The sequence below is a fragment of the Chelmon rostratus genome, chromosome 12 (assembly GCF_017976325.1).
Source record: "Chelmon rostratus isolate fCheRos1 chromosome 12, fCheRos1.pri, whole genome shotgun sequence".
Taxonomy (NCBI): domain Eukaryota; kingdom Metazoa; phylum Chordata; class Actinopteri; order Chaetodontiformes; family Chaetodontidae; genus Chelmon; species Chelmon rostratus.
The window spans coordinates 5,486,285-5,557,282 of NC_055669.1; the positions used below are offsets into that span (position 1 = coordinate 5,486,285).

General features: G+C 41.9%; 6 protein-coding genes across 6 annotated transcripts; 4 read left to right on the forward strand and 2 right to left on the reverse strand.

Moving 5' to 3' along the window:
* Positions 1-8,973: 8,973 nt before the first annotated feature.
* selenop2 (selenoprotein P2) lies at positions 8,974-13,380 on the reverse strand. The gene is made up of 5 exons (XM_041949753.1): positions 13,291-13,380; positions 12,124-12,374; positions 11,081-11,293; positions 10,630-10,738; positions 8,974-10,084 (listed from the first exon to the last, which is right to left on the reverse strand). Exons 2-5 carry the CDS (start codon positions 12,348-12,350, stop codon positions 9,725-9,727), a joined length of 909 nt encoding a protein of 302 aa, XP_041805687.1. The 5' UTR covers positions 12,351-12,374; positions 13,291-13,380; the 3' UTR covers positions 8,974-9,724.
* Positions 13,381-14,878: 1,498 nt separating this feature from the next.
* si:ch73-382f3.1 (uncharacterized protein LOC100151273 homolog) lies at positions 14,879-18,230 on the reverse strand. The gene is made up of 5 exons (XM_041949778.1): positions 18,108-18,230; positions 17,839-17,996; positions 17,554-17,713; positions 16,717-16,895; positions 14,879-16,366 (listed from the first exon to the last, which is right to left on the reverse strand). Exons 2-5 carry the CDS (start codon positions 17,986-17,988, stop codon positions 15,983-15,985), a joined length of 873 nt encoding a protein of 290 aa, XP_041805712.1. The 5' UTR covers positions 17,989-17,996; positions 18,108-18,230; the 3' UTR covers positions 14,879-15,982.
* A 309-nt stretch (positions 18,231-18,539) lies between these two features.
* Positions 18,540-25,747, forward strand: toe1 (target of EGR1, exonuclease). Its single transcript, XM_041949637.1, has 8 exons — positions 18,540-18,909; positions 19,253-19,293; positions 19,455-19,551; positions 19,887-20,045; positions 21,283-21,396; positions 22,341-22,489; positions 22,972-23,134; positions 24,131-25,747. Exons 1-8 carry the CDS (start codon positions 18,796-18,798, stop codon positions 24,896-24,898), a joined length of 1,605 nt encoding a protein of 534 aa, XP_041805571.1. The 5' UTR covers positions 18,540-18,795; the 3' UTR covers positions 24,899-25,747.
* Positions 25,748-27,723: 1,976 nt separating this feature from the next.
* On the forward strand, positions 27,724-30,660 carry LOC121614816 (serine/threonine-protein kinase pim-2-like). The gene is made up of 7 exons (XM_041948902.1): positions 27,724-28,222; positions 28,456-28,550; positions 28,676-28,723; positions 28,915-29,136; positions 29,925-30,102; positions 30,242-30,415; positions 30,533-30,660. Exons 1-7 carry the CDS (start codon positions 27,724-27,726, stop codon positions 30,658-30,660), a joined length of 1,344 nt encoding a protein of 447 aa, XP_041804836.1.
* Positions 30,661-45,867: 15,207 nt separating this feature from the next.
* LOC121614818 (serine/threonine-protein kinase pim-2-like) lies at positions 45,868-48,800 on the forward strand. Its single transcript, XM_041948903.1, has 7 exons — positions 45,868-46,366; positions 46,600-46,694; positions 46,816-46,863; positions 47,055-47,276; positions 48,065-48,242; positions 48,382-48,555; positions 48,673-48,800. The coding sequence occupies exons 1-7, from the start codon at positions 45,868-45,870 to the stop codon at positions 48,798-48,800; spliced, it is 1,344 nt and encodes a 447-aa protein (XP_041804837.1).
* Positions 48,801-67,376: 18,576 nt separating this feature from the next.
* Positions 67,377-70,307, forward strand: LOC121614819 (serine/threonine-protein kinase pim-2-like). Its single transcript, XM_041948904.1, has 7 exons — positions 67,377-67,875; positions 68,109-68,203; positions 68,323-68,370; positions 68,562-68,783; positions 69,572-69,749; positions 69,889-70,062; positions 70,180-70,307. The coding sequence occupies exons 1-7, from the start codon at positions 67,377-67,379 to the stop codon at positions 70,305-70,307; spliced, it is 1,344 nt and encodes a 447-aa protein (XP_041804838.1).
* The last annotated feature ends 691 nt before the right edge of the window (positions 70,308-70,998 follow it).

Consider the following 70,998-nt stretch of genomic DNA (forward strand, 5'->3'; position numbering starts at 1 on the left):
ACCACTTTGTGAATGCATGATTGTATAAAGATTATAACTACATGGGTTCAGGAGCACTTTGGAAAACCACTGTCGGTAAACCTAGTTTGTTTGTAAATGATAGCATCCTGTTTTTATGAATGTTTCACACAGCGTCCCAACTTCTTTGGAATCGGGCTTGTACATTAGGAACACTCTACTGCAAATTTGATTAAGGCACCCAGAGATAATCTGGATTATAACTCAAGGATTATATTCACTAATCCAAAAATATCTCTTGATAATGGATAATAACTAATAATCCTCTTGATGAGTGGTTGCCTAATGTGGATGAAAGGATGATGAGTTTCCATGTAGGGTTAACATATGGCAGTGCTGCCATCTAGTGTTGGCCGATGGAAGCTCTGCATGCAACAGGTTAGTCACTTCCGCTCCCTCCTATTCGCTCAGATAGAGCTGAGTTTGTATGCATGTGTTTTATCAGGTTTTCAGCTCCCTCCTGTGGTGATGGTCCATCAAACCCTCCACTAGTCAGATTTTTGGTCCGGCACAGCCATTATAAGAGAAAGCAGGCGAACAGGTGCACTCATCCAACATCGAATTTTATATTTTAAAATGACACACAAAATATACCTGATGTGTTCTGAGGGCAATTTTTTTTATTGAATTTTAATTGTATTCTTAATTAAATTAATTTATAGGCAAGATATATTTTAATATAGTACTGTCTGATCTGGTATTTCCCCACCAAAGACACTTTGAAATGGCATTTAGGGAGATACCATTTTAAAAAGTTATAATATATAGATATGATACGTATTCATGGAGTGGGAACTGTTCTTTTGAGCCACACGTTTTTTGTGAGTCTCGGACTGTTGGTGTCGTCTCACATCACATGACACTGAGCAGTTTAATTACAGTAGTTCATAATAATGATAATAAAATGCAACTGTTTTTTTCAGTAGGGGTGGGTGGGTGAGGGTAGCACTGCTGGAAAGGTCTGGTCTCTTCCACAGTTTCAAGGAATTGGACAATACAGATAAGATAAGATAAGATAAGATAAGATAAGATAAGATACAGAACCCGGGCCATAAATCTCCACCTTATACCCTAAAAAGGGGAGGCGTTAACAAGTATTTTTCTAGCCAAGCATTTGTTTAACATTCTGCCTGAATGTGAATGTAAGTGAAAGCACTAATTACAGTATTGGCAGAAGCAGCAGGCTGTGTGGACAGTGCTAAGTAGTTTAGCCTCCTAACTCGGATTTGCAGAGAAAAATCCCCAGCAGGACCAGGCTTCTACAACCTGCTCAGGTTTATTGAGCAGGTTTAAAACTGACAGTGCTGCTAACAGTAAATCTGAACAATCTGCAGCACTTTACAAGAATCACAGGATACAACGCTGATATTATACTGTCTGTTCTATCTGGTGTTTAGACAGACACTCTACATGCAGGGATCATGGGAAATTATGACAGCCAATGAACTTTCAGTTGTAATTATAATGACTGTTAAGAACTGCAAGAACTGACGTGTACATAAATATGTCCTGTCAAATTTTCTGTTTTTGAGGACAGGACTGCTCAGAGGAAGCGGTCTTACCTTCATTCTGTTGGTGGCTGTTTATGTTTTTTCTTCTCAGCTCTCCTCCGTCAGAGCATGTTGCATCTCAGCCATGCATTAAGCAGCACTGAGGTAATACGCCTGTACACTCTGTGTGTATGAGTGCGTGTGTGTGTGTCCAGCAGGACATATGGCAGCGTGTTGCCTTCATTCTGGCATAGCAGGTCAAGTACCTGTCAGGTAAATCCCACCAATCAGAGGTCCAGTGTTGTTCAGAATACTTGTGATTGTAACGATAAGACAACTAATTTCAGTGGTTCCTATGGTAATAAATACTTTGAAATACTTAATTGTAGTATTCAGTTAGAGTTGGTGTTCTCTGAATTTCTTTGCTAAATAGTGGTTCTAATCTTAGATTAGAGTTAGATGAGAAGACAGATACTTAGATGCATGAACCCATAGCCAGCCACAAGATGTCTTATCTTAGCATAAAGACCGAGTGGACACAGCTAGCCTGGCTCATCCAAAGGCAACAAAATCCCCAGAATCCCAAGATCACTGTGTCCAGTTTGATCATGTATCCGGGTCAAGTCAGTTCAAGTCATCACCACGAGGTTCCAGGCAAACAGCAGAGACGTCAGGAAGTTACGGCTCCCGCTAAGGAAATAGTTCAGTCAATAAACCCCATAAATAAACCACAATTTGTCGTTTTAACACTTGGTTGTTGGTACAGACACGAGATGCCATTTGTTCATCAGTGATTTTGGTTTGATTTTGCTACTTTTTGACAGAGCCAGGCTAGCTGTTTTCCTTTGTTTGCTGTCTTTATGCTAAGCTAAGATAACCAGCTATTGGCTGAAGGTCCTTATTTAGGATGCAGTAATGAGAGTGGAATCAATCATCTCATCTAATGGCCAGATTTCTTTGTTTTAGGCGAAAGAGGATAATCCTCCATCACCAGTTACACAAACTGGACAGGCACAACAGGAGCCACAGCACCGCTCCTGCACCACTGGCGCTCACGTCCACCTGCATTTTGAAGGAACGCTTGAAGTTAGGGGCAGCCAGGACAGGTGTGCTGCAGAGGATAGCTTTGGCTGAATGAAAAGCTTCTGTGCAGCTAGAGGACCACTCGAATGGCCGAGAGGTACTGGTTAGGCTAGTGAGTGGAGCCACAACATCAGAGAAGTTCCTACAGAAACCATGATAGTAGACAGTCATCCCTAAGAAGTGGCGAAGCTCATGCCTTGTCTGAGGCACAGGGAAATCGAGGATGGCCTGGATTTTGTCAGCGAGGACCCGCACCTGACCCTGACCCACCTGCTTTCCTAAATAGGTCACAGTGGCTCGACCAAACTCACATTTGGCCAGATTCAAGGTTAGGGACGCCTGCTCCAACCTAGCAAAGATTGTGCGCAGTCTTGCGATATGCTAGATAGATAGATACTTTATTCATCTCCAAAGAGAAATTTGCACCAAAGAGAAATTTGCTCAGGCCACGTGTCAGAATATGCGACAATGTCATCCAGGTACATTTCACAGCTCTTAACACCACATAGGGCCTTGTGCATCAGTCGCTGAAAAGTGGCTGGGGCATTCCTGAGACCAAAGGGCATCACCATATACTGCAGGAAACTGTCTGGAGTCATGAATGCAGAGATCTCTGAAGCATGGGGAGTCAAAGGGACTTGCCAATAACCTTTTAGTAGGTCGAGTTTTGTGACAAACTGGGCAGCACCAACTCTGTCCACACAATCCTCCATTCGGGGCAGAGGAGTCGGCCTTAGTAACATTATTGACTTTTCTAAAGTCGGTACAGAACCGCCGAGCTTTGTCCACTTTTGGGACCAAAATGCAAGGAGAGCTCCATGCACTTGAGCTTGGGGCCAATCCGTTTTCCAACAGGTATAGCCTCTTGTTGGAGGAGTGCACGCTTTGTGGGGTTAACACGGTAAGCGTGCTGCTTGATGGGACCGTTATCCCCCACATCAATGTCATGAGAGATGGCGGTGGTACGGGACGGAGTATCTGAGAACAGAGGTAGGTGATTGTCGAGTAGCTGACAAATATCTTTTTTCGCGGATGAGTCTAAATGGTTTAAATGCTGATGCAAATTTTTCAGATACTCTGAGTTTTGGAGACGAGTGCACGAGTCTCCGTGCCTAAGACATAAGCCATCGCTCTCAGGACTGTACTGGGATGGAGGCACCTGCGAAACCGACGGAGGCACTGGCGCAACCGTGGACACCACAGCTGGAGGAACGGAAGGAGAAGCAAGGGAGTGAACATAGTATGGCTTCAACATATTAATGTGGCACACATGGGATTTTCTCAGACGATCCGGTGTGCACACAACATAATCAGTGTCACTTACCTGTTTCTCAATGTCATAAGGACCACAGAATTTCGCCTGGAGGGCGGAACCGGGGATTGGCAGAAGTGACAACACTTTGTTACTGAGGTATATGGTCAGATCAAGCATGATCAGGGGTAAACTGATGTCTGGAATGGAGACCACTTTTAGTTGTGGTATGTGAGGCTACGAAGGGTCAGATAAAGAATAGATAAACCAGAGGTAGTAATGTTTAGGGGGCTATTAGGACTATTTACTATAGATGTAGACATAGATTGTCACAAAGGAGAACATTCCTCAGTGGGACAATGCCCAGAGCATGATCTGGTCTGTAAGCTAGGGAAAGGTATGGGTGGAGTTAGATAAACATATATTGTGTTGTATGTTAATGGCAGAGTCTTCTGATCTGACCCTGAAGCTCTCTCGGATGGCCGGCATCTGATCTGATACTGCTTGTTAATAAAGGTCTCTTCAACTCAAGCTTGTATCAGCGGAGTTCTTCCTACATCATCATCATACCACTGCTCAGCAGGACCTGGCTGATAAACTTCATTACCTACCTCAAACCTCCTCTGCACAGCTTTCCTGTCAAACGTATCTTTCATTTTCCCCTGGGGCACTGAAAGGGTCTCGCAGGCTTTGTGCAGACGCTCTCTGAAAGAGCTCACATAATCGAGCACATTGCGGCTGCAGCTAGCCGTTTCTGACAGGTATTTCTCTCTCAGCACGCGCAGAGGACCACGCACGGTGTGTCCGAACACCAGCTCTGCAGGGCTGAAACCTGTCGATTCCTGCACACTTTCCCGTGCAGCTAGCATAAGGAATGGCAAACCTTCATCCCACTCTTTTCCTGACTCCAAACAATATTTCCTGAGCATAGATTTTAACGTCTGATGGAAACGTCCGAGCGCGCCCTGGGACAAGGGTGACCAGATGTCCCGCATTTATTGACAGTGGCACTTGATTTTTTGAAATGCAGTCTCACCGTAGGCTATAATCTGGCGTTTATCAAACAGCTGTGTGTATGTGGTCGGAAGACGGGAGAGCTGTCATCAGGGGGCGGGGTGGGCTCTGGGATGATCTGTCAATCAAGCTAGAGGCAGGTGCGCGCGCCCGCTGCCCGCCCACACCGCCAAAAACAACAGCATGCAGCAGGAGACATGGAGGAAAAAAGGTGAAGGCACGACTCGTAAAAAAAGGAAATGCAGCTACAACAAACAGTGTCAAACCATTTACTCCTCCTGGGTAAGACCAGTGCAGGGTGACTGCACCAAGGTTTTTTGTGATGTTTGTCAGAGCAAGTTTTCCGTTTCACATGGAGGTAAATATGATGTGAGACGACACCAACAGTCCGAGACTCACAAAAAACGTGTGGCTCAAAAGAACAGTTCCCACTCCATGAATACGTTCCTGCTGAAGCCCAAACAAGACTCCAACACAGATAAGGTGACAGCAGCTGAACTAACGAGCGTCTACCACACTGTGCAACACTCCCTGTCATACAGGTCAGAAGACTGTGGCAATAAGCCACATAATTAATACATAATTTAAAATGCATTTGGTGTAGGTCTAATTAGTCTGTTATTCTGAACTGCATGAGTGAGCTGAGCTCTTTGCAGCATTTATTTTTTGTTCAGATTGTTGGATTTGATTTGTTGAGCCTATAGGCAAATGGAGCTTTCTTCAGTAGCCTACATCTTGTACTTGAATATGTGGTTCAATACTGTTCAGAACAAACACTTTAATGTTGTGGTGTTTGGAGTTGAGCTGAGGTTTTGTTGTTATCTTACATGAACCTGGGAAAGTTGCATTAAAATCAAATATATCATACACTTGAGCAGAATACCGGTAGATTTTTGAAGACAACCACGACATCTTGGTGTCCCACATTGTCCCACTCAGATGTAGTCCCTCTCCCACATGAGGTAAATTGGGATCTGGTCACCCTACCTGGGACTGTGGATGATATGCGCTGGATTTGTTGTGCTGAATGGACAGCAATTTCAGGACCTGAGCAAACAGTTTGGAAAGAAAGTTTGAACCTTGATCTGTTTGAACTGACTTGGGCAACCCGAAGGTGGAGAAGAAATTAATGAGGGCTTTGACAACAGCTTTAGTTTTGAGTGTGCGCAGCGGAATTGCCTCGGGATAGTGGCGGCGCACATCAAAGTCAGCAGATACTGATGGCCGGATTTGGATTTTGGAGGCGGACCCACACAGTCAATGATTATGTGCTGAAATAGTTCACCTAAGACTGGAATGGGTTGCAGTGGAGCCGGAGGAATAACCTGTTTTGGTTTACCGCACACCTGACAAACGTGACATGAGCGACAGAATTTTGTGCCATCACCTTTCAAGCCTGGCTAAAAGAAATACCGCAGGATGCGCTGGTAAGTTTTTTTTTATTCCTAAGTGACCTGCAAAGTTATAGGGCGCCAAGCTAAGAACTTGTGACCTAAACTATTGAGGGACAACCCCTTGCTGCACTGATTCCCATCCCAAATTTACAGAGGAAGGAGGACACCAGGTACGCATTAACACACCGTCGTTAACGCTATAGACAGAGGAACTGGAAGCGCTCGTGTTGGCCACAGATGAGAAACAACCAGCCAGAGACGCGTCAGTCTGTTGCGCTTTGATAAACTCAGATCTGTTAACAGAGAAATGCATGTTAGCGTCAGCAAATCCAACACATCACCAAATTTACGCGACTGCGCGCGGGTGACAGCACAAGCGGGGAACACAGAAGTCGGGTTGACAGCAGCAGGAACAAAAACACGCGAGTCGGCAACGGGGGTTTCAACTACCTCAGGGTTCGGAAAAACCTTTTCCCCTGCCAGATCATTGCCGAGGATCATGGCAACCACTCGCACAGGCAACTTAGTGCGCAATCCAATTTGCACCGAGCCAGAAACAAGTGGCGATCGCAGGAAAACGGCGTGGAGTGGCGCTCTCAGCACGCTCGTCTTCACTCCCCACACCAGAGCATCAAAACCGCAAAAAGAATCAGATGAAAATGGTAACAATGTTTGCAGCATTAGAGGCTGAATAGCTCCGGTGTCACTCAAAATCATGATTGGTACCTGATCCTCCTCCTTTCCCGTCAGAGAGACAAAAACCCTTACAAATGAAAAGTTTGTAACTCTCGTCAACCTCATCACTTGCAGTGTCTGTGTTGACCGGAGGCTGAGCAGGAGCAGGCTGCACAAAACCAACGCTTTTTGGCTTCTTGGCACTTTGCAATTGCCTCTTACGCTGGAGAGCAGGACAGTTAGCAATTGCATGGCCTGTTTCATGGCAGTAAAACATTCACCGCTGTTAGCAGCGGCAGAGCGCTGTGGACTTCTAGGTGGGCTTTTAACAGGTTTACCAACGCCGACAGCGTGCTCACGCTGTACCGGTGCAAAGGCAACCCGGTGCGTCAGCGCAAACTCATCCGCACACACAGCAGCTTTGGACAATGTATCTACTTTTTGCTCATTCAGGTGGAGAACAATTTTCTTTGGAAGACATGTTTTAAATTCCTCTAACAAGAGTAACTCACGGAGCTGAGCAAAGTCTCTAACCTTACTGGCGGCGCACCACTTGTCAAAGAGAATAGACTTTTCACGCGCAAACCCTACGTAAGTTTGGTTTGATGTTTTCTCACAGGACCGAAATTTCTGCCGATAGGACTCAGGAACGAGCTCATAAGCTCTCAAAACTGTGGCTTTCACCACCTCGTAATCCAGACTCTCACCAATAGATAAAGTTGTACAGACTTCCTGCGCTTTTCCCACCAATTTACACTGTAGCAAAATACTCCACACATCTTTGGGCCATTTCAAGGTAGCTGCAATGCGCTCAAAAGCATTAAAATACGAATCTACGTCAGTCTCCCCAAACTGAGGTACAAGTGCAATGTGCCTGCTGACATCGAACTGGTCGGTAGTGGAGGGGAGAGGCATACTCACGGTGGCAAGTGTTTTGCGGTTGACCGCATCGAGCTCTAGGGCCCTATACGCGGAGGTGCATAAGTTCAACCTCACGGGTTATTGTCTGGAGCTCCACCTCTCTCAGGCGGAGGGCCAGCTTCAGATTCTCTGTATCTACCCCGGCCTGGATCAGCGTGATCGGATCTGCGCCTCCCAGACTAACTGAAGGAGCCTCCGCTCCAACCGTCACCTGGGCGCTGACAGTTGCTGTAGACGTGGCAGCCTTCGCTCCCACTTCCTCCTCCGCAACGTGAGACGCCGTTGCGGTAGACGTGGCAGTCCCCGCTTCCACATACTCATCTGCAAGAGCAGACGCCCTTCTCCACCAACTGAACTGTCAAATACAGTTTAATTTCGGCCTTATGGGCACTCACAGGCACATCAATGCGAAACAAATTAGCGATTAAGAACAAGTCTGCTTTTGTGCACTTTTCCAGCTTATGCAACGCAGGATTCTGTACAAAATCATTTAAATCGAAAGCCATCTTCAACAAACAAACCAAACCTACCACAAAACTTATCTAAATAGAATAAGGAACGGACGAGCCCCCGATTTATGTTACGACTACAATAAAGAATAAAGAATGCTACAGCTACAATAAAGAAAAGAAAAAGAACCACAATGGTGCAAATATATATACAGTGCAATGAAGTTAGTAAAGTTAAAGTTAGTCTTTTCCAAAAAAAAAAAAAAAAACCCAACACCACAAAGAGCTATACAACTCACAAAGCTACAAACGAGATGTGGGGACAAGGCTTGTGGTAGTCAACGCCAGAATCGAACACCACTGCTGCCAACTCGAGGTTCCACCGGCAACTGAGGAAGACTCTGGTTTAAAAGCTGGAGGCAGCTGCAGGGACCAATCAGCTGAGGAGGCAGGACCAGCACAGCTGCTACAAAAAGAAAGAACACTCACTCTGACACAAAAACAGGGACCAAACAACAAGGACAACACACGGACAGCAACAAAGGACAGAACAATACGGCCAAGGCTGTAACAAGCACCACAACCTACATTATCAATCTCGACACCTTGAAACAAACACTTTCAAAATGTATTTTCTTTTTAATGGAGAACAGCAACCTAATTAAATCATTCCACATTCAGGTAATTAATCAATAAGTAGGAAAGTAACAGTTTCAAATCTACAGCAAATATGCAAAATTGATTAAATGCAGCAACGTATAGCATGTTAATCCAGTAATACTGTACCATTATGCATCACTACAAGTGGAAGTGAAAACACTGTGTTTGCAGATGTGAATTATTCTATCTACTGATTTCATTGGATTAGTACACTAATCTAATTCATCACACCACCTCCCAAAATGCTGGTGCACATGCAGCTGAATAAAGGACAGCACTCTTGAAGCTCTTGTTATATGCGTCTAGTAATGTCGCAGCACAGCGTGTCAGTTCCAGATCCTGCACAAGACGGGATTAACAGAGGCAGAAACTGAACAGGAAGGAAAATGTTTGGACAGTAATCTGTCAGACTGTTTGCTCAGCAGCAGCGTACAACATCCTCTCTGTCTGGATGACAGTATCCATCAGTCCATCCAGTCCCTCCGCACACATCTGTCTACAGCATCCTGCAAGCAGGTTTTACACCATAGACTTCATTAATGGGAGCAGACGGGGTGGGGATGATTACGTCATCCACACAGAGGAGTGAGGTGTGGGCATGCTAACAGAGAAACCACCTTCTGATTACTTCTTAAACAGATTCCACCGCTGTTTACCTGTATGTTCGTCCATCAAAGCAAAAATGTTTCACCAAAAGTAAAATAAACCCATCGTAGCTACATTTAGAAGAAAGAAGAAAGAAAAAACACAACTAATTTAACTGACATCCTAATTATCCGCTTCCACTCCAGCAGGATGACTATTATTGCCAGAGTGCTGCTGATGATGATGAGGATGAGGATGAGGATGGTGATGGTGATGCTGAGAGTGGTGGTGATGATCACCGAGAAGATGGGGGTTGTGAGTTTCATTCTGACTTGTATCACGCTGACGCTGGAGCTGATTCTGGTGACCGGTGTGATGGTGCTGGTGGTGACGGGAATGATGAGGGTGATGATGATGATGGCTGTGGTGATGGGTCGCCCCATGAGCTGTGTCTCCCACCTCTGCAGTCGTCTGGATGACATCAAGCTGCGCTGTCTCGTTCCTCACTGGGATGTTCTTGCCACTTGATACGGTAGAATTAGCCTGGGGAAGATAAAACACATGTAAGAATTGTTTTCTGTCTTTGTAGTTTCAAGCTGCATTAAATGCATTTCCAATTCGTCCACTCAGGGGCAGCAGAACAAGCTGAAAACACAACACTGACATATGATATCATCATTTACACATCCAGCAATATGATGTGACATTATCATTAATTTATTCTTTGAGATCTGTTATGGTCTCCACTAACTCCTGATGAAAATATGTGGCTCTTTAGCTGCTAAATGCTCTTTTTAATGGCCAGAAACCCAAAACAATTAGATAAAAAATGAAAAAAACTCTGTAGCCATGAGGTGAAGTGCCGACCTGGACGATAATTCTCTGTGGATTTGTCACTCTTAGTGACCACTTTCACCTTACACATCGTCATTTGATCCGTCATTGATGTAAAAATACTGATGAGTTCATGGCAATGTGTTTATTTTTGACTGAGTGAGTGAGCAATCCACAATAAACTCTGAAAATCACCTGTGAAGAAATGTGTGTTACTATTCATTGACTTATGTGTGTGTTGTGTGATTACTCACGGAGCAGTTGCAGATGTTTTTATGATAAGTGGCTCTGATTGCAGCCTCTACGTAGGGGTAATGCAGGAAGCTGTAAGGTAGCACTATATGGAAGGTGAGCAGGCCGCATCTGGAGAGAGAATCAAAATAAAGACGGAAATCATTGCAATTTTATTGTGCTTCCTTATTTTTACAGCATGATGCATAAACAAATTATGTAGATGTGGATTCTAAGGTTGGTTTAAAATACCATTAATTTCAAATACCATGCCAGGCCCTTTAAAAGCACTTTCTTCATTTGTGTCTCCCGCTGTGTCATCGTGAGATAAATCACAGCTGTGCTTTTAAAGCCTTTCATAAGATTGACCACAGTCTTATAATCCAGAAAATGGTGGTTAGAAATACGTATTAACATGGCAAAATCATGGTATGAGCCCCACAAAACTGGCAAGCCAAGGGTGCTGAGCCTCACCTATCGTAGACCAGGAAGTCATCTTTGTCACCATCCAGAGCCTCCCACACGTCATTTTGAAAGGGAGACTGCTGGTGCACGGGAACTCCAGGGGGCGCTCTTCTCTTCAGCTCCCAGAACATGGCTCTGGACTGAGCCTCTCGCTCATTTACTATCATAAAGGACACCTCTGTCAGGTTGCTGCGGTTCAGCTTGCCACGCAGGCCTCCAATGCTACAGAGGGACAGATGGAGACACCAACTCTCAGCTGAAATCAGTGCACAAGGAGGCGTGATCATCCACACCACCAATTATGTTTTATTCTTTTACAAAAATGATCCATCAGTTTGTCCAATGATGTTGAACACGCCGTCATGTTGTGATTAATTTGTCTGTGTGTGATTCTTTACAGCTTTGCCTTCCACTATGTGAAATATGAGCATCAGTCATTTAAACTTTATGCTGGGCCTTCTGAATCATGGCATTTACTTTGTATTGACAAAGAGATGAAAGTGTGTAAGTAAGTCTGATGAAGGGACTCAACAAGAATGCTAACAGGAGAGCAGCATATATGTAAACGTGCTGCAAACTGATGACTTGTTGACATTATAGCTATACTATATAACGCATTATAACTTACTGTACAACATATATAATTTTTGCATTAAGAGTTTTGTATTGAGAGTCATTTAGCCAGTAATGCTGCATTCAGGTGCATGCCACAAATCTCAAAGAAAGGAATGGATTCAATATTGTCATAATAAAAAGTGAGATCTTTGCCATTCTTAAACTTTCCTGACCCCCTCCTAACAAAGACTCTGTTCTTACTCATGTTTCCCAGTAAGCCATGACAGTGTGACCCAATACTAGGACCCTGAAACTGAAGCAGCTACATGGAATTCAGCCATTGTTCATTTTATTATTTATAGCATATAAAGAATACGACTCTCAGATTAACTCTGGTCAAATAATGATGTTATGATCTTACTAATTTAACCTGTCCTCTAACATATCACACGCTGTAATACAGCTACCAGATTGCTCCATGAAGTCTATTTTCTCACTTGGAGGCCTGAGTGAGACAGAACTGTCAGCTGGCCTTCAGCAGCGCCACCACAACCACATTTCCCAGCAGCTCTTGCATGGGTGCCTGTCCATTTATTTCCCAGTGGGGGGCAGGTTTGCAGATCCTGGAGGCGTCATTGTCCCCCTCCACTATCAGAGTGACATGGGAGGCCCACAGCAGACCTGGCAGGGCCGCGTACAGCCACAGCGACGAGAGACAGTGCATTGTCCCTCCCTGGCTGGACTGAGTCTGCTTGACGAGAAAGACAGCCAATTATCCACATTACTTTGAGCAAACACACTTTGTACACTGTCACACAGGTGCTGCGTGCAGCCTTTTTAATGTCAGCTACTGAAACCAGATCCTGAGTGAATCAAACAAAAATTTAAAACAGGGATTAAGAAAAGAAAAGTTATGAAATCGGTGAAGCTGCTTCATCATCAACCTTAGATCTATAGTGCCAAAAGCCTTGACACTGTATGTAATGACAATCATGATGTGATGACATGAATGCAGACTGTAGACTGCAGTGAGCCACATGCACCCAGTCTGGGCTCAAAGCAGATTCAGTCTTTGGCAGGTTTCCTCTGCCCTGAACTAAATGGCCAGCCAGTCTGATCCCCAAATAATTAAAAGAGTAAACCCTCATTGTCTCTCTCATCACATGTGGAGATAATCGGCAAAAAGAGTTTATTATGGGGTAAACTGCCAACAGACAGAAGAATGTTTGGGGCAAATAGACAGACAAAGAGAGGCCGGGGCAGAGATATTTAAAGCCTGAGTGACATCCAAAACCTGTACTGTCTGTACAAACAGATGAATGCGCCTGTTTCAGTAGTTAATTCAAAAAATAGTTGGAGTTTAGTTATTTAAATGCAATTTGTATCGCAATTGGTACTTCAGTCACTGGAAAACAACCTCACATCTCCAGTTTTATCACCATGAAGGTGTTGCATTGGTTTGTCACATAAACAGTGGTTACCTCCTGGATTCAGATCATATTAAGTGCCTAAAAGTGCATTAACCAATCTTAAAATTAATCATTTAAGGGTAGTATTAGAAAAAAAAACCTTCTGATGCAAAATTGTACTATTCTGAAATATACATAGATATATACAATTACCTTTTCAAAATAAAATAAAAAGAAATAAAAAGAAACCCTTACCTCTGTCCTCTCTCTGTCCTGTGACCCACATAAACAGACAGTCGACCCCTGTTGCTTTTAAAGCCTGTGGGGTTGATGAAGCACTTCCCCCAAATCAAACAGAGAGAGAGAGAGAGAGAGAGAGAGAGACAGAGACAGACAGACAGACAGACAGAGAGAGAGAGAGAGAGAGAGAGAGAGAGAGAGAGAGAGAGAGACTGCTACAAGTGGGTTAGAGATGTGGAAGTTGCAGACAAAATATGGTAAAAGCCTCAGTGTCAAAGGACTTTAATTTGAAAGTACTGAAATCACCAGTGCAAATAGAGCCATGCTATGCTCAACAACCACAGGCCTTTTTATGTTGTTATGATCATCTCTTCTCATTCCTTCGAAAGTGTTTTTGAGCATTTTATTCTTTTTACCATGCGGAGTCAACAGTAGAGAGTTGAATAAATTAGAGGAGAACTGAACAGCAAAGGTCCCCAGCCAGACTCAAATTGGGGTGTCATGGTTCATGGACAGCGTCATCAACCCCCAGTATTCTTAATTTACGCACGATAGTGGCGGACAGGTATTCAGATCCTTTACTGAACTAAAAGTACGAAACCAAATGTTGAAAATATTCCACTGCAAGGATAGTCCAAGTCCTGAATTCAAAGCCTTACTTCAGTAGAAGTATGTATTATCAGGAAAATGTATCAAAAGTTAAAGTACTCACTGTGGAGTAAAATGATCCCTGACAGTGTTTTACTGCTGAATTTGGTGTTTCTGGGTTAATATTACTGCTGCATTAACCTGCAAGTTGCATTTTACTGCTGTAGATGTTCATGGTTGAGCTTATTTGATCTACTACAGCAAAGCATCATATTCTATAACATCATCACATGTTTGCAGCCTAGTTTCGTCTACCATCAGAAGAACTTCTTGTATGTGACATTGATCTCATTACTAAGTAACATTTACTTTACTATGTGTGAGTCAGGCTTCTGACTGTGTAGAGGTGAATGCCATCCTAAGGCAAACAAAACCACGGTTCCACTTTTGTAAGAGGCCAAAATCGATGACAGTCAACACGAGGTCAAAGTGACAGAGTTACTGCACAGTGTTGTACTGTCAGTCAAATAAACACATGTAAGCTGTACTGTATACACGTACTGTGAAGCTACAGTGCTTCAATGCATTAGTCAGTCTTCACAAACCTGCATGCAACATTTGTCACTTGTTAACGTTGCCTTCAGCTCAGTTTGGGTAACAATCTAACTGCAAAGCAAACATCTAATCTCTCATGTGAGTGATTTGCTCAAAGTCCATTTTGGGCCAAAGTAAAATGTCATTATTTGTTTTATACAGGCTAAAGATAACTGAGCTAGAAGCTACACACATTACCTGATAGGCCAGTGTGAGTATCTGCGTACTACAGTGGTATCTAAGGACACTTGTGGTTTGTTTTCCACTAGTGGAGCTTTCATTTCAGTTCTAATGTACCCAGTGTAGTGATTGCAACAGTGCAGCCTGATATGCAGCGTGCAGACCCACATGCACTCTGACACACACGCACACACAAATAATAATAATTCATTAATACAATTAATTCTTTACAATCACTTTATTTTCTGACAGTGCCAGTGTTTTGGATATTGAATGTCACGTGACTTACTGTGACTAGCCTGAGCTTTTTTCGTGATACCCTTTAAGGTAACCACAACTTTGATGCAAATGTGAACACTTGAATATCCAACTGAATTTACAATCCATCTAGTGCAGAATTACATGAAACCAATGCAGAGTTTTACTTTCAAGTCCTTGCTGACTACACAGCTCCCTAATACAGTCTATGATTTCTAACCTTCTGGAAAAATAGCAAAGGTTTTCATTTTTGAAAATGTGATCAAAATAGGCTCCGTGAATGAAGGAATCAACCCCAATTTTGGTGACAGCATCTGAATGATTTGCTGCGGAGGAGGTTAATTCAAACAGCACGGTTCCAGACCACACCCCACTGATTGTGTTTCAATGCAAACACCTTCCTGGACGCTCACATTTATCCCAGTTTTGTGCCACTGCTTTACACAAACCATCAAATGCTAAACATTTTGGGTGAACTGTAACAAAAATAAAGCTTGCATAATGCACAGGAAACAGTTTATAGTGTAAGATACATTGTAGACCACTTTTGTTCTTAGGTTATCAGAATGCTCAAGCTACCTAACGCAGGATATGAGCTTACCTGCTCTCAGTACATTTGAGTATCCTGAATACTACCAGGGTTTAACTGTTCATGTAAACACTGTCAGTGGAACGCTTGTTACACCAGCTGTAAACAAAAGCAGCAAATTCAACAGGCTTTGTGCAAATTATGTCCACACTTTTCACACAAACCCACATTTTCAGTGGGAGTCTACTTTGTCACAGACTACACCCTACATCTCCTCACATGTTGCTGCACATGCCGTAGCTCAGCATAAACCTAGGCTAACTGCCAGCCTCAGCATCTCACCTCAATCGAGCAAATCCAAGTCGTAGTGGTGCAGATCACAAGCACAGCCAGGTGACAATTCAAATGAGTCATCTCAGCACACATTTATATTGAGGCTTAAGTAATTCATAGATGAGATAGAAGCATGATGTGGCCATCTTATGTTACTACTGCAGATGTTTTACACAGCAAATTCTGCACATTCTTCCTTTCAGTACGTCATGCAAACTGCCACAATCAGGACAAAACCCCTATCAATTCCTCCTCATCATTGTCCCCAACGCCTTCTGTGGGACTGTGACAGGGGGCCATGAGCCCCAGGCCCAGCTCCGCCAGCATCTCACAGCTCATGTCGGTTGTCACCATGATCTTAGTCTCAAGGCGGTTACACAGAGTCCGGTAGGAGGGCAAAGGGTATCCCAGCTCTCTCAAGTACTCATAGCCTTTTGTGCCAACTGCACAGCGGATCTTTTGGGCCTTCAGGATGGTCTCTGGAGACCAGACAGCACGGCGGGAGCGTTTGGTGAGGGACAGGGTGCGAATCTGGTCCTCGGACAGAAAGTTCTGGAGACCCTTTTCGATCCGGTCCAGGCGATACAGACGCTTCTTCATCTCCTCTGCCTGAAAAAGACAGAAAAGAAGGCTGTCTATTGGGGCTTTGTATTGAACATTCACACTTATGATTCCCTAACTGAGCTCCTTTCTCAATTTGTGTGTCTTAAAATGGCAGCTGCCCACATCAAAAGGCAATGGAGCCAAAAGATTATTTGGACCAATAATTAACTAACTAGGGGATGTAAGCTAACACAAAGTTAAACAGCAGTAGCTGAACCGTTTTTTATTTCTTTTCTCACAACTAACATCTGAACCAGTGTTTTGCTGGTGTTAAAATGTAGCACATTTGAAGAAAAAGAAAAAAAAACAAGAAAGAAGAGAGTAATTTGTTGAAGAAGACACCAGCAGCCACCCACCTCCTTCTGTAGCCTCGCAGTGTGCTGTATCTCCTGCTCCAGCTGTTTCTTAAGGAGTTGACACCGTGTGCAGGGCTGCTGGTCACTGGCAGTCCTGTCGGCATCCTCCTCCTCCTCCAGGCCAGGTAGAGGGGTGCGTCTGGCATAACCATGGTCCCCGAAGTTCAGCTCTTTCTCCACTACAGACATCAAGCAATGTTTATAACTAGTATTGTAGTCTGTACTTGTACTATTGGTGCATTTTACATGTACCTGAACTTACAGGCATTACATGCTTTGACACTGTTAATATAATTCTTAGATACAAACCACAATACAGTAAAACATTGTCTCACATGAACAAATATGCCTATTTTTTTGTCTGGTTAGCAGACATGGACAAACATACACATTTATTTTGGGTCATGTGTCTAGACCACCCAACAATTCGATCTCCACAGTTTCTTGAGAAAATATCTCTATCTTCCTCTTGCTGAATTCTTGTCATTTCCATCAGCCACTGGGTAACTCTGTGTGCTCTTTGATGGTGAGCAGGTCAGGTTTTTAGAGAGTTTCAGCACCTCTGCTTAATGAAAGGGGCTGAGACTCAACCTTACAGTAAATATGACAACTGTAAAACATTGAGTTTAAAGTGGCTTAATTTCAAGATGATATGATGTATACCTGCTGTTGCAGTTCTAAGGCTCAAGTCTGAACAGTCAACAACAAACAGCACCCCAGTGTCTACTCCAGCGGTGCCTGGCTGACTGGAAAGAGCTACCTGGACATCAGTTCCTGTGGGTACCCCTCATGCCACTTCTAATACAATACAAATAATTCTGCTGCACATTCAGTTACCTGGTTCAGGTTTCATGGGCAGCAAGATGTATGGAGTAGTGACTGCAGGGTAAGGAGGGTCTCCAAAGCTGAACAGAGTGGGAACGGCATTGGGCTTCAGCTTCTTTCCCCCGGCAGGAGACCTTGCTATCTCCTCAAACTGGCTCTGCTCAAAATGGTCCTTGGGGAAAGAAGACAGAAATACACATATTTTAATCCAAGTTCTAATTCACCCAAAGCACAAGAAACAAGAACATGCATGCAGTGACTTGAGTCACAAACACGGCAGTCTCAGTGTAAACTTACCTGACAGAGTCTGGAGTGTGGAGTTGGTTCAAAGTTACGCCGACAGTTCACGACCCATTTCTTCTTACGGACAGGGTCTTGGGGGAATCTAAACAGCTGTTTACCTACGCTGGTTGAGTTGGAGCAATTTGGAGCGGAGCAGCCACCCATTGCAGCAGCTAAAACAAATAGCAAAGCTAAATTTAGCAGATGTCAATTTAGCTTGGCTGGCTGGCTGGCAATGAAGCACAGCTGGGGATTTTAATGATTATTTTCAGCTAGCTACTTACGCGGCGTTAAAACAAGAAAAAGTTACACTAGGATCAAATGTTAACTCGTGGAAACAATAGTTTTGACCTGCAGACGTTTACGTCGTATTTAATGGATACACTTTAAAATTCTTTATCAAAGATAAAATGTTTCTGAGTTTGTTTGAGCCAAAATGGCGCTCGTCACCTCGATAGTTAAGCATAGCGACGTATTGTTTATATGTGTCTTTCGTAGACGCCTGCTTGAAATATTTATCGAAAGTACAAATGTCAAAAAGAGAATGAAAATCTAAACAAAAAAGTACACAAGCTCCACCAAAACTGTATTTTCATAACTTGTTAAAATTGTATGCTTGTATTTAGACGCAAACACATTTTATTTACGCTCAGGCAATACTCCGACTACTATAATTTTTTGTCACAGGACCCCAATGAGCACGTTGAAATGTTTACTGTGGAGGAGCGGTAAACTGTCGACACGAACAAGTGCCTTAGATTAAGATTACATTTTAAAGCAAATGTGTACTGTACGCAGAAAATATCACAAGTAGGCACCGAGCAAGGGCTTCGCATAGAACACCTGATAATGAAAACCTTTACGACGTAGTCAACTAAGCTGCAAGTATTCCGGGTAGCCGTCGGCAACTGTACAGAAAACGTTTCAGGCGCGAAGAAGAGCTGTTTGCTTTCTACAAAAGTTGAGACAAACATGACATCTTCACTGGTAGTTCCAGTTATCGATGTCCAAAATGACAATTTCAAAAACCTTTGGCCGGCTATGATAGTGGCCATTAAATCGTCCTCCTTCGTTGCACTGGACACGGTAAGTGCAAAAGTGTGCGTGCGTGTCCGACTAGCATGCACCAGAGCAGACTGACTGTTGTGATTGTTAGCGTTCTTTCTCTCCCCCACATATTCCATATTCCTTACTTACCTGTTCAGTCTCATAATAACACCGTCACGTCACTGCCTCTGCAACACACACGCACACACATAAATAAATCAGCCCTCCTCTCAACATCACCCTCATGAAGTAGATCCACATGCGTCATTGTAGCTCCTTTGTCTGACTGTCTGTTGTGCCTGTTTCAGTTTGCTTGTATGTCACTCTTTGATTTGTCAACGATTTCACTAATCTTAAAAACGTGGCCCCTGTGTTGTTTTAGGAGCTGAGTGGTCTTGGAAACAGGAAATCCTTGCTGGCTGAGTGAGTACAAACATGTGGTGTGAGTTTGTAACACACACTCACCTAAGATATTATCAACAGGTTATGGTGCAGGAAGCCAAGGGTGCAAAATGGGTGCTTTGTGAGTCAGAGCCATCTCATAATGCTTGTCAGTGTTTGTGACCCCTTCTGTCATGTTTCAGATCTATAGAGGACAGATATAAAGCCATATGCCATGCAGCCCGCTCTCGCTCCATTCTCTCCCTGGGAATTGCCTGTTACAAGAAACAGGACTGCAAGGTACAATTAGATGAAACCTTCTCCGGCTACATAAGAATTGTGGAACAAAATGCCTTTCGCCGTATACTGCATATGAAATGATTGTTCTATATTTCTGATGAGTATACATACATATACAAACATACTCTGGTAGGAAAAATTAGATTGTCTTCACATGTACTTACATGATTTGTGAGTATCTATGATATGTCTCCCACACCAGATCACATTTAAGACATTTTATTCATGTCAGATAAGCCGATTTTCCACTGCAAACTCCTTTAAAAGCACCTGTGTTTTGTCTGTCAAGTTTATCCTCTGCCTCCACCTTGTTTTATCTGTTGCCTCTTCCCCAGGCTGCGGACACATACCTGGTCCAGGTGTATAACCTCACCCTGCTGTGTTCAGAGGAGTACATCATAGAGCCCCAGTCAGTGCAGTTCCTGGTACAGCATGGATTTGACTTTAACAAGCAGTACGCTCATGGAATCCCTTACTGCAAGGGCAATAATAAGGTGAGGATGCTTACATGCTGGTCTGCGTCATGATGTTTGTCCTGATCCCACTGTGTTCTCTATCATGCCTGTTTGTAGTCTGTACCCCTCTGTCATGAACCGTCTGTCCTGTTTCATTAGTCCCACTACTACATACACTAGAATGGTTAAAATGACTTTGATTTGATTACTTAGTAATTCAGTAATTATATCTTATCACACCACACACAAATTTAAAAGAGTACAGTTTTAACATTGAACTCTTATAACGCGTCAGACTTGCAATGGGCGATTTAAAGAAAAGATCAAAATCGATGCAGCAGAATCAGAGAGATTTCATGTGTTCTTCTTCCTTGTCAAAACATGCCGACTACATCACCGACAATGTAGCTCAACTGCCAGCAGTTTGGAAAGAGATTGGTGTGTATGGTATGCTAGTAGCACTTGATGTAGAATGAGCCTCTGGCCTATGTCAGCGGGCAGGCTACAGAGGTCTGCTAAACTCACTCTCCTATTTCTACACTCTCAGATTTCTGTTTTGGCATTTTCAAACCTGTGCACTTCAGCCCCAAACAACGTTCACTCGTGGCATCACTTTAGGTCAGGCATGTCCAACTATTCCATAAAGGGCCGTGTGGCTGCAGGTTTTTGTTTCAACCAGTCAAGAGGTCACCTAATTATCAGCTGAAGACTGAGATTAAATGAGTCCAGCCTGGTGTGCTCCTCCTCGGTTGGAATGAAAACCTGCAGCCACACGGCCCTTTATAGAATAGTTTGGACATGCCTGCTTTAGGTCATTCATCAGACTTCACACAGCTCCCTATGGAGATGGAGACATTTTTTTCACAAATGCAGTAGTACTCCGTAACACCCGTAAACAGCCTTTAATGTAAGAGGTGGTATGGTGTGGTGTGCTAATTGCGCTGCAGACTGCACTATGTTTACATCCTTTAAATAAATATTTTTTAAAATTTCTAAATTGGTGCTTATCTATCAACTTTCTCTTAATTCTTTTACTGTATTTATATGGGATAAGGCAGATTAGTGTTGACATAGCTCTGCTTAATGCAGGTATCATGTCAGGACTATAGCCATCGAATGGTACAGGGCACACATGAGCAGAACTGAACATCTTAGGAACATTATGTGGCACAAGACCAATAAAGCATAGAAAAGGACACTGCAATGGGTAGTTTCCTTCTTTAGATGTTATTGTTTGATTTCTAACTGTCTTATCTCTCTCTTCCTTCGTTTTAAGGGAGGATCAGACGACAAAGGAGTCCACATCCGGGCCTTGTTCACTGAACTGCTGCGTGCCAGGAAACCCCTGGTGCTCCACAACGGCCTCATCGACATGGCCTTCCTTTACCAGGTACCACCAGGCTGTTAGGTTGGCTGTTCAGTTTCATTCTTTTTCTCTTTTTGATGTTACAGTAATTGTGTTTCAAGTGTTTCTCCTATTCAGTCATAAATATATCAGCACATTTCAGTTTCATTGGCATATTTTATTCTGTCGGTACATTTCACTGTGTATATTTTATATTTTATTCTGCTTGTATATTTTATTCTGTTTGCACATTTCACTTCCATATTTTATTGTTTATTGTTTAGTATATTTTATTGCCTAAGTATATTTTCATTCTGTTATATTTTTAATTGCTTCACGAATATTTTTTTTTTATTGCATGTTGGTTTATTTTATTTTATTGTAGTTATCTTAATTTTATTCACTCTTTCTAGCCTTATCTTTCTTACCATCTAACATGGGGGTTGCAATGAAAATTTCATTGACATGTGCAATGACAATAAAGACTCTTGAACTTGAACTTGAAATACTGACTGAATCGTTAAAATCAGCAACATTTGTCATAGATAATGCAAAGCATTTTGCACTTGTTACATCGTCCTACCCTCACCGTCATTGTTGGTATTTGAGCAGTAATTAGTGGATCACTATTAGCTGATTGCCAGAAAATTGATGAGCAACTATTCCGATGACTGATTTATATTGTATTAAGTGTTTTGTTTTTTTTAAGCAAAAATGGTTCCAGCTTTTCTAATTTGACGATTTGCTGCTTAGCTTTATTTTTATAAAACTGTTAACTGAATATCTTTGAGTTTTGGACTGTTGGTCGGACAACACAGACATTTGATGGCACCAAGGTCTTTGAGGAAATGTCGATGAACTGTTAGCAGTTTAGCCAAGATTGTACAGAGAGTGCACACTGTGTCAGAAATCATCAAATTCATGAGTTATGTTGGCTTTTGAGCAACATGCCTACCTCACAGCATGACATTGTTTTTGTCTTTTTCAAGAGTTTTTATGCTCATCTGCCAGAACGCTTGGCCACCTTCACAGCCGACCTGTCTGAAATGTTTCCTGCTGGCATCTATGACACCAAATATGTCACTGAATTTGAGCTCCGACTCACTGCCTCCTACCTGGAGTATGCCTATAAAAAATGGTGAGTGCTGCTTTATAGTACAGCATAGACACACACAGCAGAAACACCCCAAAAGTCTTCCTCCAGTCATTCATAGCACATGTGTTGTCATTGTCCGGACCTACAAATACTTGGCAATAGTGTTTGATGAAAGATTGAAATGGAGTGAAAATACAGATGTGATTGTAAAAAAAGGCTCAGCAGCATCTGGACTGTCTGCATAACTAAACTTCTTTGGAGTGGATCAGAGAATAATTATGTTTTATTCCTCTTTTATTTAAACTATTTTTAACTTTTTTATTTACTTGCTGGTTTATATCCCTTTCAAGAACAGAGTGGAAACTGTCACGAAACTCAATGCCTACTAATGTACAATGTAAAGAAATGATGAATGTGGCTGCAGTGAAGAGCAGCACAGTGTTTCCACTGCTGTGTTTTAAAGTGGATGTTTAATTAGACATGCTGTCTCTCTGATCGCTCATATTGCCTCCTCCTTCTTCCAGTAAACTGGATAACAGTCGCAGTGTGACCTCTGGCGGGACCGGGCCTCACGTTCATGTAGAGTTCTGTCAGTACGCCAGTCACATGTCCAGCTATGTGGACTACAGAGTGTGTCCAGCTGTGGCATCTCCTGAGGGACAGACTGACATCTGCCAGCGCTTCTCTGTGAGTTTCTACTCTCTTCTTTTCAAGAAAGCACGAAGTAGATTTTGATGGTCAAAGTCAAGGTCACTGTGATGTCTGTCCCATTCCTGTGAACCCGATATCTCAGGAAGGCCTACAGGGAATTTTATGACAAATGACAGAAATGTCCACTTGGACTCAAGGATGAACTGATTAGATTTCGGTGGACAAAGCTCACTGTGACCTCACAAAACACATTTTATATCCTAAAATGCAAAAACACTTTTCTGGCCATTATTCAACACCAAAGCTCAGGAAGAGAAGCAGAGATTGTGACCATATTCCACTTTGGGTCAGATACTGAATTGGTGACACTAATCTGAAACTGTGCTGATCGTAGAGATCTTCTCTGCTGCAGGCTTGAACATGTGTGTGTGAAGCATCTACAGTTTTAAAGTTTGTAGCTTCTTTGCAGCAGCATCTATATTTGAAGCATTGTCCTCCACCTCAAGCTGACAGGTTCTGCTGATATTGAGCTTCAGGTGATTGTTGTTGCACCATGTGATGAAGCTCTCTATCAGTCCTCTGTGCTCCTTAAAATTGTGTTTAAGTGAAGATAGCATGTTTGTCACTGGAAATTTATCACTGGAATCATACATGTTAATGTAGTGATACCTTCCATTTCACCAAAAAAATATACTTCATATATTTTACTGAACTCCTTTGAAGTTTTCACTGCATGTACTATATGAGTCTGGCCAGACATGGATGTAAACTAAAACTTGTTGCAGAGGCATAAAACTCCAAGGAACCCTAACCCAGCAGATTCTGTCAGTTTGACTAAAATTCTCCAGTTGAAAGTAAAATAGAATAAATGAAGTAATTATGAAACAAGGTCTCAGTGCCTAAAGTAAAGGTACAATCCATTTTCCTTCCTGTGTCTTTCACCATATCTAAGCCAAGCCAAATAGAAAATATTGTATGTGATTATCTTTATTAACTAGCCCGTCTTTCTGTCTCAATGTGCTTGTCTGACAGGCGTTTGGCTGGTGTCCAAACGGTACCCAGTGTCCATTATCCCATGACACTGACCTCATCATCCTCCAGGATGAGAAAGGAATGGGGGATAAGAGAAAAAAGAGGAAGAGACAAAGAGAGAGGAAGAGAGGCGGGGGTGTGGCAGCAGAGGACTCCTCCATCTTTGGTGGGGCCCCTGAAAATAAAATACCCCATATGGAGGTGGATCCAGAAGAAACACGAGGAGACCAGCAACGGACTGATCCATGCCTAGAAACCAGGCCTCTAATGGACAGTGACGGAAACACCCAGCAGAACGAAGGAGAGAACATGAGAGCAGACAGCGAGGGAAACGGGGTGTGTGAAGACAACACAGACTTCAGAAAATCAACCACCACAACTCACGATGACGCAATCACAACAAGCACCACAAACGATGGTGTCGAAAGAACAGAAGGCGGAGGAAGAGAGAAGTGTATTGACAACCCATCTAAGACTGACGATCAGAAGAAGGCGGCGGATGCAGGAACGCATCGGGCAGGGTTTGATGCCTTCATGACGGGGTACATCTTCGCCTACTCATGTACCCTTGTCAAAAAGGACGGAGTGGGAGGTGTAGAGGAGAAGGAGGACCAGAAGGAAGATGAGCAGACTCGGCTTCCTGCTTGTCTCAATAAGGTCTACCTCAGCGGCAAGGCGGCTCCGCTCAACGTGGTGAAAAGCACCTTCTCCAAATCATCCAAGGCCCATGTGCAGAAGATGGAGATGGTGTGGGGAGGGGCGCTGTAGTTTGCACATAGCAGGACAGTTATAGTGTATACATGTGCTACTTTGGTCCTGATCAATTGACATTCATGGTTCCCAGAGGATGAATATTTGTTTTTGGTTTTTCTTTTCCTCTGCCACCACCATGAGGTTGACATTTTTGTTTTTTAATAAAATATCTTAATTATTGGATAGATTGGCATGGCACTTTTCCTCTTGTGCCATCAGGTCAAAATTTTTATTTGTCCATTACTTTGATTTTTGATCAAATACCTATTCCAGTCAGCTTCATTTGCACTTTGAGTTTAGGGCTTATTAGCATGCTTTCATGCTAAAGTAAGGTGAACATGCTAAACATTAGCATGGTAGCATTGTCACTGGGAGATGTAAGCATGCTGACATTAGCAGTTAGCTCAAAGCACCGTCATGCATTAATACAGTCTCAGAGCTGTTAGCACGGCTGTAGTCTTAGACTTGTTTCTGGTGTGTGCTGATCATTACACTCTCACAGAGCCACCGGCATGCCGCTGATTTCCGTTGACTGTTTGGGAATAAGATAAAGAGTCAGGGGCAATGGTCAGCTCATGTTCATGGCAAACATATTTGACAGTGTGGACAATTTAGGTAGATTAAAAAAAAGTGTCATGTTTTTTCAGCCATTTTCTGTTTCTGTTAACTGCAAAAAAAAATAAAAAATGCTTTTGTAAAACCAGATGTAAGTTGCAGTGTAGAGGCACCTGTTTTAATTTAGTTAACTAGTATTTCTAGGTTTCTCTGGAAGCAGCCAAAATGAGACATTTGATATGCATTCATCCCACAATTCAGATTTTGTAATATCAATATGAAGTTACCTCTGGAAAATAAACTCACACTCTTCAACATTGATTCTTCTGTCTTTATTTCGTCTTCTGGGGTTATCTGGAAGAATTATATAGGACAAACTGTCCAGAACTGGAATCTCTTGATAAAACCAGCACAATAAATGAATAACACAGGGAGCAGTCTGAATGGATGGGCAAAGGAATGAGAGTACACAATCACATATTGAATTCCCCCTCACACATTATCAGTAGCCATGGTGCTGTATATAAGTCTACAGCCATTCTCGTGGCTCTGTGAGGTGCTGAGGCACAGCGGTGCTTTGAGCTAAAGGCCAACACCATCATGCCAGCATACTGACATTTAACAGGTATAATATTGACCATGCTCCCCAGCTTAGCATGCTAACCTTCACTAATCAGCAGTTAACACAATGTACAGGTGAGGCTGATGGGGATGTCATAAGTGTTGTAAATATTTCATCATAAACCAAAGTATTGGACTAATATGGACCTGATGATGCCACTGGAGGAAAAGATAGGATCACTGAAGAGTTTCAACTATCCAGTGTTTTTTTCTGGTGTACTGACCATTCCAGAGCCAACAGCACAGCTACAGACTTTGAGCTTTTTTCAATGTGTGCAGGTGATGGATGAAGCATTGTTGTTGTTCGTCTTACAAACTCAAAGTGATGCTTACTTACTCGAATTTACGCAATTAGAGCATCACACTGTGATTAGTGTGATATATCAGTCTGATATTTGTCAGTGCACGAGAGGCAGCAGAAAGGTAAAGTGGCAGTGGAAATGAAGGAAATGTTATGACAACAAAGAAGAAAAGTGTTTTCTGATGTTTCACAGGATGCATCAGTGGTGGGTTTTCAAATGTGTTGAAATGTGAAATGTTTGACATGAGCATGAGGGAAGCTCGGCCCCACTTCTCACAGCGACTCCACTGACACATTTTCATCACTTTCATCATTTCTAACAGAGTGAATTTGACTGCCGGCTTTATAATTGGGTGAGCTTCATTAATTTGAGACACTCCTTAAATTCCTATTTGCTCTCATGTTGTATGGAAAGCATTTTGCTGGATATTCATTTGCTCCGTGCAATTGGCATTGATAAAAATTGAAAACGTAAAGTCAGACTGTCAATCCGACAACATTCAATTCAGACTTGAGCTTGTTGAAAGTGATGCAGAAATGTCACTTGGTCTGACTTCTTCAGACATGGCACTGAACATTTCCATCAGATTCCCATCAGCCTGGTACAGGCCAGGCTGGAAACATGTTGATTTCTGCTGTGAATGTGGTCATTTTAATATGGGGGGTCTGTGGGGATTGACTCACATTTGGAGCCAACCCCAAGTGGCCATTCGAGGAACTGCAATTTTTGGCACTTGGATCCATTTGACAGCACCAGAGGTTGCTGCTTGTTTATGAATATGATATTTTGAATCTTTTAACCCTTTGATCGTAATTGGTCTGAGTGCTTTTACTCGTCTTTTACCATTTAATCATGTCTCTGTTGGTCTTTGAGACATCTCAACTGCTTTAGTCATGTTTCTCTTCCTTCATTAACTGGATGAATAAAACACATTTGTGAACCTTCCCAGTTTCACAGCTGAGACCTGAAGAGAGCCAAGATGCAAAACAACTGTGGCAGAATTGCCAGAGGAACAAAAAAACAAACAAAAACAACACACAAACAAAACAAAAAATCAAATATTTGAAAAAAATGGGTGGAGCTTTAGAATGCTAATTTGCATATTTTGTGCCTTGATGTGTGACATCATCATGCAAGAGTCTATCTGACCTATGAATACACACTCACTGTATGACTACAGACTCTTCAGGTATCTGCAGGTGTTTGTATGTTCAGAAATTTTGTTGGAAAGTTGGACTTTGTTTTTGTGTTTTGTAGAGAGAGAGAGACAGAGAGAGAGAGATAGATAGATAGATAGATAGATAGATAGATAGATAGATAAATACTTTATTCATCTCCGAGGAGAAATTTGCAGAGAGCGACATGCCGAGACATTTAAAGATGGAGGGAGGACAACGGAAGGTCGCTGATGGTTCAGGATCACCCAGGACAAAGTTCGAGGGTAGAGGCAACACCACCCGCTCCACTGGCAGCTGCAACAATGTGCAGGAGCATGTCAGTGTGAGGAAGAGGAGGACGGGTGATGATGGAGAGGTGCCCCCCAAAAGGAGGAGGTGTAGTGACCTCACCAAGCTCGCTGAACACAGTGAGGTGTCAGCGGAGGACTCAAGGATCCGGCAGGGCAAGAGGAAGGCCAGTGCTGATGCCGGAGCACCTGAAAAAAGATCAAGGTGTAGCATCGACAACAGCGACAGCAATGACCCCAGTGAGCTGTCAGTGGAGGATGGAAGGATCCGTCCTGGCAAGAGGAAGGCCAGTGCTGACAGTGACGCACCCGAGAAGAAGATGAGGTGCAGCTCTGAGTCCTTCAGCCGTCCCACTAGCACCACTGAATCCAGTGGTAAGCTGGAGAATGTCAGTTGTGATGACGACGGAGGGGACGTCAGTCAGGAGAGACTCTATGAGATGTCCTCCTTAGAAAACATTAGCAGAGGTAAGCTAATAGAGACAAAATGACTTTGTGAGCAAGTCGATTTACACGGCTTGTTATTTCATGTTTATCTCAGGAATAAAATCAGGATTACTGACAACATAAATGAGACAGCTTTGACTTTTTCAAGAAGTTAAAAATTAACCTTGTGTTTGTGTTTTTAGCTGATTTTGAGGACAAGTACCGTCAGCTCGGTCCGTTGGGCGCAGGAGGCTTCGGCTCAGTGTTCACTGGCCTCCGGAAATCAGACAATTTACTAGTAAGTTTGACTAACACAGGCTCTCACACACACACAAACAAACACACACACACACACACACACATTATAACACTCACTGATGCTCAGGAAGTACCAACTAAATGATGTGTGTTTCTGTCTTGCAGGTGGCCATCAAGCACATTCCCAGAGGGTCTGTGAGATGTGAAAGAGTGGTAAGTAATTTAATCTGATATTGAAGAGTAACTGTTGAAATTCAAAGTAAAACCTGAATGTTAAATATTTCTTTCACTCCTCCACTTTGGATGAGCAAACACGTGCTGCTCACATATTAACCCTGTCTAAAAATGAACATGTGGAACTTTAGGTAATAACCACTTGGTATCTATGCATTGTTTTTCTTCAGATGTGCAATGGCAAGGAATTTGACATCGTCCTCGAGGTGTTCTTCATGCTCAAAATCGCAGGTCTGCCAGGATCCACTCGAGAATCTGCTGCTGTGTCCCTGCTGGACTGGTACCTTCGGGACCAGGAGCTGATCCTGGTAATGGAGAAACCAAAGGCCTCCATGGACCTTCACAAATATGTGAAATCCTGCGGAGGATCCCTGGATGAACAGGAGGCAAAGGTAAGACAGCTGGAGGGAGAATGTTTCTGTGTTTCGTTTTGTTCAAGCACAGCTGAAAAACTGTATTTATCACAGTTTTTATTGGTGTGTTCAGATTTCACTGCACTGTAAAAAGGCCTGGTCACACAACAAAGTGTTCATCCACCGCTCCTTGAAAAAACAGGTGGTGGTAGAAATTGAGTGACGGAGGAAATACTTCGTAGTTAATGAAGTACTGTAGCTAGAAAGCTAACGGTTCACACAACAGTGAGCCAAGAACACGTGGCAGTCAGTCACAATCATGGCTGCGGTAGCTCTGTGTTCGCTAGATGCTGAACGTCAGTTGGAAAGCGTGTTAGCTCAGTTGCTAACAGGACAGAGAGTTTTTCAAAAGAGGTCACAGCTGTCAAATAACTGGTGTGGAAACCACTTTGACTCTCCACCTCTCTGTTCTCTGCTATTTAGTCCACAGCACCAACGTTCACCAAAGCTCAACTTGACCCAAAAGATCAGTGTGCATTTACTTTACCACCACTGACAAATCCATGAATTGCATCTATTCTATTGAAATGGATCCATTTTCCTTAAAAACATTGTGTTTTAAATGCTGGTGTGACTGGACCTTTGCAGGAAAACCTGAGTTCATGGATGAAAATCACATGGAGCTCATTTATTGGTATATTATTGTCATATTGAACACTGTCATGTCATCGTCATCATGTTGTTTCAGAGACTTTTCCACCCTGTGGAGAATCAGGAGAAAATACTTCCTTACAATCGCTCTAACTCTTTCTCTCTCTGGGTTTCAGATGATCCTGAGACAGCTGGTGGACGCGGCCGTGGACATGCACTCCAAGGGCGTCTTTCACCGGGACATCAAGTTACAAAATGTCCTGGTTCAGTTGGACTCGGACGTACCGAGAGTGCGAATCATCGACTTTGGCTGTAGCAGCTTCTCGACGGAGGACACTTACACTTCTATTTGTGGTATGATATCTGGCTCTCTGCTCCTCATCTCTGAAATAATGACTCATGTTTAAATTAAGCTTCATCTCATCCTTTGTCTTTCTTTTCTCTCCATATCTCTAACCGTCTCCTTCCATTCCTCTGTTGATGTGTGCGTTAGGTACCCGTGTATACTTCCCTCCAGAGTGGTTTAATTATCAGGCCCACTGGGCCCGTCCCACCACTGTGTACCAGCTGGGGGCGCTCTTCTATTCTTTGCTGAGAGGACACAAGTTTTTCACCACCTGGACCTACCACAGCGGCCGCATTAGGATCAACCCTGAACTGTCTACAGGTAAGACACACGCAGGCGTGCACACAAATGTACTCTTCAGATTTTTGGCGTATCGTTGCAACCGCCCACTTAAACCTTTGATTTCTTCTGACTCCTGATTTCTGTCTTGATTTTCAGATGTGAAGCTCTTGCTACTTAGGTGTCTGGCCAGTGACCCGATGGAGCGAGCCACGCTGGAGGAGCTACAGATGAACTCCGCCCTCAGAGAGCTCAGCCCTCCACCCGTCCTGAGGCCTCCATCATAAATAGGACCCTCAGAGAGGCTCCTCCCGCCAGCCCTCGTCTGACAGTGCCGTGATGTACAGCATCAACAGCGAAGCTTTTCTCCTTTGGATCCTGTTGAACCCCCAGCCGTCCATGTAGAGGGGATCTCTCTTGGAATTGCCTCTTCCGAGGTTTCTTCCCAATTTCCTTACAGGCTCAGGATTTTGGGAAGTTTTTCCTCGTCAGAGAGCTTGGGCTGGGTCGGGAACCAATGCTAAGGCTGGATTCAAATCAACCAGTGGCGTGCGGGGGGGGGGCGCGACCGCCCTCTTGGACTCGAAAACGCATGCTTAAGTGCCCCCTGGGAGCCAAAACGCGTGCTAAAGTGCCCTCTTGGACTCGAAAACGCGTGCTAAAGTGCCCCCTGGGAGCCAAAACGCGTGCTAAAGTGCCCTCTTCAGTGGCGAGGACACGCTATATGTGGCCTTTTTTTCCTTTTCGCCCCTGCCCTTCAACAAGTCTGTGCACGCCACTGAAATCAACGACACTCCACCTAATATTATACTGGACAAATAAATTGATCTTCCTTTGAGCAGCTGCTTCTGGTGTGAATTTTAGGTCACATCATATAAATGTATAATGTCAATAATGGCATTGCCTTGTTTATGTAACTACTGTTATTTAATAAATTATTTCATTTTGGACTTCAAACCACAATCAAACTTTCTCATTTCTACAAACAGGCTTTGTTAGCTTGTATATTCATCTATAAATAAAACTTCTCACTTCACATCTACAGTTGGAATGATTGCAGTATTTTATTGAAAAACAAATCCTTTTTTCATGAACAATCATTTTAGTTCCTCAGTTGTTTAAATGTTTCAAACGTCTCTGACTTTCTCTCAGGAAGTCAGTGAATTGCAACCTGAAACTGTTTCTCACTTATTTTGTAGCTGAGTTATTTATAATGAGTTAGTCATAATATTGTGCTAAACCGTCCCCTTTCCTTCAAATCTAATATTTTTGTTTAGTTTCCACATGAAAAAAGGGGATGCCTCTTTTTTTTCCTTCTTCAATCAGCTTTAATTCTGTCTAATAATTTGACATTCACAAAAAAGAGACAACATACCAAATGTTAAAACTGCTGGTGGAAGATCTCACAGTTAATTAGGTTCACTGGCAACAGGTGAGTCACATGATCGGGTATAAAAAGAGCCTCCAGAGAGGCTGAGTGTTCTGAAGTAAAGATGGGGAGGGCTTCACCACTCTGTGACACACTGCGCTGGAAAATAGTGCAACAATTTAAGAATAAGTGCAAAGAATGTGTGGATTTCACTGTCTACAGTAGAAAATGTCATTAAAAGGTTCAGAGAATCTGAAGAAATCTCTGTACACAAGGGACAAGGCTGAAAACCAGTATTTGATGGCTGTGATCTTCAGGCCTCAGACGGCGCTGCAGTGAAAACAGACAGGACTCTGTAGTGGACGTCACTGCATGGCCTCAGGAACACTTCCACAAACCGTCGTCTGTGAACACAGTTCATCGCTGCAGCCGCAGATACAAGCTGAAACTCTACCATGCAAAGAGGAAACTGTATATAAACCAGATCCAGAGACGCCTTCTCTGGTCCTGAGCTCATTTAGATGGACTGAGGCCACGTGGGAAACTGTTCTGTGGTCTGACGAGTCAAAGTTTGGAAATCATGGATCCTCCGGGCTAAAGAGGAGGGAAACCATCCGGCTTGTTGTCAGCACACAGTTCAAATGCCAGCATCCATGATGCTGTGGGGGTGCATTCGTGCACATGGGTAACCTGCACATTCGTGAAGGCTCCAAAAATGCTGAAATGTCAAATACAACAAATGAGACTCCAAACTGTTGAGCAGCAGAAATCGTACATCCAGCAAGAGAAACTCTCCAGTTTGAAAATGACAGCAGCTGGTCTCCTCAGCTCCCAAACACTTACAGAGTGTTGTTCAGAGAAGAGGTGATGCAGCAGAGAGCTGAACATGAACCTGACACAACTTTATTCAAACATGTTGCTGCTAACAAATTCTAAATGAGGAGAACATTTTTAATAATCAGCATGTGATATGTCGTCTTTGTGCCAATCAAGTATGTGGTTTCAGTGTTTTGCAAATCATCTCATTCTTTGCTTTTTACACAGCGTCCCAGCTTTTTGGGAAATGGGGTTGTAGTTATTTTATAATTGCTCATACAATTCTTCAATTTAACGTACAACTGAAATACATTCATAATGTAATTTGTACTTTGAGTGTCAAACAAAGCTAACATCAATAGATTACAAATATATCTACATGAGGCTACTCGTGTATTTTTACACACTTCTTGAGCATTTTCAATCCATTTTAAGTGTGCTTTAAAACTAAGGATGGACAGGATGTACTGTCCAAACATGTCCTCAGCCATATTATGCACTCATGCACATTGATGCCTTCCTGTTCTTGAAATATTTGCCACCTCTTATTGTCTGATATTTGGAAAATGTTGGTCACTTGCAGCATTCTGGATGTTTGATCTTCAGATGAGAATAAAACAAGCTTTAAAAATGTGACCCTCACGAGCTTTGTCTGTTGTGACAGAAGTTTGAAATAAGTTGATTTATGAGGTCGGCCTTGTGTGGACATACTTTTGTGTATGTGCTGCACTGAATGGCAAGTAGATACATACAGATTTGAGAGTAAAAATATTCTTTTGCATAAATCATGACAACATAAAATTCATTTACTTTTGATCTGAATGTTAATTTTCAGTGTACTTAATGCTAATCGTGATTATTGAAAATGCACTACTAATCTCTGATTGAATAAATAATGTATATTATATGTAAAAACAGGAGTTGCACACTTTGTGTACTACTTTATACAATGACATACATTAATTCATGTTTTTTTTTCATATGAGAGCACATCCAAGACTCTGGAATTTATGTTCATCTATATTGGGATATCATTTATCAACACAACCTGATTTGTAAACTGGAATGATAACATTATTTTCTATGAATATTGACTTCTACTAAACTACTACAACTATTTATTTATTCATTATTACATACTTTCGGAAAGTGTATCAGATTTTAACCGTTTTGATTCACATAATACACTGAAAAAAGTGGAAATGGGGGATTGTTCAACTTACAAATATGTAGTTTATATATGACACAATTCATTTTTGTTCCTTTTCTGAACACATGTCAGTCTTGTAGAATTCCTGTAATCCAGAGGGATGTAAAATCAACAAGTCTCAGTCATGTAAAGAAAGAAGTAGTTTGGTTTTGTCTGGAAACTCTGCCTCCTGGGATCAGCTCCATGGGGGGGAAACTTTACCAGTGAAGCAGTTAGATATGTCGTCGCTGTTGGAAGAATTGTAAATTTGGACAGCTCTCAACAAGGTAAGGATTAATGAAACCTTGTAAAATGTCGGTAAAAAGTAGAGGTAGTCACTTAACGTGTTGTTTTTAATGATATAATAATTTTCTATGCCAGTGATATCGAGCAACACGAATAAGTCAGTGTCAATGCTAAGGTTAGCTGACGTTATTACGCACTGAAAGCCCGCGAATATCATTTTGTGTGAGGTAATATTTGTCGAGTTGTCTGCACATCGTGTGTTTTTGTTGTGTGAAAATGTACAGCACATAACGTGAAGTCTGCTAGTCTCCGCTCTCCAAAGTTATTCAGAACAATGAAGTTAACAGTTAGCGGTTAGCTTAATTCAGCGAGGGGGGGTATGTCCGCTGACACACACGGTAGAAACTTAACGTCGTCTAACGGGACATTAGACGACATCTAACTGCATCATTGTTGAAATCTACATTAAATGTCTCTGTATAAGCTTAAATGCTAAATTAGGTCATGTTGAAGTCTGTTCACCTCTACAAAAGAAAAAAGATGCCACCATGAAATATACTGTCAGCCTCTGAGAAAATAAAAGTGGTGCTGTACTGCACAGCAAAAGCCATTCATTTTATGAGCGAGACAACTGTTTAGACCGCCCTGATAACTGAATTGATGGAGATAACGAGATTCAGGATCTGTCTGATTCAGCATACTGACAGTGATCGATCATCACATAATACGTTTGCTCTGTTTTTATAGATTTAGAGAATGAGAGGACTGCTGGTCATTCAGTGAGCTAAACTGATAGATATCTACATAGTGGTGGTGAGGATCATTCATGTGCCTTAACCTGATTAATTTTATTTAATTCTTGACCAAATGTTCTGTGTACCCCTGTATTACCACTGGTATGTGCTGTCTGAGATTTACATCAGGAGGCACTAAAATGTTTGTAAAGCATCATCAAAGCAGGTGGCAAAATAAAATAAAATGCATCTAAAATTAGGTTTAATTTTGTGAAGGCGAAATATTGTGTGCAAGACATTTACCGTGTATACATAATTTATTTTGTTTTTTTTTTTCTTTATCTGGACAGGTACTTGGTCTTCCTGTAGTTGAAAGACCAGACCTCCACTTTGAGCACTGTTAGAAAGGCTCCATTAGGCACCATTAGAAATGATGAGTATTATTCAAATCACTTTGTTCATTTACTTGATGTGTTTAAACTAGATTCTTAGAGACTTTCAAACTTCCTGGGTGTGACAATATTGCTATCAGTTTCTGAAATATTCATCTAAACATGCATGCAGTGCCCTACAATTGCAAGAATATACATATTTTCAAATGTACTGGCTCCACATTCCTCGCTAAAACTGACACAGTCTAATACACCAGTCCTGCAATGAATCATACCATCGTGAAGCTTAGAGTGTTCAGTGTTTTTAGAAACAGTTTTAGAGAGGTGTGTCTAATATTTAGTGCAGCCTGGCTGTTCTAAATGGGGTGTACTTAATGTTAGAAATTCTTCTCAAATACAATTCAACTGCACCACAAACGACAGCCTCCAAACTGACTTGTTGAATCAACGCCTCTATGAGTGTTCAGTCAGGATTTTTGGGGCAGATACCAATCAACGATCACAGGGTCAATTTTAAGCCATTCAGTGTGAAACATAAATTTAACTATTCTGAACAACATTGTATGTTAAGTATAAAACCACTTAAATTATCACAGACGCACTTGTATAATGTACAAGACCATGGTTGAGTTTGCTGATAACAAACAACAAGATTCTTTTTAAAATGAATTTTTCAAATCTGTCTTCACATAAAACAACATGCAGCAACCTTTTAAAGCTTCATCCTCTTCACAGACTAAGACAGAAGGATGGATCCCCCTACCATTCTCAAAGTCATCCTGGGTGACAACAGCAGCCAAAGGTTGACTTTCAGTCAGTGAGCTTGTTTGTGAGGACAAATACAATGTGACCTTGACTGTAACTTCAGCCTTCAGCTTATGGATGCATTATTTGGAAATGAATGGAGCACTATCAGAGTAATTCCCACGACAGAAGCCTCAGCTCCCCATGGTTCCACCTCCGCTGCTGCTCTGGGCCGTCATGTTTCTGAGGAATCCTTGTCCTTGTGTAGTGGGCGTGTTGACACCGACATACTCTCTTCACCAGAATCATCAGAGACAATCCTCAGTTTTGCTGTGATGCAGAGCTGAAACTTGAGCGGGGCAATACAGCATACAGGGAAAAGGGGACATTACTCACTCCAGACCGGACTGGTGCAAGAAATAGTCCGGTACAAGGTTCATGTCACTGATAAACAGTTTAACATGGTCGGAGAGGCCCTCATCTCGAAGCATCCCTGCCTGACTGAGAAGGGCTCCTGGACTGGATATGCAGGGTGGGAAAATAAAATTTACTCTCAATATAATTTTGGGTTTGGGGTTTCAATCAGCAACTACAGAGCATCATGGCACACATGACTGAAGTAGGAATGCATTTGGGGAGAAGAAAATACTGCTTTGACGGTGTACACATTTGATTGAGGAAAAGGATTCGAACCAGATGACTTGTTCTGCTTTTCCGCCTTGACTTAAGATGATGACATAGATGTAGGGTGGGAGTGCATTATCAAGGGGTTGTGTGTGTACCTGAAATCTGTCATAGACCTTAGCTGAACTGTATTCCTCTTATTAGAGTGATTTTCTGTTGTTTCTGTTTTTGTGTTTAGATTCTAGTTCCTCCGTTTTTCAGAAGTGTATTTGATTTCTTAGTTTTCCTAACCTAGTTTCGTTAATCCTCGTTCTTTGAGTTTTCCTCCGTTTGGAGTGATTTTTGTTTGTTATTTTATTATCATAGTATTTTCTATAGTTATCCTCTTAGTGAGCGTTTTGTGTTTCTTTGTTAGCTTCTTTTATATTCCTAGTTATAGCCTTTGTGCCTAGTCTACTTTATATAGCCTATTTGGTTTGACACTCAGCGAAGTGGAACTTGGGTTGAGTTAATAAAGATCTGTGAATTCTAATCTCTGCGTCTGAGTCCCGGCCTGACAAAATCTAGTGTGAGATCAGTGGTGAGTGTGATTATTAGGCAACAAACTTGATAAAATTTTAAGTTAGGCAATTAAATTAAATAATATAAGTTTTGCTTTTGCTCAACTCTGAATTCTGATTTTTGTCAACTCACCTGTAAGTTGTACTAATTTATAAATTTACATTGTGATAACTTTTAATCCTTACCTCTGCTAACTCTTACACATAATCCACTTAAATTTGGTTAAGTTAGTCAAGCAGAACAAATTAAGAAGAATTTAAAATTGCACACTGCAATAGTTTATCATGTAACTCATCTTTATAACTTAAGTTAAAACCAATAACTTCTAATCAAATATATAAATACAGATGCAACATGTACATTCAAAACATTTGTTTTATTAAAACTGTACCAGCATCAAATCCCTTCCAACGGGGCCAAGTAAATGCAAACTAATGAGACTAATCTGTCCCAGTCCTAGTAGTCAACTCGCGCTGCATTGCATACTTGTAAACTCTGAGATATAAAAGATCACACATCAGTCATATATCCATGACCATACAGAACCAGTATAAACTCATAAATTTGTTAACACGGTTACTGAGTGCCATAACTTCCCGTTTCAAAAAATGAATTAATATTTTCTTTTTCCAGCAAATGTCCTCGTATTCACACAACCAGCACTGAAATGTTCTCTTGCCTGGGAACAGTCCTGTGTAATCTTGAAAGATGTGATTTCAAAGCACTAATGGTTCTGAAAGTGCAACAGCAGTCCCTGTGGATGCAAGGCCAGGTTGAACCTCTGTGATGCAGCCGATAGTGTTTCAGTAGAACAGCTTCAACGGCGTGGGTGAACTTGCAGAACTTGCACTGCATTAATTTCAATCTGAAAAACAAAGATAACAATTTGCTGGGTATTAGTAAAGTAGAAATTTTGAACATTTTATCAATTTAAATCATTTTATCAATTGAATGACTATTGTAAACAATAGACTGGACTAGGGTTGACAAGACTGACAATATAATATTCTGTCCTATTTTTAACTTTTAATACATTTTACTGCAGTAAGATGAACTGAATTGAATGGTATATTAATTAATGACAACACTCAACCAACAAACACCTACAACAGTCTAGGTAAGGAAAAGTCAGCTGTCAGTATAAAACATGGCGGTCAAATAAATCAGTAACATGTTGGTATATTATAACCAACACAATATTTGATACATACAGGTGAATCAGTCTTTCCTGCCACTACACTATTCTGATGATCTTATTATTCTAATACTTAAACCACAGGAGCATACAGTATAGTGATTTGTTGAAGTCAGCCTGATGTAAACATTCATAAAAGTCAATAATCAGTCACACAAGCAGCTCCATGTTGTCTCTGTGTGATGTTCAGGAACAGCTCAGGACAGTCTGAGGACAGAGAGCTTTGCTGTTGAGGTTTATATAAATGAGGGTCAATGAAAAGGATTTTTTTAAAAGTACTTTCATCATAGATGTCAAGCATATTTTTGAGTCGGGAACAATGTGTTTAAACAAGTTTCATTTATTTCTAATTTTTCTAACTGTTTTAACTAATTTTTTAGCAGTTTTTTAACTTCACAACAAGAAAAATGTCAGGTGGCGCAACCAAATACTTATAAAAATATGTATACATTCCTAGTTGTTTTTTTAATTAAATCTTTGGTAACTAACTATGGTGTCTACACTCATTGTGGGTTTTTTTTTTACAATAATTTCAGATTTTTTTTAATTCTGTAAATCAGGTTATAAGTCTGTTAACATCACATTTTACATTCAAAGACAGGAAAATAATTACATAAATACACAAATTCATATATTCAATATAATAACTACAAAAATTACATTTAGAAACCATTTGGTCATTTTAACCTATCATTTTTTTTATCTAAATTGGTTGCACCACCTGACGAATATTGGTTGTAGCACCTGACAACATTAGTTATGACATGAAATATACTGGGAAAAAAAATGCATTTTCATTTCAAATAGTAACATGTGTCTCTATTTAAGTTTTCTTAAACAGACTAACCCTGGGCAGATGTAGACTAGCCCTAACCCATCAACAGCACTTCACATAAGACTATATTCGATACAACACTAACTATAAAACTATTCTAAATGGCAACAATGACGTATCATTTAACAAAACCGGGATATTTTCTTAGTTGTTGGGTCAACATTAGTAGACAATATCTCAGCTCAGTTTTTGTGTATTGAAGTATTCCCAGACAGAATGCGTTAGACGTGTGTGTCGTTAATTGAGAGGCTCTGGCTCTGCAATCACTTTGAGCACTTCAGCTGTGTAAAAAAAAAGGATGTCAGCACGTTGGGGCCAAGTGAAAGCATTTTTTGCTCCCAGTTGCTGCATGCAGCTCACCTCAATCTCTTCCCCAACCACTTGAAGGACCTGCCCCACAAATGGCTGACCTTCGTAATTCACCATGATGAACTTTCCATTTAGATCACTGCTCTCATGGGTGCTGGTGCTCTCATGGGCACTGGAATGAGCACTGGCCTGGACATTGGCTGTTTACCATTATGGGGTTGTAACACTGGCAGATATGTGGTCTGCTACAGAAGCAGGAGATCTCTCTGTGCATGACCTTCCCTGGTTCGGTGGAGATTACTTTGTGCAGGTTGTGCCTCCCTTCACAGGAGGCACAACCTCAGGGACCGCTTCATCAAATCTTCTGATGTCCTCCTCAGCCACCCAGAAGAACTTGACATCAGATTTCCTCTGTGTTAGGAGGTTGTACAAATCTTCTGGGGTCTGGACATCTTCACCCCTTTGGACAGCAGAGTCAGCAGTGCGCTTCACTGCACCACCAACTCCATCAAGAGCACCTTTTCCATGGGACTTCTCCGAGAAGCTCCATGTCACCTGAAGCCTGAGAGGAAGGGAATGGTGCTGAGCAAATAAAAATTATTTTTATTGCGGTATTGGGTGACTGGACCATCACTCGTCACATGGAGAATTGTAGGAGATGGATTGCAATTCTTCATCACATCCCTCAGCACTGGCTCCAAGTGGGCCCACACAGCTCTCCCATCATGCCGAAGGGATGCAGAGATGGTTGCATACGACTGTGAGCCTGCTGCTGTGTGAGCCACACATGTGTGGACTGTGGCCTGCTTCCAACTCCCTCCAAAATGAAAAGCCTGCACCTCACTGTTAAGTTTGCAGGAGAAATTCTCTGAAAAGTCCACATCGAGGACATTGTTATCTTCGCTTAGGCTTTCTGTTAAAGCCCTGCACTCTTTGGCTTGGTGCAACCAGTTGTAGTGGTGTTTGGCAAGGCTGTCAAGCTTCTGATTAAAAATGTTCAACAGTTCAGCACATGTTCCAGCTTGTGTTTCTTTTACAAAATTCATGTATGTTTTTGGCCCCTCCGACACAGATTTCCTGATCCACTGATGCCATGTCATGGTCTCTTCTGCCTGTGGTATTGGAATTTCAACCTCATTATAACAACATTTGGGGCAGACTCGATACATGCATGTCTTGTTGTCTGGACTGCATACAATAGAAGACAACAGCTGAGACATGCTGGTAGTTTTCAGGAGACCTTTCTGGTGCAGTTTTTCTGTCAAAAGTTTGACATTCTCATGGTCTAAGCATGCACATGTATTCCTGTCTGATAATTTTGGCTGCGTCACAAAAAATGGACAATATCGAACAAACTGTCTGTGCCTGTGACTCTTTTGCACTTCAGAATTATACTGCAGGTGGAGTTCAGTGAGGGGTTTAACTAATACACGTCTCTGTTGTTGGTTTTTGATTTTTGTGACTGTGTCCTTTCTTCCTGGCAGTCAGTGACTGTTCTCATTATGGCAGAGGACATCTACAACTCTTTCTTTTCTCTCAATGGCCACTGGACTTGATCTGTCTCCTTTAGTAGATTTCACTTTTTGCTTTTCAGGCTTCGTTTTCTTTCATCTTTCTATGTGTTTTCTTAACTTTTCAGACTCTCTTGTGGCAGTTTCCACTTCTCGTTTCATTTTTTGCATTTTCCTGCACAACTTTGCTTTTTCTCCTCTCCATCCACTGCATGCGTCTCTTTGTGGTGTTGAAGATGCCTGAGGTGTATCTACACTGACAATATCATCCATGTTGGGAGGGTTAGGTTCAAGCTCTGCTGGGGATTCTATTGACTCTGGTGTGAAATTCAAGATTTCCTCCATGGCCCTTTTACACTCCCTGTGCTTTCTCTGATCTTGCCTCCACTGTTGCCTCCTTTTTTTCTTTTCTTGCTCAGACAGTTGGCTGATGGGGGGCTTCACAATCTTTCCCTCTCTCTTCCTCCTCTGATAACTATAAAACACAAGAACTAGGAAACTGACAAATACCCATTTAAGAAACTGAAAGTTGTAATATAATAATAATAACAGTAAAATGAACTGTTGTGATTAATTACCTCTCTTTTCTTTTTGCCAGATATGCTTCCCTTGCAGCCGGATCAGTTTTATTGCGCGCCCAATGTCGTGCTGATTTTTCTTTAGTTGATAGTGGCATCTAAAATGTACAAATTATCATGTCAAATGTTTTTTCAATTGCAACTAACCTCAAATTAAACAGGCTATTGTTTGTTAGCTAGCATTAGCTTCTACCCTTGTCATGAAGTTAAAACAGACCACTTTCTTAAAAAATAAAGTTTTATGATAAAATAATATGTTTCTAGTTTTACACTAGATGTACCACCTGACATGGAAAGCGTACCAGCCTACATATGAGTTAAAAGTAGTTATTTTTATCAGTATTTGACAGAGATTTACAAACCTTTTAGCTTAGTCCCAAGGGTCTCTTGGGGTCTCCTGGCTGATGCAACATCCTGTTTACAGCTATTGTCTCTTCATTTCAAAATAAAAGTCCAATGTTTATGGTTGCGCCACCCTGACATTTAGGAAATGTTAGTTGCTGGACAAAAGTTTAGCCGTTATTTTAAAAGCTTTAGAACTATGAAATAATTAATACATTTTTTAAAGTTTTCTTGGCGCACTTGCTTGGACAGTTGCACCACCTGACATTTTAAGATTGTGAGAAGCCAAAACATAAAATAATTATTTGAATTAACTAAAAAATGTATGAAAATAAATTTTAATAGAATGAAGTGACAGATGTCATTAATAAATCATGAATATTATTATTGAGGACTCGGACACAAAAATATGCATGTCATGTCATTGACCAATGAAGGGGTCCACTGTGGGACTGTAACCCTCTTTTTTATGTATTAATTTCCGTTAGCGACCAGTTAAAATACGGAGGACACGCTAAAATAATTGTAGCCTACTTCACACACGCACACACTGTGGGACTGTAACCCAAACACTTTTTTTCATAAACCTCTGGTAGCGACCGGCTAAAATACGGAGGGCAAGCTAAAATAACTATAGCTTTCACATACGCACACACTGGTTATCCGAGTTCTTCCCCTGTCTCAACACACAGCCTTTAACTGAGACCAGCAGACGGTAAAGAGAACTGAGTAGAGAGGCAGACAGCAAACTAAATGCACAGCAGCCTGTGGCCGGCTCAATCTCCGGTTCCACTCCTGCTCCACTTGCACTTTCCCCACTGTCAAACCACCCTGCTGCTCACCTGCGCTGCGGTCCTCACCAGAACCATGTGCTAAGTTGGTACGAGTGTTCGTAACACCGCCATGAAATGTCAGCTAATGTTGCGACCACAATTATAAATTGGCATTGATGCCCTAATGGCTACTGGCTGCAACATATTATCGAACATGAATTGACACAATACCAACCAGTCAGAATATGCCCAGACAAGTTAGCGGCTGACTAATGCAGTGCCGCTAGCATCAGTTAGCCGCTAACGTTAGCTTTTGCTCATAACTGAAAACCTGTTTGTGTTTAAATGCTGAAAATGTGTCGGTCGACTTCTTCGTCAAACAATGTACAACACGGCACAACACAACTCAGAATAAAATTCCTGGATCATTTTAACTTAATTTAATTAAAGGGTGCTTACCTGGGTGGACTCCAGCTTGAGGCAGCACAGCCACAATGAGAGTGAGACTTCAAGGGTGCCAACTCGGAAAGTTGGCTTTCCCGCAAGGGTTGTCCCTTGTATTGAACTCCAACTTGAAGATATAAGTATTACCAACCAACCAAACTGTTTTAGAGCACATAACTGGATTGCTTTGTTGTGCTAACTGATATTATTGCCTCAAACGTCAATAAATTATATTTCTAAGTTTAACCAACTGAAATCACAGTTTTAGACCAAAAATTCAAGTTGGATTTTTTGCAGTGTATGTATGAACCAACATTTTATGCTTCTTTGTACTTCTTCTCATTTATATTTTAGAGAGAAATACTTTTTACTCAGCTACATTATCTGACAGATAGTAGCTACACAATTACAAAATTTCAAATGAAATTCTGATTGTGCCTGATGCCGTGCAAGTATCATCCTAAACCATATTGCCACTACTAAGTATTTGTGTGTGTCAGTCTGTATGAGAGTGTGTATGTGGCCACACACTGTTGCACGTGTGTATCAGTGTATATGTATCTATAGAAGTGTGTGTCTTTTGGTGGAATAATCCTTTAAAACTCTAAGTAGGTTTAGACAAAAATTTTCAGATTTAGATTTTACATAAAACAAAACACATGATAAGCTTATGAAATATATCTCATCATTAAAGATTAATCCAGTGGTTCCCAACCTTTTTGCCTTGTGACTCTGATGTCTATAAGTTGTTGTCATTGATCTAATTTGGTTCCTTTTCTGACTGTGCGCTCTGCAGACAGGAGATGAAGCCCTTCAAGGATCCATTGTCCTGGAAGGCCAGATGGTTCTGCGTGATCTGGACAACGTTGCATTCAGTGCTGCAATGTTGTTTGGTCTAATGTATGCCTTGAACCTCAACCACCCTCCTGAACTGAAGTACACTTTCAAAGTGCTCCAGAAAGTTGTGATGGAGCCAGACAGCAACACTCTCTCTAAGAAAGCCCAAGTTCTCAAAAACAGACTCCATCAGTGAGCTGTTGCCATGTTATGGCGAGGCAGACACAACACAGTTTACCATGTTTGCCTTATGGACCACTGTTGCTCTTTCATTGCACTGATACTGGACTTTAAGCACTTATGCAACTCACTTGCACTGCCTTAATGTATGCTCCCTCATATTCTGTTCAAATATGGGGAGCATTGAATGGAGCGATGCTTTGCTTCAAGACCTCTGAACCGCAGTCTCCCATGTTTGCCCCTTGGAATACAGACCGTTCATTGCATTGGTACTGGATTTATGCAAGTCACATGCACTGCCTTCATGTATGTTCTTGGCAGTATTTATGTATAGCATGTGTGTATTTGCATATGCATTGACATTTAACCATTGTGTTTGTGCTATTACTGTTGGTAGCATGGTTAACAAGTGTTGTCCTTGTGAATGGAAAGGGTTTTGTTCTAACAAGTGAGATATGTTTATATGCATACAAACATACATACACAGATACAGTCTACACACACGTACACATTCATACCACTGTGGAAAACTCTTTACTGTTGTTGGTTTTTTTTGTCTTTAGAAAGCTGTTTTAAGTACAGAAAGTGATGCATTAGTTTGTAGCAGTTATCGAATACGTTGTCAACTGGTGCTGTCCTTATGAAAGAAAAGGGTACTTTGTTCTAACTCAGGGTACTTTGTTCAAATGAGTGAGATGTGTTTTTGTATACACACACACATACAGTATATGCATTGTATTGTATAATATGTACATAAATATAGTCTACTTTTTACTAGACTAGTATTTTGTTTTTTTTCGAATGTTCTCTACCTCTGCTGCTATTTTTCTTCCCTCTGCTATCACATGCTGCTGTAATGCCCAAATTTCCCCGTCTGGGAATAAATAAAGTTTTATCTCATCTCATATACGTACCTACATACACACATACATATAATTGTGAAACAGACTTTATTGATGTTGTTTTGTTGTCATTAGGAAATTGTGATGCATTTTGTAGCAGCTATGGATGTTTACTATGCACTCTTGATAACCTGGTCAACAAGTGTTGTCCTTGTGAAAGTAAACCTTCTGTTCCAACAAGTGAGATGTGTAAAAACTGGATTTATAGTCCATTGTTTAAGTTGTCTTATTTTTTGACAAAATACAGCTGTTGTAAAAGAAATGTTTTTCTTCATTCCTCATGTTTTTGAAACGTTACGGTAGTAAATGCTGTAGTTGAGAGATTAGGCTGGGTTAATTTATTTAGATAACAGAAATCAACAACTGTTGTTGGACTGTGAGTCCAACAAACAAACAAACAAACAAAGCTCAGTATGTCCAATAACAGAGACATGCACTTTTAAACCCCAAAGTGTCTCTTGGAGTGGGACTTAATGCGAGGACCAAAGAGTGCATCACTGTGGAAGGAGGCAAAAGAGCACACACTCAGGATGAGCTGAATCACATGATCTCATCCAGAGGAACAAAATAACAAACAGTAACAACACACAAAACAAAACAAAAAATCAAATATTTGAAAAAAATGGGTGGGGCTTTAGAATGCTAATTTGCATATTTTGTGCCTTGATGTGTGACATCATCATGCAAGAGTCTGTCTGACCTATGAATACACACTCACTGTATGACTACAGACTCTTCAGGTATCTGCAGGTGTTTGTATGTTCAGAAATTTTGTTGGAAAGTTGGACTTTGTTTTTGTGTTTTGTAGAGAGAGAGAGACAGAGAGAGAGAGATAGACAGATAGATAGACAGATAGATAGATAGATAGATAAATACTTTATTCATCTCCGAGGAGAAATTTGCAGAGAGCGACATGCCGAGACATTTAAAGATGGAGGGAGGACAACGGAAGGTCGCTGATGGTTCAGGATCACCCAGGACAAAGTTCGAGGGTAGAGGCAACACCACCCGCTCCACTGGCAGCTGCAACAATGTGCAGGAGCATGTCAGTGTGAGGAAGAGGAGGACGGGTGATGATGGAGAGGTGCCCCCCAAAAGGAGGAGGTGTAGTGACCTCACCAAGCTCGCTGAACACAGTGAGGTGTCAGCGGAGGACTCAAGGATCCGGCAGGGCAAGAGGAAGGCCAGTGCTGATGCCGGAGCACCTGAAAAAAGATCAAGGTGTAGCATCGACAACAGCGACAGCACTGACCCCAGTGAGCTGTCAGTGGAGGATGGAAGGATCCGTCCTGGCAAGAGGAAGGCCAGTGCTGACAGTGACGCACCCGAGAAGAAGATGAGGTGCAGCTCTGAGTCCTTCAGCCGTCCCACTAGCACCACTGAATCCAGTGGTAAGCTGGAGAATGTCAGTTGTGATGACGACGGAGGGGACGTCAGTCAGGAGAGACTCTATGAGATGTCCTCCTTAGAAAACATTAGCAGAGGTAAGCTAATAGAGACAAAATGACTTTGTGAGCAAGTCGATTTACACGGCTTGTTATTTCATGTTTATCTCAGGAATAAAATCAGGATTACTCACAACATAAATGAGACAGCTTTGACTTTTTCAAGAAGTTAAAAATTAACCTTGTGTTTGTGTTTTTAGCTGATTTTGAGGACAAGTACCGTCAGCTCGGTCCGTTGGGCGCAGGAGGCTTCGGCTCAGTGTTCACTGGCCTCCGGAAATCAGACAATTTACTAGTAAGTTTGACTAACACAGGCTCTCACACACACACACACAAACACACACACACACACACATTATAACACTCACTGATGCTCAGGAAGTACCAACTAAATGATGTGTGTTTCTGTCTTGCAGGTGGCCATCAAGCACATTCCCAGAGGGTCTGTGAGATGTGAAAGAGTGGTAAGTAATTTAATCTGATATTGAAGAGTAACTGTTGAAATTCAAAGTAAAACCTGAATGTTAAATATTTCTGTCACTCCTCCACTTTGGATGAGCAAACACGTGCTGCTCACATATTAACCCTGTCTAAAAATGAACATGTGGAACTTTAGGTAATAACCACTTGGTATCTATGCATTGTTTTTCTTCAGATGTGCAATGGCAAGGAATTTGACATCGTCCTCGAGGTGTTCTTCATGCTCAAAATCGCAGGTCTGCCAGGATCCACTCGAGAATCTGCTGCTGTGTCCCTGCTGGACTGGTACCTTCGGGACCAGGAGCTGATCCTGGTAATGGAGAAACCAAAGGCCTCCATGGACCTTCACAAATATGTGAAATCCTGCGGAGGATCCCTGGATGAACAGGAGGCAAAGGTAAGACAGCTGGAGGGAGAATGTTTCTGTGTTTCGTTTTGTTCAAGCACAGCTGAAAAACTGTATTTATCACAGTTTTTATTGGTGTGTTCAGATTTCACTGCACTGTAAAAAGGCCTGGTCACACAACAAAGTGTTCATCCACCGCTCCTTGAAAAAACAGGTGGTGGTAGAAATTGAGTGACGGAGGAAATACTTCGTAGTTAATGAAGTACTGTAGCTAGAAAGCTAACGGTTCACACAACAGTGAGCCAAGAACACGTGGCAGTCAGTCACAACCATGGCTGCGGTAGCTCTGTGTTCGCTAGATGCTGAACGTCAGTTGGAAAGCGTGTTAGCTCAGTTGCTAACAGGACAGAGAGTTTTTCAAAAGAGGTCACAGCTGTCAAATAACTGGTGTGGAAACCACTTTGACTCTCCACCTCTCTGTTCTCTGCTATTTAGTCCACAGCACCAACGTTCACCAAAGCTCAACTTGACCCAAAAGATCAGTGTGCATTTACTTTACCACCACTGACAAATCCATGAATTGCATCTATTCTATTGAAATGGATCCATTTTCCTTAAAAACATCGTGTTTTAAATGCTGGTGTGACTGGACCTTTGCAGGAAAACCTGAGTTCATGGATGAAAATCACATGGAGCTCATTTATTGGTATATTATTGTCATATTGAACACTGTCATGTCATCGTCATCATGTTGTTTCAGAGACTTTTCCACCCTGTGGAGAATCAGGAGAAAATACTTCCTTACAATCGCTCTAACTCTTTCTCTCTCTGGGTTTCAGATGATCCTGAGACAGCTGGTGGACGCGGCCGTGGACATGCACTCCAAGGGCGTCTTTCACCGGGACATCAAGTTACAAAATGTCCTGGTTCAGTTGGACTCGGACGTACCGAGAGTGCGAATCATCGACTTTGGCTGTAGCAGCTTCTCGACGGAGGACACTTACACTTCTATTTGTGGTATGATATCTGGCTCTCTGCTCCTCATCTCTGAAATAATGACTCATGTTTAAATTAAGCTTCATCTCATCCTTTGTCTTTCTTTTCTCTCCGTATCTCTAACCGTCTCCTTCCATTCCTCTGTTGATGTGTGCGTTAGGTACCCGTGTATACTTCCCTCCAGAGTGGTTTAATTATCAGGCCCACTGGGCCCGTCCCACCACTGTGTACCAGCTGGGGGCGCTCTTCTATTCTTTGCTGAGAGGACACAAGTTTTTCACCACCTGGACCTACCACAGCGGCCGCATTAGGATCAACCCTGAACTGTCTACAGGTAAGACACACGCAGGCGTGCACACAAATGTACTCTTCAGATTTTTGGCGTATCGTTGCAACCGCCCACTTAAACCTTTGATTTCTTCTGACTCCTGATTTCTGTCTTGATTTTCAGATGTGAAGCTCTTGCTACTTAGGTGTCTGGCCAGTGACCCGATGGAGCGAGCCACGCTGGAGGAGCTACAGATGAACTCCGCCCTCAGAGAGCTCAGCCCTCCACCCGTCCTGAGGCCTCCATCATAAATAGGACCCTCAGAGAGGCTCCTCCCGCCAGCCCTCGTCTGACAGTGCCGTGATGTACAGCATCAACAGCGAAGCTTTTCTCCTTTGGATACTGTTGAACCCCCAGCCATCCATGTAGAGGGGATCTCTCTTGGAATTGCCTCTTCCGAGGTTTCTTCCCAATTTCCTTACAGGCTCAGGATTTTGGGAAGTTTTTCCTCGTCAGAGAGCTTGGGCTGGGTCGGGAACCAACGCTAAGGCTGGATTCAAATCAACCAGTGGCGTGCAGGGGGGGGGGTGACCGCCCTCTTGGACTCGAAAACGCATGCTAAAGTGCCCCCTGGGAGCCAAAACGCGTGCTAAAGTGCCCTCTTCAGTGGCGAGGACACGCTATATGTGCCCTTTTTTTCCTTTTCGCCCCTGCCCTTCAACAAGTCTGTGCATGCCACTGAAATCAACGACACTCCACCTAATATTATACTGGACAAATAAATTGATCTTCCTTTGAGCAGCTGCTTCTGGTGTGAATTTGAGGTCACATCATATAAATGTATAATGTCAATAATGGCATTGCCTTGTTTATGTAACTACTGTTATTTAATAAATTATTTCATTTTGGACTTCAAACCACAATCAAACTTTCTCATTTCTACAAACAGGCTTTGTTAGCTTGTATATTCATCTATAAATAAAACTTCTCACTTCACATCTACAGTTGGAATGATTGCAGTATTTTATTGAAAAACAAATCCTTTTTTCATGAACAATCATTTTAGTTCCTCAGTTGTTTAAATGTTTCAAACGTCTCTGACTTTCTCTCAGGAAGTCAGTGAATTGCAACCTGAAACTGTTTCTCACTTATTTTGTAGCTGAGTTATTTATAATGAGTTAGTCATAATATTGTGCTAAACCGTCCCCTTTCCTTCAAATCTAATATTTTTTTTTAGTTTCCACATGAAAAAAGGGGATGCCTCTTTTTTTTCCTTCTTCAATCAGCTTTAATTCTGTCTAATAATTTGACATTCACAAAAAAGAGACAACATACCAAATGTTAAAACTGCTGGTGGAAGATCTCACAGTTAATTAGGTTCACTGGCAACAGGTGAGTCACATGATCAGGTATAAAAAGAGCCTCCAGAGAGGCTGAGTGTTCTGAAGTAAAGATGGGGAGGGCTTCACCACTCTGTGACACACTGCGCTGGAAAATAGTGCAACAATTTAAGAATAAGTGCAAAGAATGTGTGGATTTCACTGTCTACAGTAGAAAATGTCATTAAAAGGTTCAGAGAATCTGAGGAAACCTCTGTACACAAGGGACAAGGCTGACAAGGCAGCCGCAGATACAAGCTGAAACTCTACCATGCAAAGAGGAAACTGTATATAAACCAGATCCAGGGACGCTGCCGCCTTCTCTAGTCCTGAGCTCATTTAAGATGGACTGAGGCCACGTGGGAAACTGTTCTGTGGTCTGACGAGTCAAAGTTTGGAAATCATGGATCCTCCGGGCTAAAGAGGAGGGAAACCATCCGGCTTGTTATCAGCACACAGTTCAAATGCCAGCATCCATGATGCTGTGGGGGTGCATTCGTGCACATGGGTAACCTGCACATTCGTGAAGGCTCCAAAAATGCTGAAATGTCAAATACAACAAATGAGACTCCAAACTGTTGAGCAGCAGAAATCGTACATCCAGCAAGAGAAACTCTCCAGTTTGAAAATGACAGCAGCTGGTCTCCTCAGCTCCCAAACACTTACAGAGTGTTGTTCAGAGAAGAGGTGATGCAGCAGAGAGCTGAACATGAACCTGACACAACTTTATTCAAACATGTTGCTGCTAACAAATTCTAAATGAGGAGAACATTTTTCATAATCAGCATGTGATATGTCGTCTTTGTGCCAATCAAGTATGTGGTTTCAGTGTTTTGCAAATCATCTCATTCTTTGCTTTTTACACAGCGTCCCAGCTTTTTGGGAAATGGGGTTGTAGTTATTTTATAATTGCTCATACAATTCTTCAATTTAACGTACAACTGAAATACATTCATAATGTAATTTGTACTTTGAGTGTCAAACAAAGCTAACATCAATAGATTACAAATATATCTACATGAGGCTACTCGTGTATTTTTACACACTTCTTGAGCATTTTCAATCCATTTTAAGTGTGCTTTAAAACTAAGGATGGACAGGATGTACTGTCCAAACATGTCCTCAGCCATATTATGCACTCATGCACATTGATGCCTTCCTGTTCTTGAAATATTTGCCACCTCTTATTGTCTGATATTTGGAAAATGTTGGTCACTTGCAGCATTCTGGATGTTTGATCTTCAGATGAGAATAAAACAAGCTTTAAAAATGTGACCCTCACTAGCTTTGTCTGTTGTGACAGAAGTTTGAAATAAGTTGATTTATGAGGTCGGCCTTGTGTGGACATACTTTTGTGTATGTGCTGCACTGAATGGCAAGTAGATACATACAGATAACGTGATAACAAATTATTTTGTTATCTCGAGATAACAAAGACCGTTTTCGTGGGATAACGAATTAAATTATTTGGTTCTCGGCTTCCGTATAGCCTACACACAGAGCCTCCAACAGGACGGCGGTTAATTTGTTGACAAGGGAACACAGAGCCGAGGTGGATTTCTTGCCGAGTTTGGCAACTCACAGTTGAGTCAGGAGAGAGGAGTGCTCACAGAGCTAACATTAGCGCCGACGCTGCTAACTTTATGTTAGCAATGGCAGCTGCAGTTAGCTCTCAGTTTAGTGAGGAAGCTGCTGCAGTCAGTCCACCAGGAATCGCCTCGGCATTGTAATGGTCTCTGTCATCGTTGCTGAAGGCTGTGTGTTGCTCCGGTCCGGAGTTATTCATTGTAAACGTGCTGTTTGTGAGGATGTCTTACTGTTAGCTGCTAATTTGGCAAGATGTTGGCACAAGCATACTCAAAATACTATTAAAATTGTCTAAAAAACAGCTGTCACAAAACAAAATTTGGTCGACATGAGTGAACACAGCATAGAGCAGTGGGAACGTGAGTGGGAACTCGTTAGGTCTGCTGACAGCAAGGTTTGCTTTGCTAGTTACTGTGATTTTAAACACAAGTTGTTGTTCACAATGTATCGTTCATCATAAACAATCGATGCTTAGCCTGGCGGGGGGCAAGAAAAGATTATCCATTTTGTGTAAAGCACTGGGGGAAACCCTGAACTTTAAATACAAAGGGGCATACTTCCTCTGATTAGACCGTTTTCCCGTCATAACAAATTAATTATTTCTTTATCGAGATAACAAAGACCGTTTTCCCGTGATAACGAATTAAATTGTTTGGTTCTCAGTATAGACTGCTTCTCGATTTCGGAGAAATCTGTGTTGAAACTCGTGGTAGTTGTCTGGAGACGCCGGATGTTGATAACATGTCACCACGGGCTCAGAGGGGAATAGCACCAGAATATCATAACAAAATATTGGAATATGAACGAGTTTCGCTGCAGATTATGTGTTATATAGAGGCTGCGCATGGATGCCCCGAGTACTCGCATTATACCGATATACGCACCTCTCCACAGGGGCTAATTTTTTCAAAACGACTACAAAGGCCACCAAAGTTGTCTGGGTGAGTAAATGGTCGTATTTAATGCTACGAAATGCTGCAAAAGTTATCCTTTAACTCTGATATACAATTTTACAAAAATTGGGCCTTAAAAATGGTCAAATCTATATTATGATCTTAAATTAGAGATGAAATTGCAATATGAATTCATTGACAATAAAAAATGATAAAAACTGTAAAAATCTTGGTTAAAATTACCTCAAGAGGGTCTCAGAAACTATCACTGATACCTGCTGGCTTCCTGTTACAAATTATTTTTTCCTTAAAAATCATATATGTAAATGGTTTACTGCTGTCATTGCAATGGCAATAAATAACTGAAAAGACTCCAAAGCACTCTTTTTAAAATTTATTAAACACATTTGATATCAAAAGATAACAATCCATGTGTTCACAGAACCAGCTGCTTAAAACTAGGCTGCTTTGAAAAGCATTTTTAAATGCTAGAACCATATATTTACAACCCATTCATTTTAAGACTCAATACAGTGAAACAAAGAACAGAAAAAAAAAAATTATCAAAAGTTGACCATGGATGTGGTTTGGGTTCTAATAGCCAAAAGCTTCACTCTTCTTCACTCATCTCTATTAAAGGATTGCCCATGAGTTAGAGCAGTTTTCATGATGTTTGGGCATTCCTTTAATGTTCTCAGGTGAGCAACTGGAAGTGTTCTTGTGTGACTACATGAACTTACAGTACACAATCATGGTAGAATTTCACAGATATGATGATGTCCTTCTTCTCGCTTGGCAGAAGGGGCTTATGGGCTTGTCCTGTCATCCACTGCATGATTCTACCAACAGTCAGCTGCTGTGGAACCTCACTTTCCTCACCACTCCAGCCATCTTGTTCTTAAGTAAAAGATTATTGTTAGTGTGAACTAAAAAAATAAACAAAAAAACAGATCAGTAACTGTATGAGCTGAAACATACCACAATCCTCAGTTTCTTGGAGGAAGTCTTGGAGAAAGTTCATGATGTTTACTTCTCTACTGTGTTTCACAGAGCCCTTCTCGCTGAAATCAGGCTGGCACTTTTCCAGGATGAAAGCTGCATCCACCTACAAAACAAAGCACAAAACATACAGATTTACAACTCTGAATTTCTTGCAGTAAACAAAAAAACAGGGATGACTTGACAAAGACCAAAGTATTTACCTCATCATCTTCCCCTGGTACAAACAGTGGCAGACAAAGGTCTGGGTGTCTCTTCAAAACCTCCGGTAGGTCATACAGCTGCAGGCCTTTTCTCAGCTGGTCAAGCATGGGGACCACTCTCATGGTTGAGTGCAGCACAATAGCCCTGAAACACAAAGGTTTCTGAGTAACACTCCAGACTCTTTTGTAAAATAGGAAAATTAGTGCACATGCACACATTTTGTGTGGTTGAAGAAAATTCTTAAAAAAAAAATCAGAATTGATCTTAAAAAGGTGTGCTTAAGTCAGTGTTTGTATAACTATCACTATACACCTGACAGTGTATATTATGAAAACTACCTGATTATCTGGTCTTCTTTATCCACAGACACTCTTCCAGTGTATCCACAGCTTACTATGCCATCAGTAAGCTGATCAATGTTCTCATCAGTCGCTCTGTTTATCTGAAATCACAAACAGCATAAAGCAGAATTGAATCAAGTCAATGAAAAACAGTTTCCTGTCAAAGACACAACTGTTGACACACTGTTAACTGTTTAGAAACTGAATTAACATTACCTCCATTATAAGCTGTGACAATTCCAAATCTGTGACATCTGTGGTTGACACTTGTATGCTGTCTGAGTCACCAGAGCAGATGTATGTGTAGCACCGCTTGCGCATAAAGTTGGGGAGAGGTCCACCTTGTGCCACGCTAGCTGCCATAATTTCTCCTGCAGTCCAAAATAAAGAAGAGAGCTGTATTTTAATTAAAGTAACATTTCACTAAATAAAATTATTTACAAGACACAAAGACAACACCATGCACCTGAAGTAGTTGTTATCAAGGCTGTTGAGACAGTAAAGGGGATTTTTCCCCTTGTTGTCAGCACTGCCCATGAAAAGTTTCTTTTCAATCCCTGCAACCATTTCTGATTAACATAAAAACAGGAAACAGAAAATTTATTATTACAAAAAGTGACAACTTTCAATATTGCAGTGATATTAAACGGTACCTGTCAGAAATTCTTTACTAAGAGCACCGGTGTCAATGCCTGATTCCCCAAAAAAAGTAACCCTCAGTCTACATTTAGGGGAGGATTTTTTTTGGTGTTGCCACTGTTGCATTCCTCTAATAAAGAGGTCACTTCTCGACACACAAAGAGGAAATGTGCTGCCTTCATCCACCTGGCAACTGATCCAGTTCAGGACATCCGCTGAACTTTAATTTCAAAACATACATAAAGAGAAATACAAAAGATAAGATCATGCTTTGTTGATCCCTTTGAGGAAAATCAGGTGTTATAAAAGCAGATTTTTATAAAAGAAATGCAATGGAAAATAAAGCTATATAAACATACACCATTCTAGAGATATTGAATGAGTAACATTTTTATGAAGAAGCAATGGAGATTATGCAGTTTTGAAACGGCTGAAACAGGAGGTTTTACCTTTGAAAAGAATGCATTGTTTCACTTGAGACATTGCCATTATGGTCTGCAACTCTGCAGAAACAAAAAAAGAAGTTGTAATCAATTTACACAACCTGAATTAAAATGTAATTTAGAAATACTGAAATATTTTTGGTTCAAGTACCGTAATCCACATGAATCTCAATGACATTGTCGCTGAATACACCTCTGCACACAGGACACTCAGCTGTCTAAAAAATAATAATTTACAATAAGTTAATATCAGACAGTTAGCTTATCAAATAAAAATAAAATACAGGAATCTTACCATCTCTGCCTGGTTTTCCGGGCACACTGGAGACGTATCATCCTGGGTGTAGTTTTCCTAGTGACAAAACATAAGACAGTATGAAATAACCCCACTGTATTAGTCACAGCAAAAACTACTTGAAGCCTGACAGAAGATTTGACATACATCCTCAGAAGAACTGCACAGATCTATATTTTCCTCCTTGCAGCTCTTGATGTGGTCTGGAAGAGCCTGAAGAGGAACAAGCTTTCTGCAAGTGTTGCATGGGGCTTTGGGCATCTTCTCAAATTCTTTCGCTTCTGGTGGTAATGGAGTAGTGTCAGTTTCCTCTTGTAAAGGGGCAATGTACAGTGTACACTTTCCATTCCCACTCACTCCTTTTAGCTGTTGCCCACTGTATCCATCTGAGTCAGGAGAAATGACAGCTAATTTGCGTTGCCCACCCCCACCTAGAAATGAAACAGACATTAATTTTAGGAATCAAAGCTTTTAAAATGCTATAAAAGCAATACAAAGGTCCATGTATACCTGTAGCCTTGTGCAGCAACCAGCCACCACCGATACTTCCATGTTTTGGATATGCATTCACCGGCAAACCTGTCAACTTTTAGAACATGATTAGGAGATAAATTTAATAAATATATGAATGAATGTGTTTATCATTTATGTGAACATGCAATTCTTGTTATTACAAAAATCAGCACTTAACCCATTTAATCCCCAAAAAAAAAAGTTTCATTTCTAAGGCTATAAAAATGTTACAGAATGATCTATCAATGCATTTCCAGCAGATATTAAATATATGCAGTGTTGCATGTTTACTGTAAATTGTCACATGACCAGAGCTGTTTACTTCCTGTTTGTGCCAAGAGAACAGGATGGCAGCAAGGAAGCTCCCACAGAAAAGGCTAGTAAAGTATGTTAGCATAAAGATAGGACATAGATTTTTAGTACACATCATGTTTAAGGATGGAACTCACAAAGATGTGACCGGCAACAATAGTGACCGGTGGGATAACCCATTGTATCTACATGCTAATACACGTAGGCTAACTGTTCTACCTTACTTTCTGCTGCTACCTAACTTTCTACCTAATTTTACACACAGAAACACACACATGCACACATACACACCCCTTCCCCTCCGCAACCTCCTTCCCCTTTCCCCTGTTCCAGCTCCCCCACCTCCCGCCATAACAATAGATAGATAGATAGATAGATACTTTATTCATCTTCAAAGAGAAATTTGCAAGGAAGGCCAGCTAGAAGACCCAAGGGCCTCTAAGCACCTGAGGGTCCAGACAGAAGACCCAAGGGCCTCTAAGCACCAAAAGGTTCAGCCAAGTCAGCCAGAAGAACCAAGGGGCAAAACTGCAAGTGGTCAAAAATAAAGATAGAGTATTTAAACGATCCAAGAGGCCTTCCACTGCTCAAATAGACCTATACAGTATACAGAAACTCTACTCCACCCAGACCAAAGGAAAGCAACTGAGTCTAAGTATGGATGAGCTCCTCACCTTCTATGGGGTCCTAATTGCAAGTGGATACAGCTCTGTCCCAAGAAGACAGACACTGGTCAGTCGACAATGATGTACACAACGCATTTCAGGTGCAATGCGGAGAAACCGCTTTGATGATATGGCCTCAGTTTTTGTGGTCATGTTCATGTGTTGGTGACTACACCAAGATCACAAGTTTAAGTTTAATTACTTTATTGATCCCAAGACTGGGAAATTCAAATTAAATTACCTGTTTGATGACCTGATGACCCATTTTTTAAGGTTAGACCCATCTTCCTTCATACAAAATCATGCCATTTCAGGAATGGCTGTCAGTGGATAGTTAATTTAAACACAAGATACTTGTGCTCAAAAAGAGGATTAATTCTCAGTGAAGAACCTTGGAGCTCTAATCTGCCTCTATACATGCCAAAGAGCAGTGATTCCTAACACGTCTCTGGGGGTCATCAGGTGGAAACCTCCCTTCAACGGTGTTTCGCCTACTTAGTCCCACTACACCTCGAGGAGGTTAGGCAGTGAACTCCGGCGTCCCAGAGTCACCCCCCCTAGTGCCAGTTCACACTGCTCCTACACAATCCAAACAGCACCGCCACGTTCAACTGACCCAGAGATGCTCCAGGTAGTGGCCAGTACCGATGCTACCATTTAACTATTGCTAATGCTAATGCTAACCGCTAAGAAGAACAGAAGAAGACAATACAGTTCCAATGCTACCATTTAGCTAATGTTACGTGCTAACCGCTACCTGCTAAGAGGAACAGAAGAAGACAATAAAGCTAGATTCACCTATACTGTTAATGTTAATTGCTAGCTACCAATACTAACTGCTAAGATACTATCATACTCTCACCGCTTTAGCTATTGTTAGCTGCTACAATGCTACCACAGGCTTAGATGCCACATGTAACTGCCGATTGCCACACTACCATCATCTACACCTGCCTCTCACCAACTGCACCAAAAAAAAAAAAAAAAAGCGGGGTGGGAATACAAACCCTGGTTCGGGTAGGGGGTAGAAAATAAAGAGGTAGAGTCAAAAGATGAAAGTAGGGATTGAATACAGACCCTTGTTCGGGTAGGGGGTGGAAAATTTAGAGGGTGCTGAAGGTGGAGGCCGAAACCACAGACTAGATTTAACAGCCTCTTCTAACATTTCCTTCAAGAAGCAACAAACCCTACCATTTCCTTCAAAAAGCAAACAAAGCAGGAAAACAAACCCTAACATTTCCTTCAAGAAGCAAACAAAACAGGAAAACAACCAAAAAGATCAAAAAACAAGCCAACTCTGTATCTTACAACGCAAACTCACCTGAACAGGCCGTATGGTCCCAGAGAGAGACTCTAGCTGGCCACACCCCCACCTTATCTAAACTTCCTCTTCATGGTTCTCTTCCTATTGGCAGAGCGAGAAGATGGGGCGGGGAAAGCAGAGCAGAGGAGAGGTGTCTTGTTCAGACTTTAACCTCTTCTCCCGCCGGGTTAGGCATGCATGTCCTCTGCCCCCCCCCCCCCCACTGTCCCTATTTCACCCCCCAACTACTATTATTTCTCCTGATCCATATCCACTGACTAGACCTAGCAGCCTCATCTGACATCTCCCTCACTGTCTTCCTTAAATTTTGCCCATGCACTCCCAGCTCCCTCAACAGTGAAACAGCTGACCCTGCAACAAAACCTCTACACCCTACTTCAACCGGACAAACCCTAGTCTTCCATCCCCTCTGCTCAGATTCTGTCTTTAAATCTGCATACTTAGTCTTCTTCCTTTCATAAGCTGCCTCCACTGAATTTTCCCAAGGGACTGTTAACTCAATAAAAAACACAGTCTTTTTACTCATGGACCATAAGACAATGTCCGGCCTCAGATTACTATAAACTATTTCCTGGGGCACAACTAGCTTTCCTCCCAAGTCGACCTGCATTTGCCAATCATCAGCCCCTACCAGGCAGCCACCTACCTGCCTTCTCCCTGACTTAGCAGCTCTATTTTTCTCCCCCTCTCGAACAAACTGCACATCTAACCTCTCCTTTCTAGAACTTCCAGAATTCACCTGCTTCCTTCTCTCTTCAATGCCTGCGGCTAAGCTTCTCAGCACCTGATTATGCCGCCATGTATACCGGCCTTGTGATAAGCTAATTCTACAACCTGACAAAATGTGCTTTAAACTTGCTGTACCTGAGCAGAGTGGGCACGATTGATCGCCCTGTACCCAGAGACTTAGGTTCTGCGGGGTTGGCAACACATCGTATGTCGCCCCTATCAGAAATTTAATATGGCCTTCCTCCATATTCCACAGGTCCCTCCAACTAAGTTTCCTCTTCTCAACACCTTCCCAATTCAACCATTGTCCCTGTTTGGCTTGACCAACTGCTTTTGCCCCCCTTAACAACTCCTCCTGCCTACGCACCTGTTCCACTACAAGCTTTGTTTTCTCCTTTAGACCTGCTTTATTCCACACTGGTTTGCCTGGGCCAAGCCCCAAGCCTCCCCGGCCAAATTGAACATTTCCTACTATTTCTGCATGCCTAAGAGCTGCCTCTGCCTCCTGCACTGCTGCCCTTGGGTTCCATTTCCTCCCCCCAGAAGGATTCGGAACCACATTGCTAACTAACATGTCCTTACTCCCAGATAATAAAAGTTCTGTCCTAACCTTAGTGCATTTAAACTCCTCTGTTAGACTGGATACTGGCAGCTGAAGCATTCCTTTCCCATACAAAGCTACATTGCTTAAGCACCTGGGAGCACCCAACCATTTTCTAATATAAGAGCTAACTAGCCTTTCCATTCTCTCTGCTACAGATAATGGGACTTCATATACTGACATTGGCCACATTAACCTAGGATACAAGCCAAACTGCAAGCACCACAACCTCAGTTTTCCTGGGAGCCCTGATTTATCTATTCTCTCCAGCCCTTCTGCAACATCCTTTCTAAATTGCACAACCTGTTCAACATCATTCAGGTCCACATTGTACCACCGTCCTAGACTCTTAACTGATTTCTCCCTAATTGTTGGGATTTCCTCACCATCTATAGCAAACTTTCTATCACTTACTTTCCCTCTGTATATTGAAATACTCCTTGACTTACTAGGCTTAATCTTCATACTAGCCCACTTGAGATTCTGAATGACTTTATCTAACAACCTCCTTGTACATGGCACTGTTGAAGTTAGCAGTGTCATATCATCCATATAAGCCCTAATTGGTGGAAGACGCATTCCATTCTGCCGTCTCTCCCCACCTACGACCCACTTGGAAGCCCTAATAATTACCTCCATAGCCATTGTGAAAGCTAGTGGGGAAACTGTACATCCTGCCATAATACCAACCTCCAATCTTTGCCAGCCTGTTGTGAGCTCTGCGCTCCTTGCACACAGTCTGATGTCTTGGAAATATGCTTTCACCAAGTTAACAACTATCTCCGGCACTTTAAAGTAGTCAAAGGAACTCCAAATAAGGTTATGTGGCACTGACCCAAACGCATTAGCCAGATCTAAAAATACAACATTCAAGTCTCTTTTCTCCCTCTTAGCTGTCTGAATCTGATGCCAAATCATGCTAGTATGCTCTAAGCATCCCGCAAATCCTGGTATCCCTGCTTTTTGCACTGTCGTATCTATCATACCAATCCTTTCTAAGTAATTAGCCAGCCTCTGTGCTACGATACTAAAGAAAATCTTTCCCTCAACATTTCGGAGAGAAATCATCCGAAACTGGCTAAGGTCCGATGACTCCTTCTCCTTAGGGATGAAGACACCTCCTGCCCTGCGCCATGCTCTTGGAATACTTTGTTTCCCCCAAACTATTCTCAGGTATCTCCATAGTGTCGTTAAGATGCCAGGTGCACTCTTATAGACACGGTCGGGGACTCCATAGAGTATGATCATGATGTAAAGACAGGAGAATGCAGTCGGACATAGAGTTCACAAGCATGCACACACACACACACACACACACGCACAAGTGGTTGCATACAGTTACAAACAAACAGTACTTTGGAGTCTAGGGAAAAAAAGCTGAAACAAACCATCAAAATGTCCTAAATGTTCCAGAAAAGATGCTATTTTTTAGTCATTCAAGGCATTGCTTTGCTCTTTGTTCTACAACCTAATCTATTTTGTTGTTCAGTCAGTCAGTGTGGGCCTATACTTGAAAACATGTTCAGCAGCTACCTCTTTTCTAAATGTTGACCTTCATGTTCAGTGTGCTCAATGTATACTGCACTAAAAATGAATGTGTTCAAATGAATTTTGCACGAAAAATGAACATTTTCAGATGAATGTTGCACTAAAGTTACAATGTTGAAATACATTGATGATTGTTTTTTGTCTTAACCTCAATATTCATAACGGTGCTCCCAGTACTCATATTTCTAGCGGATAGTATGAGGCTTATATGTAAAATAATCACACTACAATGAGAGAGCATTTAGAGGTGATAAAGAAGAAGAAGTGATAATAGCCTTTATATATAAGGATGTTATACACCAGCGCACACACACACACACGTGCAAGCAAGCGCACATACACACACGCACACACACACACACACGCACATACACAAACAAACACACAAACACACTGCACAGGTCAAATAGACCTATATTCATTCAGTCCAATGGCTGATGGCCATGGCTGATCATAAAACACACTTTTTCACACACTTTTCCTTGAAAATTTCTAAAAATTGTGATTGATTGTTTCAAAGGGATACTAATGACACATGATCTGGATATTTTTGTGTCTGGGAAAAATTTGGGATTAAATGGGTTAATGTTGGTGTTTGTAATGGTGGTACCTAAGATACTTCATCTCTTTAAAAAGCATACCTCTAAATGTGTGATGTTTAAAGGCACTGTGAGAGAACGTTTCCCAAGACCAGCTAGTGTAAGTTGGAGTTCCTCGTGTCCTTTGGGGTCTTTGAGCGCTGTTTAACAAGCAGAAAGAAGTTTACCAAAATACTCTTTTCTGGTCATGCATATGGTGAAAAACGTTGTTTGCCTTTTGCCTCTTTGCGAAAAAGTTCAGGAAACGATCTGAAAATAAAACATTTTTGATCACTCACCAGAAAATATGAAAATAGTTTAAAAGAAGAAAGACAAATGCACTCACAGGCAAGGCTAATATACATTTTGACAAGCCCGGAGGCACCAGGTTTCAGGACTCAGAATGCAGACCACAGACAACTCAGTGAGGTTTAAAAATAAAGGAAATTTATGAACTCAAAGCGCTCAGGATAAATGACAAAGTACAAACTAAGAAATATAACAAAGTGCAACAAAAAATGCTAAGGATAACTAGACTAGAAAAAGAACAACACTTTCAAAGGCTCAAAGATGGCTCGATAACAAGGTAGCAAACAACAGGTACAAGGCTAGACTAAAGCTAGATACAAAGTACCAAACAAAAGACTCAAGGCTGGACTAATAACTAGACTTACAGGGACACAGAAGACAAGGATCATGGAACGCTAGATAGCAAGGCAAGTACAGGACAAGGCACAAGACAATCTGGCACAGGACAAAGGGAGACGCAGACTATATATACACGAGGTAACAATGAACAGGTGGAGACAATTAGGGCGGGGTAGACAATCAGACAGGCGGGAAACACACCGGGAAGTCAAGGGCCTGAAACGAGAGGAGAGTTAGGTTTCACAATAAAACAGGAAGTGCAAGACAAGACATGACGCTCGTGAACAAAACACATTAACACATCTGACGAGACATGACACATTTTTAGCAGAGATTTTCAATTACGTCTCAATGACCTCTCCCCAGACTTAAAATAAAATTGAAAGGAAATTGAAAAAATTTATACAGAAAAATTATTGAAGGATATTCATATTAGCCATTCAATTGGTTACTTGCGACTGAGAAGGGGGACTGGGCAACAAACACATCCAAGGATTTTCTGTGTCATGACTCACCTATATAAAATTGTCAAGCTCAACAACAGACAACTATCTGTTTTGTAGACAATTTTAATGGTATTTTGGAGTTTGTTTGTGCAAACATGGGTTTATATCTTGCCAGATTAGCAGTTAATAGTCAGACAGCGACACACAACCTTCAACAGCGATGACAGAGATCATTACAATGCCGGGGTGATTCTTGGTGACTGACTGCGGCAGCTTTATTACTAAACTGAGAGCTAACAGCAGCTAAATGTAGCCGCCGTCACTAACATGAGTTAGCGCGGACAGCTAAATGTAGCCAATGTTGCTAATTTTAGTTAGCTCTGTGAGCACTCCTCTTTCCTGACTCAGCTCTGAGTTGTCCGGAGCCAAACACGGCAAGAAATCCTCCTCGGCTCTGTATTCCCTTGTCATCGAGAAAAGAGCCAGCGCTGCAGCTACATAACAAACATACCGAGCCATTTCCTGGCGCATTGACACTCCAGAGCCATTGGGCTGGGGACACCTTGCTTGTGGACCTGGCAGCTGAGATGTCTGTGATTGACCTCTCTGTCCCTCGGCAGGCTGTGATGTATTTCCCTGTGTAACTGGCCTGACATTCCCTGCAGAACTTAATCTGCTGTTCAACATCGACACTAGACTGTGTGCCGTGGTGAGTATATCCGCTAACTGCACCTAGCACAAAAAAACGAAGCAGTTACGTAATTAGAAGCAAAGACTACATCAACCACAGAAAAGCCGCTTCATTGCCGACTATGTATTTTTTTTTTTGCGGATATCATGTTAGAACAAAGTAAAAAGTGATTAACATTACCTGATTCCTTGTTGCGTCTACGTCTTCCGCCATTTTGGCGCCTTGAACCCACGGTCGAATTTCTGACACCTACCCGCGCAGTTTGTAGAATCGATGTTATCTTCCACTCGATACATAATGCCTGTGACCTTGTGACGTAGTTTTGACAGTTATTTCACGCCTGTCAGAATCGTATTCATTCTGAAGAAAGCGTACGTCTGTAAACTGCAATCCGTATTTGTAATTTTGGAAAGTTGTAACTTTATGAGTTGCATTCTCACAGATAATTTATACACTGCATAATCTATTAAAATCTTAGATAATCTATCTATAATCCAAGAGTTTACAATTTTTTATTTATGCACAACTACAGACTAACACGCACACATTTTAAATACGTGCACGATTTTTAAGTGTACACGCATGAAACTTTTGACATTAATCTTACCCCATACCGCCTAAAATACGGAGGACAAGCTAAAATAACTATAGCTTTCACATACGCACACACTGGTTATCCGAGTCATTAACTAAGACCAGCAGACGGTGAAGAGAACTGAGTAGAGAGGCAGACAGCAAACTAAATGCACAGCAGCCTGTGGCCAGCTCAAACTCCAGTTCCACTCCACTGTGCTAAATTGGTACGAGTGTTCGAAACACTGCCATGAAATGTCAGCTAATGTTGCGACCACAAATTTAAGTTGGCATTGATACCCTAATGGCTACTGGCTGCAACATATTATCGAACATGAACTGACACAATACCAACCAGTCAGAATATGCCCAGACAAGTTAGCGGCTGACTGATGCAGCGCCGCTAGCATCAGTTAGCCGCTAACGTTAGCTTTTGCTCATAACTGAAAACCTGTTTGTGTTTAAATGCTGAAAATGTGTCGGTCGCCTTCTTCGTCAAACAATGTACAACACGGCACAACACAACTCAGAATAAAATTCCTGCATCATTTTAACTTAATTTAATTAAAGGGTGCTTACCTGGGTGGACTCCAGCTTGAGGCAGCACAGCTACAATGAGAGTGAGACTTCAAGGGTGCCAACTCGGAAAGTTGGCTGTCCCGCATTTCACAACAAAGAATTAAGGGTTGTCCCTTGTATTAAACTCCAACTTGAAGATATAAGTATTACCAACCAACCAAACTGTTTTAGAGCACGTAACTGGATTGCTTTGTTGTGCTAACTGATATTATTGCCTCAAATGTCAAGAAAATATATTTCTAAGTTTAACCAACTTAAATCACTGTTTTAGACCAAAAATTCAAGTTGGTATTTTTGCAGTGTATGTATGAACCAACATTTTATGCTTCTTTGTACTTCTTCTCATTTATATTTTAGAGAGAAATACTTTTTACTCAGCTACATTATCTGACAGATAGTAGCTACACAACTAGAAAATTTCAAATGAAATTCTGATTGTGCCTGATGCCGTGCAAGTATCATCCTAAACCATATTGCCACTACTAAGTATTTGTCTGTCAGTCTGTATGAGAGTGTGTATGTGGCCACACACTGTTGCACGTGTGTATCTGTTTATATGTATCTATAGAAGTGTGTGTCTTTTGGTGGAATAATCCTTTAAAACTCTAAGTAGGTTTAGACAAAAAATTTCAGATTTAGATTTTACATAAAACAAAACACATGATAAGCTGATGAAATATATCACGTCCTTAAAGATTAAACCAGTGGTTCCCAACCTTTTTGCCTTGTGACTCTGATGTCTATAAGTTGTTGTCATTGATCTAATTTGGTTCCTTTTCTGACTGTGCGCTCTGCAGACAGGAGATGAAGCCCTTCAAGGATCCATTGAGGACACCACGGTATATATATGTCAAAGCAAGAGATGCCACCAGCAAACCAGAGGACGTTGAGGTTGTCCTGGAAGGCCAGATGGTTCTGCGTGATCTGGACAACGTTGCATTCAGTGCTGCAATGTTGTTTGGTCTAATGTATGCCTTGAACCTCAACCACCCTCCTGAACTGAAGTACACTTTCAAAGTGCTCCAGAAAGTTGTGATGGAGCCAGACAGCAACACTCTCTCTAAGAAAGCCCAAGTTCTCAAAAACAGACTCCATCAGTGAGCTGTTGCCATGTTATGGCGAGGCAGACACAACACAGTTTACCATGTTTGCCTTATGGACCACTGTTGCTCTTTCATTGCACTGATACTGGACTTTAAGCACTTATGCAACTCACTTGCACTGCCTTAATGTATGCTCCCTCATATTCTGTTCAAATATGGGGAGCATTGAATGGAGCGATGCTTTGCTTCAAGACCTCTGAACCGCAGTCTCCCATGTTTGCCCCTTGGAATACAGACCGTTCATTGCATTGGTACTGGATTTATGCAAGTCACATGCACTGCCTTCATGTATGTTCTTGGCAGTATTTATGTATAGCATGTGTGTATTTGCATATGCATTGACATTTAACCATTGTGTTTGTGCTATTACTGTTGGTAGCATGGTTAACAAGTGTTGTCCTTGTGAATGGAAAGGGTTTTGTTCTAACAAGTGAGATATGTTTATATGCATACAAACATACATACACAGATACAGTCTACACACACGTACACATTCATACCACTGTGGAAAACTCTTTACTGTTGTTGGGTTTTTTTGTCTTTAGGAAGCTGTTTTAAGTACAGAAAGTGATGCATTAGTTTGTAGCAGTTATCGAATACGTTGTCAACTGGTGCTGTCCTTATGAAAGAAAAGGGTACTTTGTTCTAACTCAGGGTACTTTGTTCAAATGAGTGAGATGTGTTTTTGCATACACACACACATACAGTATATGCATTGTATTGTATAATATGTACATAAATATAGTCTACTTTTTACTAGACTAGTATTTTGTTTTTTTTCGAATGTTCTCTACCTCTGCTGCTATTTTTCTTCCCTCTGCTATCACATGCTGCTGTAATGCCCAAATTTCCCCGTCTGGGAATAAATAAAGTTTTATCTCATCTCATATACGTACCTACATACACACATACATATAATTGTGAAACAGACTTTATTGATGTTGTTTTGTTGTCATTAGGAAATTGTGATGCATTTTGTAGCAGCTATGGATGTTTACTATGCACTCTTGATAACCTGGTCAACAAGTGTTGTCCTTGTGAAAGTAAACCTTCTGTTCCAACAAGTGAGATGTGTAAAAACTGGATTTATAGTCCATTGTTTAAGTTGTCTTATTTTTTGACAAAATACAGCTGTTGTAAAAGAAATGTTTTTCTTCATTCCTCATGTTTTTGAAACGTTACGGTAGTAAATGCTGTAGTTGAGAGATTAGGCTGGGTTAATTTATTTAGATAACAGAAATCAACAACTGTTGTTGGACTGTGAGTCCAACAAACAAACAAACAAACAAAGCTCAGTATGTCCAATAACAGAGACATGCACTTTTAAACCCCAAAGTGTCTCTTGGGGTGGGACTTAATGCGAGGACCAAAGAGTGCATCACTGTGGAAGGAGGCAAAAAAGCACACACTCAGGATGAGCTGAATCACATGATCTCATCCAGAGGAACAAAATAACAAACAGCAACAACACACAAAACAAAACAAAAAATCAAATATTTGAAAAAAATGGGTGGGGCTTTAGAATGCTAATTTGCATATCTTGTGCCTTGATGTGTGACATCATCATGCAAGAGTCTGTCTGACCTATGAATACACACTCACTGTATGACTACAGACTCTTCAGGTATCTGCAGGTGTTTGTATGTTCAGAAATTTTGTTGGAAAGTTGGACTTTGTTTTTGTGTTTTGTAGAGAGAGAGAGACAGAGAGAGAGAGATAGACAGATAGATAGACAGATAGATAGATAGATAGATAAATACTTTATTCATCTCCGAGGAGAAATTTGCAGAGAGCGACATGCCGAGACATTTAAAGATGGAGGGAGGACAACGGAAGGTCGCTGATGGTTCAGGATCACCCAGGACAAAGTTCGAGGGTAGAGGCAACACCACCCGCTCCACTGGCAGCTGCAACAATGTGCAGGAGCATGTCAGTGTGAGGAAGAGGAGGACGGGTGATGATGGAGAGGTGCCCCCCAAAAGGAGGAGGTGTAGTGACCTCACCAAGCTCGCTGAACACAGTGAGGTGTCAGCGGAGGACTCAAGGATCCGGCAGGGCAAGAGGAAGGCCAGTGCTGATGCCGGAGCACCTGAAAAAAGATCAAGGTGTAGCATCGACAACAGCGACAGCAATGACCCCAGTGAGCTGTCAGTGGAGGATGGAAGGATCCGTCCTGGCAAGAGGAAGGCCAGTGCTGACAGTGACGCACCCGAGAAGAAGATGAGGTGCAGCTCTGAGTCCTTCAGCCGTCCCACTAGCACCACTGAATCCAGTGGTAAGCTGGAGAATGTCAGTTGTGATGACGACGGAGGGGACGTCAGTCAGGAGAGACTCTATGAGATGTCCTCCTTAGAAAACATTAGCAGAGGTAAGCTAATAGAGACAAAATGACTTTGTGAACAAGTCGATTTACACGGCTTGTTATTTCATGTTTATCTCAGGAATAAAATCAGGATTACTCACAACATAAATGAGACAGCTTTGACTTTTTCAAGAAGTTAAAAATTAACCTTGTGTTTGTGTTTTTAGCTGATTTTGAGGACAAGTACCGTCAGCTCGGTCCGTTGGGCGCAGGAGGCTTCGGCTCAGTGTTCACTGGCCTCCGGAAATCAGACAATTTACTAGTAAGTTTGACTAACACAGGCTCTCACACACACACAAACAAACACACACACACACACATTATAACACTCACTGATGCTCAGGAAGTACCAACTAAATGATGTGTGTTTCTGTCTTGCAGGTGGCCATCAAGCACATTCCCAGAGGGTCTGTGAGATGTGAAAGAGTGGTAAGTAATTTAATCTGATATTGAAGAGTAACTGTTGAAATTCAAAGTAAAACCTGAATGTTAAATATTTCTTTCACTCCTCCACTTTGGATGAGCAAACACGTGCTGCTCACATATTAACCCTGTCTAAAAATGAACATGTGGAACTTTAGGTAATAACCAGTTGGTATCTATGCATTGTTTTTCTTCAGATGTGCAATGGCAAGGAATTTGACATCGTCCTCGAGGTGTTCTTCATGCTCAAAATCGCAGGTCTGCCAGGATCCACTCGAGGATCTGCTGCTGTGTCCCTGCTGGACTGGTACCTTCGGGACCAGGAGCTGATCCTGGTAATGGAGAAACCAAAGGCCTCCATGGACCTTCACAAATATGTGAAATCCTGCGGAGGATCCCTGGATGAACAGGAGGCAAAGGTAAGACAGCTGGAGGGAGAATGTTTCTGTGTTTCGTTTTGTTCAAGCACAGCTGAAAAACTGTATTTATCACAGTTTTTATTGGTGTGTTCAGATTTCACTGCACTGTAAAAAGGCCTGGTCACACAACAAAGTGTTCATCCACCGCTCCTTGAAAAAACAGGTGGTGCTAGAAATTGAGTGACGGAGGAAATACTTCGTAGTTAATGAAGTACTGTAGCTAGAAAGCTAACGGTTCACACAACAGTGAGCCAAGAACACGTGGCAGTCAGTCACAATCATGGCTGCGGTAGCTCTGTGTTCGCTAGATGCTGAACGTCAGTTGGAAAGCGTGTTAGCTCAGTTGCTAACAGGACAGAGAGTTTTTCAAAAGAGGTCACAGCTGTCAAATAACTGGTGTGGAAACCACTTTGACTCTCCACCTCTCTGTTCTCTGCTATTTAGTCCACAGCACCAACGTTCACCAAAGCTCAACTTGACCCAAAAGATCAGTGTGCATTTACTTTACCACCACTGACAAATCCATGAATTGCATCTATTCTATTGAAATGGATCCATTTTCCTTAAAAACATCGTGTTTTAAATGCTGGTGTGACTGGACCTTTGCAGGAAAACCTGAGTTCATGGATGAAAATCACATGGAGCTCATTTATTGGTATATTATTGTCATATTGAACACTGTCATGTCATCGTCATCATGTTGTTTCAGAGACTTTTCCACCCTGTGGAGAATCAGGAGAAAATACTTCCTTACAATCGCTCTAACTCTTTCTCTCTCTGGGTTTCAGATGATCCTGAGACAGCTGGTGGACGCGGCCGTGGACATGCACTCCAAGGGCGTCTTTCACCGGGACATCAAGTTACAAAATGTCCTGGTTCAGTTGGACTCGGACGTACCGAGAGTGCGAATCATCGACTTTGGCTGTAGCAGCTTCTCGACGGAGGACACTTACACTTCTATTTGTGGTATGATATCTGGCTCTCTGCTCCTCATCTCTGAAATAATGACTCATGTTTAAATTAAGCTTCATCTCATCCTTTGTCTTTCTTTTCTCTCCATATCTCTAACCGTCTCCTTCCATTCCTCTGTTGATGTGTGCGTTAGGTACCCGTGTATACTTCCCTCCAGAGTGGTTTAATTATCAGGCCCACTGGGCCCGTCCCACCACTGTGTACCAGCTGGGGGCGCTCTTCTATTCTTTGCTGAGAGGACACAAGTTTTTCACCACCTGGACCTACCACAGCGGCCGCATTAGGATCAACCCTGAACTGTCTACAGGTAAGACACACGCAGGCGTGCACACAAATGTACTCTTCAGATTTTTGGCGTATCGTTGCAACCGCCCACTTAAACCTTTGATTTCTTCTGACTCCTGATTTCTGTCTTGATTTTCAGATGTGAAGCTCTTGCTACTTAGGTGTCTGGCCAGTGACCCGATGGAGCGAGCCACGCTGGAGGAGCTACAGATGAACTCCGCCCTCAGAGAGCTCAGCCCTCCACCCGTCCTGAGGCCTCCATCATAAATAGGACCCTCAGAGAGGCTCCTCCCGCCAGCCCTCGTCTGACAGTGCCGTGATGTACAGCATCAACAGCGAAGCTTTTCTCCTTTGGATCCTGTTGAACCCCCAGCCGTCCATGTAGAGGGGATCTCTCTTGGAATTGCCTCTTCCGAGGTTTCTTCCCAATTTCCTTACAGGCTCAGGATTTTGGGAAGTTTTTCCTCGTCAGAGAGCTTGGGCTGGGTCGGGAACCAACACTAAGGCTGGATTCAAATCAACCAGTGGCGTGCAGGGGGGGGGTGACCGCCCTCTTGGACTCGAAAACGCATGCTAAAGTGCCCTCTTGGACTCGAAAACGCATGCTTAAGTGCCCCCTGGGAGCCAAAACGCGTGCTAAAGTGCCCTCTTCAGTGGCGAGGACACGCCATATGTGGCCTTTTTTTCCTTTTCGCCCCTGCCCTTCAACAAGTCTGTGCACGCCACTGAAATCAACGACACTCCACCTAATATTATACTGGACAAATAAATTGATCTTCCTTTGATCAGCTGCTTCTGGTGTGAATTTTAGGTCACATCATATAAATGTATAATGTCAATAATGGCATTGCCTTGTTTATGTAACTACTGTTATTTAATAAATTATTTCATTTTGGACTTCAAACCACAATCAAACTTTCTCATTTCTACAAACAGGCTTTGTTAGCTTGTATATTCA

Coding starts and splice junctions, on each gene's coding strand:
- toe1 (XM_041949637.1), top strand. CDS start 18,796: ATGACATCTTCACTGGTAGTTCCAGTTATCGATGTCCAAAATGACAAT. Junction 18,910..19,252: donor CCTTCGTTGCACTGGACACG/GTAAGTGCAAAA, acceptor GTGTTGTTTTAG/GAGCTGAGTGGTCTTGGAAA. Junction 23,135..24,130: donor ACATCTGCCAGCGCTTCTCT/GTGAGTTTCTAC, acceptor CTTGTCTGACAG/GCGTTTGGCTGGTGTCCAAA.
- LOC121614818 (XM_041948903.1), top strand. CDS start 45,868: ATGCCGAGACATTTAAAGATGGAGGGAGGACAACGGAAGGTCGCTGAT. Junction 46,367..46,599: donor TAAGCTGGAGAATGTCAGTT/GTGATGACGACG, acceptor TTGTGTTTTTAG/CTGATTTTGAGGACAAGTAC. Junction 48,243..48,381: donor CACTTACACTTCTATTTGTG/GTATGATATCTG, acceptor TGTGTGCGTTAG/GTACCCGTGTATACTTCCCT.
- si:ch73-382f3.1 (XM_041949778.1), bottom strand. CDS start 17,988: ATGGGTGGCTGCTCCGCTCCAAATTGCTCCAACTCAACCAGCGTAGGT. Junction 17,714..17,838: donor CACACTCCAGACTCTGTCAG/GTAAGTTTACAC, acceptor TCTTTCCCCAAG/GACCATTTTGAGCAGAGCCA. Junction 16,367..16,716: donor CTGCGAGGCTACAGAAGGAG/GTGGGTGGCTGC, acceptor TGTCTTTTTCAG/GCAGAGGAGATGAAGAAGCG.
- LOC121614816 (XM_041948902.1), top strand. CDS start 27,724: ATGCCGAGACATTTAAAGATGGAGGGAGGACAACGGAAGGTCGCTGAT. Junction 28,223..28,455: donor TAAGCTGGAGAATGTCAGTT/GTGATGACGACG, acceptor TTGTGTTTTTAG/CTGATTTTGAGGACAAGTAC. Junction 28,724..28,914: donor CTGTGAGATGTGAAAGAGTG/GTAAGTAATTTA, acceptor GTTTTTCTTCAG/ATGTGCAATGGCAAGGAATT.
- LOC121614819 (XM_041948904.1), top strand. CDS start 67,377: ATGCCGAGACATTTAAAGATGGAGGGAGGACAACGGAAGGTCGCTGAT. Junction 68,204..68,322: donor GGAAATCAGACAATTTACTA/GTAAGTTTGACT, acceptor TCTGTCTTGCAG/GTGGCCATCAAGCACATTCC. Junction 68,371..68,561: donor CTGTGAGATGTGAAAGAGTG/GTAAGTAATTTA, acceptor GTTTTTCTTCAG/ATGTGCAATGGCAAGGAATT.